Raw genomic sequence first — 60,948 nt, 5'->3', positions numbered from 1 at the left:
TGCATAGCCTTCAGCCTTGGGCTTTTTAAGCCCCACCAACTCCAATAACCAACAATCTCTTCTCAAAATAAAACAACAATTGTAACACTATAACAGTTCAATAAAAACGCAAGTATGAAATCCGATTCTTTTAATGCTAGGAGGGACCTCTGAAACTGCTTTAATTGACATCACTCCAGCTTTAAATTCATGGTGTGGACCAGCATTTTGTTGATCGGACCTGCTTCCAATATGAATAATTCTGCTGCTTCCAAGACATCATTGCAAGGAAATTATGCATCTATTCAAGGTCTGGCCTAGTGCTTCACAATGTACAGGAAAGGATGCCTTGTCGAGCATCGTCAATGAATGGTAAGCATTTGCAGAGGAAGCTCCAGCATCCACAATCGCATATGATCACAGATGGTCAATTGGGAGTTGCATGATTGTGCCATGTCGAAGGCTTGAACAAGGTCTAGCCAATGGACCAGCAAGCCAAAGCATACATGATAACAGCCGCCCGACAATCTCACAGACTAATCACAAACAGAATAACCATTCAAGCAACCATATGACTCTTGGCAATAAATGACAAACCAGAGAAGAATGATCTAAGATCCAACCAAACAAAGATCACCCTTACAATTTCAAACACAACCCGGCATTAAATTTATGCAAGCAGAGGTTGCCCATGCCGTTAACACATTTTGTGCTAACTTCAATACAAGATCTATGACTTGCTGATGAAATATTGGCAACTGTATTGCCATGGCATACTGTCCGCTAGGATGAAAGCTTGGGAGTCAAACCACCAGAAAATGCTATGAAATGAAGATTGAACAAACTTTACTAATACAGCAGTAATAGCATTAAGATTTGGGAATGGCAACAATTCAACATTACTCAACTGAAAAAAATTGTATACTTCCTTGTCAACAGAACTTCTGCAGCATAAAAGCCTTTCATAGAAAGATTGCTAAACCACGGCTTACATCCGTATCATCTAATCAAAATTGCGACTAGGCTTATCGGGGAAGCACAAAGTATTGAGATCAAAGGCCGAAGAATCCAAGCTCACTGGCTCTCTCCTTCTCAAATGTCTCGAAGTACTGATATATGATTGTCACTGCAAGCAGGATACCAGTTCCAGAACCAATGGCCCCCATAAAATCTGCTAGAACTGTTAACGCACCAATGCACATCCCACCAAAAGCTGCTGCAGTAGGGATGTACCTGTTCAATTCCTTCTGTAAATTTGACTCCCGATGACCAGGCATCACCATTTGTTGTTCCTGCAAAATGCCCAAAGTTCAAATACACCAAGAGCAATACATTTACCAGTATGTAACACATGTAACAGTATTCAGTCAGTAAAATATCAAAGCATGAAACATATATGACTTCAAGACTCAGTCCTCATCTATGCAACACCAACATGGCCATAACACAAAAAGCAACTTCCAGAAAATAACCTAGTTTGAGATTTCCATCAATGCGATGTTAGATGGCGATCTCCTAGGGTTCAGACTTAAGACAATTGCTAGGCATTATTGCTACTTAATCAGTAATTGAGTTAGCCTGCACTGAGGCAGTTTAATTGAGTCAAGACAAAAAGAACCTGCAACCTTGGAAGAGGACCTCTGCAAATTATTGTGAAAAGGTTATGGCTGCTCATCAAAAGAAACTGTGTCAACAAACTGTCCCCATGACTGAATCAAGACAATAAACTTATCAACATCACAAAGTCCAACTAATCACATGAAGAAAATGGAAGCAAGGAATCCATGTTTATCATGGTTTCCAAGCAGACAAGTCAAAGTTTGGGCTACAAAACTGCCAACATACTACCAGTCAAATGGACAGAAATGCATATTTACCCAATATTGATATGTTTTGACTAGCCAGAAAAACTTTTCCAAACAATAGCCTACGCGCTCACTTACAATGTGCAGCTTTTATTACAAATCAAAAGGAAATTTAAAATCAACTACTACAAAAATCTATCTTTTATCACCAGTCTTGTACCTCTCTTGTTCCTTGTTGCCTACATTAAAATGACCATTTTCTTTCATCTCTAACATATACATTAAACCTTCCCTCTCCAAACCCATACGTTAAAACTCATTCCTTTCAGGCATTACCTAAGTCAACTCCAAATCCCCACCTATAGCCAATCCTTATGTCTCAACATTGTCTTTTTTTTTTTTGATGATATGTCTGAAAATTGTCAAATAGCCTTTTGTTCACATATCTACACATATGACCTCCAAATCCTTACTGGCTCACCACCGAAATTTGCAGAACCTCAGTGTATTCATGGAATGCAATGTAAGAGAACCATAGCAAGAAACTGTACCTTAAGCTGCTTGGCCACATCTCTTGCTGATGATCCAGAGACTTCTATCCAAGTCTTTGAGAAAAGTGCACAAGCTGAGAGCATAAACACGATATAGAAAAGTGCATGGAATGGATTTGCAGCCAGATCTGCCAAGCTGCATAGTTGGCTCCAAAGATTAATATAGTAAGCAACAGTAAATGTATGAACACGCTCCAAAAAATTCATCAAGGCATGCATTAACACAAGAAAAAAAAACTAGCATAATGAAACAAACAGCAAGCATGCACACATCCTGGACAAACATGCATGTGTGCTTGTGCATGCTGAGAGAGAGAGAGAGAGAGAGAGAGAGGAGAGAGAGGAGAGTGAAATAAAATTTAACATTTTAATCACCTTGATGGTGCTGTGATGTAGTAAGCCAGACCACCTACAGGGACAGATTGACCAGAATACTCAGATTCTTTCCACTTACCAAGCAGATTTACAAGGAAATTGCCACTGTACCTCCTGTATAATAACTGCATTGGAAACAAAAAAATAAATATTTTTGGATTTATGTTAATATGGTCAACAGTTCCATACTTGTCTGCCTGAGTACCTGGGAGATAAAATACAGGTTAGAAACAAGTGCTGACTGTAAAATGATGGGCATATTAGATGTGTAAAACAGCTTAATTGGGTAGGATCCTTGTTGTCCACGGGCATTCTTTGACCTCACAGGCAGCACCACACGGAAGCCTTGGAAATAGATAACAATAAGGAAGACCAAAACTGTGGCAAGCAAATTGGTTACATTTGGAAGATTATGACGATAGAAAGCCTCACGAAGAGCACGGACTTTATCTGTTCGAGTAATCAGTAGGTGGAACAAAGCAATGACAGCACCTTCAAATTCAGCACCACGCCCACTGTTAATGGTCGTGGGGCTAAATGCCTTCCAGATAATATTTTCACTGCAAGATACAGTAAGAGAAATAATATTATGTCCTAGAGGAGGCAATAACGATAAAAAAAAAATCATGAACTTACCATATATTGGTGGCAATGAATAAAGAAATACCGGATCCCAAACCATATCCCTTCTGGAGAAGTTCATCTAAACAAATGACAATGATACCAGCAAAGAAAAGTTGAAGTATAATGAGAATAGCATTTCCAGTTCCTAGCTGGCTGACACTACCATACATTCCAGATAGAACATATGCAACTGCCTCCCCGATAGCGATCAAGATGCCAAGTAATTTTTGTGCACCATTTCTGAAAATTAAACATGAAAACTACTATCAGGTCAACTACCCATTTGACTTGCTCTACTGATGGATTGCATCTCATTGCCTGTAAAAAAAGGATATTTTATATACAGAGTATGCAAAAAAGACTCAACAACAACTGTCTTTAAAGGCAACATGTTTGAAAGCAACAGATGCCAAAAAGAAAAGCAATCACATGTTATTTGCTTTTCTTGTTAATGATACAAGAAGTCAATGGGCAAGTGGTCGAACAATATATAATAAAAATAAGATATATATTTTCAGGAAATGCACATACTTCATAGCAACATGAGCAGTCATATAGCCTCTTATTTCTTGCTCGTATATGGTGGTTCATGCATCCAGCTCCTTGAGTGCATTCTAAACTCAACTAATCATGATGATCTCTTTACAAGTATTATAGCATAAGCCCAATAAAATAAAAGTCTTTCTTAAAAATTCTTCTATTCTCACAATTATTGTACATCTCTTATAACATTTTTGTATACTGGCAGATTGGCAGATGCAGTGCACGTCAATTTAAAAGACATTACTTACCAAAAGATAGGAAAAAATACATATTTGTAATACAGAACATAGGAAAAAAATAAAAGAGAAAACAAAAAATTAAAGCACAAAAAGTTAAAATATAAAATTATATAGAGTAAAATATAAACATAAACAACACAAAGCAAAAAGAAGTAAACAAATTATAAAAAATAAGTTACATACAAAAGAAAACAAATTAAAAAGACTTAATCTTGACTTCCATCATCAACATCATCTTGTTCATAGTCCACTCTGTCAGACTGCAGAATTTACTAATTGGATGAAGCTTAGACACTACCCAGGTAGCACCATTGTGATACTACTACTGCATTCAAGTTGAAATGAAATGCCTTTAATAAGTCAAACGAGTCCCCTAAATGACTTTACCAATTTAATTTCCTAAATTTTAGTAGACATGCGATGTCAAAAACAACACATAGTTGGCAGTATTTGCAAGGGAGTAGAAGCATTTACTCATGCTACCCAGATTGTAATCTGTTTCTTCCAAACAAATTAGAAGATCAAATTACATCCAATATTTCCTCACTGGTTTTCTCAGTTATTGGGGATTAAAAGTAGAAGACTGGTTCATCAGGAAAGAATTCAACAAGGAGAAGAGCTGACATTTAGAGAACAATTATATAGAAAATAAAGATGGGGATTTGTTTCCAAACTAAGAATAATTTTTGGAGACTGTAAAGGATGCTAAAATTAACTGAAGGACCTTTTGGTCAGAAAAGTTGATGCAGAATCCTACAGGGAATATTCTAGCATTCAAAACTCCCTTATCATAGTATACAATACATGATTACATAGCTACACATATTTAACATGGTTGGATTCCAGTATCGCATCACTGTAGTTGCCAACAAGTTAGAAAAGGTCTATTGTATGGCGTGTTTAGATGTTCATATAAGCCAAGGGAAACTGAGTTAGGTTTTTCCTTTTCTTTCCACAAATTTCTTCCAAGACTAAGGGCAATTTTTCAGTACTTGCTTTGATTGTATGATAGCTTGTCTGAAAGGCAATAAAACCAAACAAAACCTGTACGCAAAATGGTAGTGGCATTTTATTGTTTTTTTCCTTATCATATCAATAGAATATTACTTTAAACTTTAAAACAGCCCATATAAACTTGTGCAACACTGATTTTTTTACCCGAATTTCTTTGGGCATATCTAACTACTGCAATATCATCACTCAAGATTTTAATACTGATTGTGCAAAATAAGAAAAAAATTAAAGAACAGGTGTGTTCGATTATAATGACAAACATTTTGACAGTCAACACAACACTTACAAAAGAGCACGATCCTCTCGAACACTATTGTCTACTTCAATGATCTTTGATCCAACCAAGAGTTGCATAACCAATCCAGAAGTCACAATAGGAGTGATTCCTAGCTCCATGACAGTTCCACGGTTTGATGCAAGAATAACACGCATCCAGTAAAAAGGATCTGCTCCGGTAGTTGAGTGTATGCCATATAGGGGAAGCTGACTGCAAACCAGAAAAATGAAAAGAGAGATCACGGTATAGATCACTTTCTCCCTGAATGGAATTTTTCGGTCAGCACTTTGAACTTCAGGCAAGAATGCCAAAAACGGTCGAACAAGATGAAGCACTCTGAACCCTCCAGCCATTTTCCTGCACCCAGAAAAGAGTGTCCAATAAACATACCATTAACTGATATAAAAGCCAGAAGCAGTGGTTTTGTTTTATAACTACTTCATGAAGAACAAACAATCAGGGAAAAGAAACTGCACATACCTTGTGAAAGATAGAGGATACAAAGCAAGGCTAAGAAAACTAAGAGACATAATTGGCCAACAGATAACTATGCAAGAGGATAAATGTATCACCTTTCACGAAGAACCAAAGAAAATCATGAAATAAATATCTAACCTCAAGTGTTTCTCTCAAAAAAGTCCTCAAGCGAAAAAAGGATTCCTTACTAATAAAAGCTAACTACCATATGATTTCTTTGCCAATAGGTCGGTTGTATGGTCTCCTTGATTATGCACTTAAATAGAAGGCCAAAAGACCCACCCTCTTTGACTGATATGTCTGGAAGATCTTCTTTAATGGGCACTCTATAACTATACTACATACTTAACTACTGGCTGCAGTCGAAGCATGGATTTGGATGGATTTTGTAAAGGAAAATCATGGGTTTTGTTGACAGTTGACTTTGGTTTGTCAACATGCATTTGTCGGCATAGCAGAAAAGTACAACTGACACTAATTATACACGTCCCTTATGAAAATACATAGATATCTTGGACTTTAAAAGAAAAGAAAAAAGTAAAGATGCAAAACACTATAACAACCTAGTGATTGGCCCTATTCGTAGGAATTGGATGTGGTGGAGAAGTGATTCAAGATGTTCTTGTATGCCAATCCCGTGGGTACCATCTAGATGTTTCCTATAGTTGGCAAAATGGCTTATCACTGTTTTTTTCTTGTGGTCCATCTCAAAAGGAATTTTGTTCTCTTTAACTGTTCTCTTCTTTTGTAATAGATGTAGTTGTGGTGGTTTATGATTTCCAAATATGAACTGTACTAGGTAATTGTGTTCTATATTTATATTATTAAGTGATAGGACCAAGAATAAAAAAAAATAAACAAATGACTAAAAGCTTCCAGGGATAGTACATGAAGCCATTAATAGGAATGATTACAATCAAAGGATTCACCAAAATGACCTAAAATCGACCGGATAAGCCTATATTTAGTGGCCATGTTCACATCAAGTTATTAAAGAAAATCAGCTGGAATAAGAAATTTAAAAAAATAATGGCAAATCACCAAGTTGGCAAGAGTTTCATAAAAACTAGAAGCAACAAATAACTTACATTGACCTCATTAAAATTTCATGCATGGACTTGAGCTCAGATAACAAAAGTGAAGTTAGATTAAGTAGAGATACAGTTTTAGTGGACCTTAGTGGACTATAACAAGTAAACATATAATAATATAATCAATAATAGCTTGTGACATGTATTACATCCATGTATGGCAGGAAAAAAAAGCAAAATAGTATTCATATGCTACTACATATAAGTTACTTCATATACTTATTTATGCATGTCTGCGAAACATATATATATATATATATATATATATATATATATATATATATATATATATATATATATATATATATATATATACACGTATATATATACACATACGTACATATATATATTAACATCAATATCCTGGTATGTGCATACGTGCATATGTATCTATGTCTGCACATATGCACATACATGGGATGAACTTGGCCACACTTGATTAAATTGAGGGCAAATTTAGTTGAGTCATGACCAATGGAAATTCCAAAATAAAAACCGACAAGATTGCCCATGATCTAGATTCCTATAAAGAGAAAATTTTAAGTACACGAGGTCCATTTCTTGTGGAGATTAACCAGGTTCTTACATGTTGAACTGCTCAATTCTGAGTAGTTCAGCTTGGTAGGGGCCAGGTCACACTGATTCGGTCCTCATTTCATATCGAGAGCACGAACTACCCAAGTTCGTGGTTTGTACAATACCTATTGATTCGGGTAGTTCGGTCTGGTATCATATACTATGTGAAAATAATTTTCAACATTTCTAAAAAATGTTTTTTTGGGGCATAAATTGGCTCAATCCATCCATATATAACCAAAAATTAGTAGTTTTTGCATTAAGTCATTAATAGATATAAGAATTCTGTAGCAACGCCAATTCTTTGAGACACTGGTGTCTCCCACTATATCGAAAAATGCTCTATAGATAGGCCCCATTAACCAAGCCTAGATTCATATATAAAGAGGCAGTTAAGCAATATCGGCGGAACCGGTACCGAGCACCATACCGGTTGTCCGGTGGGACGAGTCGGTACAAGCCCGACAGTAGATGAGTCTGGAGAGAGAAAAAAAAGAGAGAGAGAAAGGGGAGAGAGGGAAGGAGGCTGGCGGAGGGCCGATGGAGGGCTGTCGAAAGCTGGCAACAAGGGCAGGAGGCGGAGAAAACCTCCGCAGCCGGAAAACAGATCGTTTGCCTAATTCACTTAATTGCGAAATAAAAAAAAGAGGCCGGACCCCTGTTTCAAATGAAATAGGTCTCCGCCAGCCCTTCCTCTTTTTTCCTTCCTCTCCTTCTCTCTTCCTCCCTCGCTCGCTCTCTCTTTTTATCTCTTTCCTTCTCCTTCTCCCCCTCTAGCAACGGATTTTGTTTCCGTTGCTGGAACTGTGCCGGTTAGCCGTTGGGACGGCTCAATACGATCGGAACCGCCCGGTTCGAGATAGTTCCGTCGACATTGCGGTCAAGTGTCTTTTACATAAACAAAGGCAAGTCTATGATAACCCCAAAGAAAGGTCCAAATTCTTGCTTTCTGTTTCAATTTCAACTAGATCAACTGAGTTTTCGTACGGCGTTTCCTGTGGTTTTGCTTTTTTTTAATTTTAAAGTCAATATCCTGCCTGGGGTTATACTTCGACAACTCAAATTTTGATAACCCAGATTAAGAGAGCAACTGATAGAGAAAGCCGAGTGTATTACTCCAAGACAACAAACTGAACGAGTTCAAACATGTAAAATTACATGCATGCATACTTATATTGCACGCATGCATACTTATATTGCACGCTCACTTAAACGTGTGTCTATGTGTGTAGACACACAGGCATGCACATGTGTGTAGACACAGGTGTGCATATGTGTGCACACACAGATGTATGCATATATACATATATCAGTGGCAAAGTCTTAACATATAGGCACTTTATCACATGGTGATCAATGACCATGAATTCAATGGCTTCTTAGATAAACTTATCAAATCTTAAATCACTAAAAAGAAAATCAATTTAGCAAAATCAAATAAAATAATGTCAACTTCATATCAATAACTTTATTTCAAGAGATTCTGGAACAACATTAATATTCACCCGACTTTTTCAAATTATTGATGTTAGAATGTCCTAATATTATATTTATATCTGAAGGAATCTAGCTTAATCAACTGCAGTTAAATCAATTAAGAAACATAATAGATATCAAAATATAACCAAGAAAGATACAGCAGCAGAAGAATTAGTATATAATCTGATTGATAAAATAGCAAACAGCAGAGGCACAGAGAAAGAAGAAGAATTTGATTGCAGAAGAAAAGCGGAAAAAACAAAAAGAAGAGAACTTACCTAGGCTTTTGATCAGGTTTCTTCTTCTTTTGTTTTCCTCTCCCTTCTCACAGAAGACCTGATTAAATCCAGAGATCCGTATTTAGCCTCCCAAGTTAACAATTCCACATTTGCTCTTTACGACTCCAAATCACGAAGCTCACAAATTTATGAAGTAGATCTCAAATCACCGCCTGCGGGAGGGGTTAAAAACGAATAGTAACCAAAAATCCGAATAACTATCAGATACCCAGATTAAAAAAAATCAAATTTCTGCCATGAGCAAGCCCAAATCATAAAAAATGACCTTTTAAAACCAAAAAAAGCGATCAGAAGTCGCATTTTTCAGAAAAAAATAAACAAGAATCACAGAGATGAAATCTCAATTTTTAGGGTTTGGAATTAAAGTTGGTTCTTGATTAGAAGTTTAGAACCTTGGCCTTAGGGGCACCATTTTCCTGTGTTCAAATCGTAAATACACAAAGAAAGAACCAAGGAGAGAGCGATTGAGGGAGAGGTAACAGACCAAGGGAGCAGACTCCAACGTGGGATTTGGTCGGAGACGAGGTCGGATTTCGTCGGATCTGGTCTGAAGCCACGGTTGGCAAGAGCCGAGGCAGACGGAGAGCGAGCGCGCGAGCAGGTGGAAAAATCGGGGGGAGAAGGGTTTCGATCGAAAAAGAGAGCTAATTGTAGGGCTGGAAAATTGGTAAATGGCGACCCGTTTTGTCAAGACTCGCAAATGGACACGGTCTTCGCTCGGGTTTGGGAACGATTCAAACTTGCCGATTTGACCCGGCTAATCTGATATGATTCCTTCTATGCTCAGGCTCGTTTGGTTCGCTAAAAAAAAAAAAAATCTTCATCCAAAAAATGAATAAAACCACCAGAGATGGTAGCATAGTTGGAACGGAGCTAAGATTCTACCGAAATGGCCTAGGTTCGAAATGCATGGGCATCGATTAAATACGGAGATCGGATGCCCTCCATCTGGTTTGTCCGATGGACTCGTCATCTGGTCCGCTAAAAAAAAAAAAGCTTCATCCAAAAAACGAATAAAACCACCAGAGATGGTAGCATAGTTGGAACGGAGCTAAGATTCTACCAAAATGGCCTAGGTTCGAAATGCATGGGCATCGATTAAATACGGAGATCGGATGCCCTTCATCTGGTTTGTCCGATGGAGTCGTCATCTGGTCTGCTGGTACTTAGGTGGTGCTGGTATGACATACTCACACATGGAAGGGGCTGCCATGTTGGTGGAGCTTCTCTATGGGTAGAAAGGATATGAGTAAAACTTGTCTATCCGTATCGAACACTCTCCAGCAGGAAGGAGACCCAGTGGGGGTTGCTACACTGGTGAGGTCCTCCTCACCCCTCTCTTTTCTTTTGTTTTAGCAAAAAAAAAAAAATAAACGTCTCCTATTTAACCATCTATTTGGAAATTTCTTTGAGAAAAAATTATTTCGGGAATCTTTCTTTTTAATTATTTTAGAAAATATTTTCTTCCACCTAGAAATTTCTTACTTATTTTAGGAAATATAGAAAATCTTATTAATTATTTTATAAAATGTAGAACCACTTTTAATTTATTTTTACAGATCTCTATTGACATAAGAAAAAATTCTTAAAAAAATATATGCTAGTTGTGCAAATATTACTTCATCATTTTAGGAAACATAGAAGCTTTGTTTGATTATTTTATGGAATATATAAACTCTTCTTAATTATTTTTTGTAGATCCCTATTTAAATTTGACATGCTAAAGAATTTTTAAAAAAATGTCTTTTAGTTGGTGTCACGACGATCAAAAAGATTGAAAAGGTTAGAGTGTCATTAGGTGATCATGGAATCATCATAAATTATTAAATACATTATATGTATCATTTATTTTTCATTCTATTTTTTGAAGAATTATTTATTCTTCTATTGTATAAATTTATATTTACATTTTCAATATCTCTTCAACATTGTGTGCGGGTATCATTCTTGTTAGTTAATTAACCGGACTTAAAATTTACTTGGTAAGACTCATTTTTAACTTTTGATGGAAGGGGCAACTACGTACTTAAGCTGCTACTAGTATCTATTTGCATTCTCTCTTGAGGGGCATCTATATTGCACAATCAATGGTCATTCCTCATGTCATTAAAAAATAAAATATTTTATGTTACTTATATAACTTGATAATGCAATCTAATTTTTATAAGATGGACTGCCAATTGGACAACATCAAGATGGATGGAGAGGTTTTAGCCATGAAAATGCTAGAACTCATAACATCATCCTAAATTAACAAATCATGCAAGATTTCTATCTCTTCTCTTTCAAATAGAGCATATCTTCTTACCTGATGGGGGGCAAAATGGATCGTCCTATTTTTCGGCATAAGTTATCCAATTTTAGCCAAGCTGAGCTCAGAAGGCTGAGCCGAGCTCAGAAGGCCAACCTCAGAAGGCCGAGCCCAAAAGGCCAAGCTTAGAAGACCAATTCCAGAAGACAGAGCTCAGAAGACCAACCCCAGAAGGCCGAGCTCAGAAGGCCGACCTCAGAAGGATAAGCTCAGAAGGCTGAGCTCAGAAGGCCAACCCCATAAGGCCGACCTCAAAAGGCCAACTCCAGAAGACCAACCCCATAAGACCGACCTAAGAAGGCCGAGCCCAGAAGGCCAACTCCAGAAGGCTGACCTCAGAAGACTGACCTTGTCGTCCACATGTTGCGGCCATGCCCTGCAGTAGCCTCACCGCACCATGCTTTGCTTGCTGGCCACGCGACGATATATCAATCAGGGACCATGCCCTGCTTTTCCGGCCATACCTTGTTACGACTGTCAACGCCTTCCCACTCACAAGGACGAGCTGCACTTTGCACCACAAGCGAGCTCTGGTTGCGTGCCATCTCCACTTATGATGGGAACGGGCCATACCTCTACCATCTGGACGCCCCTACGGAGACTATAAATAGCCCCGTCAGGTAACTCCAAAAGGACTTTTTTTGGCTGGACCAAAGATACCCCACTCTAACTTAAGCGTCGGAGGGCCTTCATCGGAACCCCACCGATAAGGCTTTGTGCAGGTTCGTTGCCGCGCAGGAGGTGGCGCTCGTCCTCTTCTTTCACTCATCGGCAACTCCCTCGACTTCTCTGGCGTGGTCACCCTCGGGCCAGATTTGAACCACAACATTACCTAAAAGGGAAAAAAAAATCAGGCAGGTCTCAAAGTCTACCCTTTTATGTAGTGATATGTAAGATGTAATATTTAAAGTCGAGAACATAATATTGATTGGACTGTAGTTATGAAGGAGATTGGTGGAACATTGTTTAGCCATGACTCAGGCCAAGTGTCACGCCCCGGATCCGGATCCGTGACACGGCCGTGCTATTGCCGACTATCGCCCACAGTAGCACGTAGCCTCATACAGGGGTAACAGGTAGCCAAAAAGGATTCATCCTTATATATATATTAAAAGTTTGCAGTACAACCTTCAAGTTTGAAACCAAAAATACAGAACTTCTATGCTATTCAAATGTACAGAAGTATATAAGCTTCTCCATAAATACGAAGCTCTGTAACAAAATAAAAACATATCTGATGGCGATTACTGGTGAGGATCTGAAAGAAAACGAAACATAAACAGATGTGAGCTACACGGCTCAGTAAGTAATCCTGCATAATCCTACCGGATCAACCAGTAGACTAAACATGTAAATCAGGATTTTGAGAAGCTGACATGCATGTTTATCTAATAATCATCCTGGCATAATAAGTATGCAATTTAAACAAAGCAGTAGTGCAAATCACAAAATTTTCATATTATATGCATATGAAACCGTGCCCCCCCGGCATGCCGTGGTCCTTTTACTCTCGGATGCTACTGCGAAGTCAGACTCGGCCACTGGCGGGGCCAGCTCAGTTACTATTCAGCCACTGGCGGGGCAAGCTCAGTTACTATTTAGCCACTGGCGGGGCAGGCCCAATTCCAATTCAGCCACTGGCGGGGCAGGCTCAGTTACTATTCAGCCACTGGCGGGGCAGCTCAGTTACTATTCAGCCACTGGCGGCTCAGTCATTCTCAGTAGCATCTTTGAGCCCATTATAGTGCCTCTGGGCTAGCTAAGACTTTATAAACTTACATGCATGATTATAATATCAGTATCATCATGTTGCATACATAGCCATAGCTTCTGGGATCATTAAAGTTACTTATGCATTGTAACATATCATGTATGAAACATATATACTTAAAATAAATGCTTAGGAAACATTAATAACATAACATGATCCATAACAGGATTAGGACAGGTTACTTACAGTGATTCGTTTTCTCCCAAGTTTCTTACGTCCTGGTGACGGATCCTGAGTCACCTAAAATCACATTATAATGAGCATATTATTTTCTTTTACTTGTTTGGATTCTACCCGAAATTTAGCCCAAGTCTAATGTGTTCATATTGGAGCCTTGATTGGGTCCATATGGTTTAATTGGCCTTCTAATTGGTCATTAGGCTTAATCCCAAGTTTAATTTGGGTTTAATTTTGGTTAAATTTATAGTCTGGCTTGTCCAGACTTAGCCCAAATTTGATTGGGCTCGGGTTTAGTCAAATTTGGCTAAACCCTTTCCCCTTTTTTTTTTTCTTTTTCTTTTTCTTTTTCTTTTTCTTTTTCTTTTTCTTTGGGCTTAACGGGTTGCGGGTTCGGATTCGGATCCGACCCGCGAACCCGTTATCAGGTTTTCTTCCCCCCTTCCAGAGGCTTCCGCCTCTTCATCTCCCGCTCTCCTCTCTCTCCTCTCTTTTCTCCTTCGTCTCCACCGAAACCCACGGCTCCGGCCGGTCCTCCGGCCCCCTCCTTCTCCTCCGGCCAGATCTGTGGCCTTCTCCCTCTCGGTCACTCCCTCTCCTTCTCTCTCTCTTTCTCTTTCTTTCTTCTTTGTTTTCGCCGAGACCCTAGCCTCCGGCCGAGCCCTCGGCTTTCTTCTTCTCCTCCGGCCGGATCTACGGCCTCCTCTCTCTCTCCTTTCCTCCCTTGCTCTCTCTTTCTTCTTCTTTTTTTTTTTTCTTTATTTTCACCGAAACCCTGACTTTCGGCCCACCGAAACCCTCCTCTTCTTCCTTTTTCTTCCCTTGCAGGCGGCCGGGGAGACGAGGCTCCCCCCGATCTATCAACCGAGGTGGAGTTTCCCCCCCGGAGCGCCGGCGGAAGGGAAGGCCAGCCCTTCCTCCCTCCGAAGTAATGCCGGAGAGGGGAAGGGCTCGGAGATGGGTCGGGATCCGGCTATAAACGAGAGCCTCCACCCGCTCCGTCCACGGCAAGGCATGGCCGGAGGGGATGAAGCCTCAAGGTCCGGTGAGTTCTTTTTTTTTTTTTTTTCTTTCTTTCTTTCTTTCTTCTTTTTCTTTTCTTCGGTCCTTCCTTCCGGCACCACCACCCCTTGCCGGAGAAGAGGTGGTGGTCCGGCCGGGGCTGGCGGCCCTGTGGCCGCCTCTGTTGTCGTCCCGGCCAGATATGGCGGCCTGGGTTGCCCCCCCCCGAACCCCAAGGTACCCGCGGCCGAGGCCGCGGTGTCCGGTTCGTCAACAGGCCGAACCCGGTTGGGTTCGGTCCGGATGGTCGCGGCCTGTGAGTCCGGCCCGACCCAGGGATTGTGGGTTTTTCTCCCTCTCCTGTGCCGGCCTCCTCCCCTCTATGTCACTGTTGACACAGAGGGGAAGAGCACCCCACAGAGGGGTTTCTCCATGCTTTATAATTTTATTAACAGGGAGTCCATACCTGGTTTTAGTCGGGTGTAGTCGGGCAGTGCTTCCTCCCTGGTAGTCCCCCCTTCTTCAGAGCTTCAGGGCTCCTTGGCCTTAGGCTCCAGGGCTTCGGCTCCCTCTCTCTTTCTCTCGTTCGGTGTTTAGGGGGGTCTGTGATTTGGGGTTGCCGGCAGAGGCTTAAATATTTGTTTAGAGGATGAAACCCCCCTCTGAGAGGTCCCATCCTCTCCTTTCCTCCATACTTCGGGACTGGCCGCCGCCCCCCCTTGTCTCCGGCGCGCCGGCATCGGCTGCCAGCAGGTGGTGCGGTAACCTCTCCCTGTCGGTCTTATCCCTTCGTTTTTTTTTTTATTCCTGATAATAATTATGCTGGCTACAGTGAAATTTGGGCCCAACCCTTAACTGGGCCTATTTCTTATTGGGCCTAGTAGGTTGTGGGCCCGGACATTACATCCTTCCCCCCTTAAATAAATTTCGTCCTCGAAATTAAACATACCTCGGTTCTCGAAGAGCTGAGGGTAGCGTTGTCGCATCTCTTCCTCCAATTCCCAGGTAGCTTCCCTTTCAGTGTGGTTGGTCCACTGGACTTTAACGTAGGGAATGGTGCGCCTTCGGAGAATTTGTTCTTTTCTGTCTATGATGCGCAGGGGAGCCTCCTCATAGGTTAAATCTTTATTTAATTGCAGAGGCTCATGTGGTACCACATGGCTGGGATCCGGAACGTACCTCTGTAACAAAGAGACGTGAAAGACGTTGTGTACGCCTGATAGCTCTGAAGGTAGGGCCAATTTGTAGGCAACTTTGCCTATTCTAGCAAGAACCTCAAATGGGCCAATGTAGCGAGGACTTAATTTGCCGTGTCTTCCGAATCGGGTAATACCCTTTGATGGTGAAATTTTTAGGAAGACAAAGTTCCCCTCCAAAAATTCCAAGGCCCTTCTTCCTCTGTCAGCCCATCTTTTCTGTCTATCCTGGGCAGCCTGAAGCCTTTGCTTAATTAGTAGTACCTTGTCTCTGGTGTGCTGGGCCAGTTCGGGGCCTAGCATTTTCCGCTCCCCGACATCATCCCAGTGTAAGGGGGATCGGCATCTTCTCCCATAGAGAGCTTCGTATGGGGCCATCTGGATACTGGAATGGTAGCTATTGTTATAAGCAAATTCCACCAGTGGTATGTGACTATCCCAGTTTCCACCTAGGTCCACAGTGCAAGCCCTCAGCATGTCTTCCAGAGTTTGGATTGTCCGCTCTGACTGGCCGTCAGTCTGGGGGTGGTATGCTGTACTGAGCCTCAGTCCGGTACCCATGGCCTTCTGAAAGCTTTCCCAGAATCTGGACACGAATCGGGGGTCACGATCAGAAATGATACTCACTGGTACTCCGTGCAGGCGTACAATCTCATCGATGTATAATTGGGCCAGCTTGTCTAAAGGAGTACCAATTCTGAATGGCAGAAAATGAGCTGATTTTGTAAGGCGATCAACAATCACCCACACTGCATCATTCTTTCTCACCGTTTTGGGGAGTCCTGTAACAAAATCCATCGTGATGTGCTCCCACTTCCATTCAGGAATTTCTATTGGTTCCAGCAACCCTGCTGGCCTCTGGTGCTCTGCTTTTACTAGCTGACAGGTCAAGCATCGGGCCACAAACTCAGCTATTTCTCTCTTCATCCCCTTCCACCAGTAATGTTCCCGAAGGTCCCGGTACATTTTAGTACTGCCTGGATGAATAGAGAAACGGGATTGGTGGGCTTTTTCCATGATTTCCCTTTTTAGGTCAACATTTGCCGGTACACACAGTCGGTGGCCAAACCTTAGAGTGCCATTTGGGTGCATTTGGAGTTCGGGTCGCAACCCTTTCTCCACTTCATCCTTGAGCTGGCAAATGTGCTCATCAGACTGCTGGGCAACCTTTATTCTATCGATCAAGGTTGGTTGTATACTCAAGGCGGCCAGCAAAATTTTTGTAGTTTGGGTAACCACCTCAACCTGCATTTTATCGAGATCCTTCTGAATCTGTGGTTGAGTGGTGAGTAAAGCGGCGGAGCTTATAACTGACTTTCTGCTTAGGGCATCCGCCACCACGTTGGCCTTTCCTGGGTGGTATTTAATACTCAGGTTATAATCCTTCAAGAGTTCCAACCACCTTCTTTGCCTCATATTCAATTCCTTCTGGGTGAATATATACTTCAGGCTCTTGTGGTCGGTGTACACATCACAGTGTTCGCCATACAAATAATGTCTCCAAAGTTTCAAGGCGAACACTACTGCGGCCAACTCTAGGTCATGTGTCGGGTAGTTCTGTTCATAGGGTTTCAGCTGTCTCGAGGCATAGGCTACCACCTTGCCATCTTGCATCAGCACACAGCCTAGCCCGTTCTTGGAAGCATCACTGTAGATGGTAAATTCTCCAGTTAAGGACGGTAATGTCAAAATTGGGGCAGAAACTAACCTTTGTTTAAGCTCCTGGAAGCTCCTCTCACACTTGCCGTCCCAGATAAACTTGGCCCGTTTCTTAGTCAACTGGGTCAAGGGGGTAGCTATTTTGGAGAACCCTTCCGCAAATCGCCAGTAATACCCGGCTAATCCCAAAAAGCTTCTTATTTCCTTGGCGTTGGTGGGACGAGGCCAATCCACCACCGCTTCTATCTTCTTGGGGTCCACTGACACTCCTTCCTTGGAGATTATATGGCCGAGGAACGCCACACTGTCCAGCCAGAACTCACATTTGTTCAGCTTGGCGTACAGCCTCTTCTCTCGAAGGATTTGTAGCACCACCCTCAAATGGTCTTCATGTTCCTTCCGGCTCTTTGAGTATATCAAAATGTCATCGATAAAAACTATCACGAACTGATCCAAATATTGTTTAAAGACTCTGTTCATCAAGTCCATAAATGCAGCCGGGGCATTGGTCAGTCCAAAAGGCATAACCAGAAATTCATAATGCCCATACCTGGTTCGAAATGCAGTTTTTGGCACATCCTCAGATTTGATCTTCAGCTGATGGTAGCCTGACCTCAAATCTATCTTGGAGAAGACTTGGGCGCCTTGCAGCTGATCAAACAGGTCATCGATCCGAGGTAGGGGATATTTGTTCTTTATGGTTATCTTGTTCAATTCCCGGTAATCGATGCATAGACGCATACTCCCATCTTTCTTTTTCACAAATAGGACAGGAGCTCCCCATGGCGACGCACTGGGCTGGATGAACTTTTTATCCAGGAGTTCTTGTAGTTGTACCTTCAATTCCCTTAACTCAGCAGGGGCCATCCGGTAAGGAGCCTTGGAGACTGGCCCCTCTCCTGGTGCGAGGTCGATTGTGAATTCGATCTCTCGGTCTGGGGGTAATCCTGGTAATTCCTCCGGGAAGACATCCGGATATTCTCTGACTACTGGAATATCTTCCAGTTTGGTCTCTTTCTGGGCATCCATTACACAGGCCAGATAGGCCATACACCCTTTTCTCACAGCCTTTCCAGCTTTCAAGGCAGAAATAAAGTGTAGTATAGGAGCATCTTGAAGGGGTATATCGCCCTGAAAGAAAAATTCTTGCTCCCCAGGTATCCGAAATACCACCCTCTTGTGGTAACAATCAATGTGGGCGTGATACTGTAACATCCAGTCCATGCCCAAGATAATATCAAAGTCTTGCATGTCAAGCTGTAAAAGATTTGTCTCTAATTCTTTTTCCCCTATCTGAATTATGCAATCTTTATATTTAGTGTCAACAATTGCGGTTTTCTGAAGGGGTGTAGCAACATGCCATGGTTCCACTAATTTCTCAGATGTGCTATGTAATTGTCTGGAAAAGCTAACCGACACGAAAGAATGCGTAGAACCAGAATCAAATAGAATGAGGGTAGGAACCAAGTTGACCAGAAGTGTACCTGTCACCACTTGATCGCTAGCACTGGCATCCTGTCGAGTCAGTGCGAAAACCCGAGGTTATGATAAACTAGCATATTATAACATTTTCTATGACGGTGACATTCTTAACTACCCTTTTCCTTAGGCATTTTATGGTTATTCTATTGTTTAACCTAAGGCTTTGATACCACTAGATGTCACGCCCCGGATCCGGATCCGTGACACGGCCGTGCTATTGCCGACTATCGCCCACAGTAGCACGCAGCCTCATACAGGGGTAACAGGTAGCCAAAAAGGATTCATCCTTATATATATATTAAAAGTTTGCAGTACAACCTTCAAGTTTGAAACCAAAAATACAGAACTTCTATGCTATTCAAATGTACAGAAGTATATAAGCTTCTCCATAAATACGAAGCTCTGTAACAAAATAAAAACATATCTGATGGCGATCACTGGTGAGGATCTGAAAGAAAACGAAACATAAACAGATGTGAGCTACACGGCTCAGTAAGTAATCCTGCATAATCCTACCGGATCAACCAGTAGACTAAACATGTAAATCAGGGTTTTGAGAAGCTGACATGCATGTTTATCTAATAATCATCCTGGCATAATAAGTATGCAATTTAAACAAAGCAGTAGTGCAAATCACAAAATTTTCATATTATATGCATATGAAACCGTGCCCCCCGGCATGCCGTGGTCCTTTTACTCTCGGATGCTACTGCGAAGTCAGACTCGGCCACTGGCAGGGCCAGCTCAGTTACTATTCAGCCACTGGCGGGGCAAGCTCAGTTACTATTCAGCCACTGGCGGGGCAGGCCCAATTCCAATTCAGCCACTGGCGGGGCAGGCTCAGTTACTATTCAGCCACTGGCGGGGCAGCTCAGTTACTATTCAGCCACTGGCGGGGCAGCTCAGTTACTATTCAGCCACTGGCGGCTCAGTCATTCTCAGTAGCATCTTTGAGCCCATTATAATGCCTCTGGGCTAGCTAAGACTTTATAAACTTACATGCATGATTATAATATCAGTATCATCATGTTGCATACATAGCCATAGCTTCTGGGATCATTAAAGTTACTTATGCATTGTAACATATCATGTATGAAACATATATACTTAAAATAAATGCTTAGGAAACATTAATAACATAACATGATCCATAACAGGATTAGGACAGGTTACTTACAGTGATTCATTTTCTCCCAAGTTTCTTACGTCCTGGTGACGGATCCTGAGTCACCTAAAATCACATTATAATGAGCATATTATTTCCTTTTACTTGTTTGGATTCTATCCGAAATTTAGCCCAAGTCTAATGTGTTCATATTGGAGCCTTGATTGGGTCCATATGGTTTAATTGGCCTTCTAATTGGTCATTAGGCTTAATCCCAAGTTTAATTTGGGTTTAATTTTGGTTAAATTTATAGTCTGGCTTGTCCAGACTTAGCCCAAATTTGATTGGGCTCGGGTTTAGTCAAATTTGGCTAAACCCTTTCCCCTTTTTTTTTTCTTTTTCTTTTTCTTTTTCTTTTTCTTTTTCTTTTTCTTTGGGCTTAACGGGTTGCGGGTTCGGATTCGGATCCGACCCGCGAACCCGTTATCAGGTTTTCTTCCCCCCTTCCAGAGGCTTCCGCCTCTTCATCTCCCGCTCTCCTCTCTCTCCTCTCTTTTCTCCTTCGTCTCCACCGAAACCCACGCCTCCGGCCGGTCCTCCGGCCCCCTCCTTCTCCTCCGACCAGATCTGTGGCCTTCTCCCTCTCGGTCACTCCCTCTCCTTCTCTCTCTCTTTCTCTTTCTTTCTTCTTTGTTTTCGCCGAGACCCTAGCCTCCGGCCGAGCCCTCGGCTTTCTTCTTCTCCTCCGGCCGGATCTACGGCCTCCTCTCTCTCTCCTTTCCTCCCTTGCTCTCTCTTTCTTCTTCTTTTTTTTTTTTTCTTTATTTTCACCGAAATCCTGACTTCTGGCCCACCGAAACCCTCCTCTTCTTCCTTTTTCTTCCCTTGCAGGCGGCCGGGGAGACGAGGCTCCCCCCGATCTACCAACCGAGGTGGAGTTTCCCCCCCGGAGCGCCGGCGGAAGGGAAGGCCAGCCCTTCCTCCCTCCGAAGTAATGCCGGAGAGGGGAAGGGCTCGGAGATGGGTCGGGATCCGGCTATAAACGAGAGCCTCCACCCGCTCCGTCCACGGCAAAGCATGGCCGGAGGGGATGAAGCCTCAAGGTCCGGTGAGTTCTTTTTTTTTTTTTTTCTTTCTTTCTTTCTTTCTTTCTTTCTTTCTTCTTTTTCTTTTCTTCGGTCCTTCCTTCCGGCACCACCACCCCTTGCCGGAGAAGAGGTGGTGGTCCGGCCGGGGCTGGCGGCCCTGTGGCCGCCTCTGTTGTCGCCCCGGCCAGATATGGCGGCCTGGGTTGCCCCCCCCGAACCCCAAGGTACCCGCGGCCGAGGCCGCGGTGTCCGGTTCGTCAACAGGCCGAACCCGGTTGGGTTCGGTCCGGATGGTCGCGGCCTGTGAGTCCGGCCCGACCCAGGGATTGTGGGTTTTTCTCCCTCTCCTGTGCCGGCCTCCTCCCCTCTATGTCACTATTGACACAGAGGGGAAGAGCACCCCACAGAGGGGTTTCTCCATGCTTTATAATTTTATTAACAGGGAGTCCATACCTGGTTTTAGTCGGGTGTAGTCGGGCAGTGCTTCCTCCCTGGTAGTCCCCCCTTCTTCAGAGCTTCAGGGCTCCTTGGCCTTAGGCTCCAGGGCTTCGGCTCCCTCTCTCTTTCTCTCGTTCGGTGTTTAGGGGGGTCTGTGATTTGGGGTTGCCGGCAGAGACTTAAATATTTGTTTAGAGGATGAAACCCCCCTCTGAGAGGTCCCATCCTCTCCTTTCCTCCATACTTCGGGACTGGCCGCCGCCCCCCCTTGTCTCCGGCGCGCCGGCATCGGCTGCCAGCAGGGGGTGCGGTAACCTCTCCCTGTCGGTCTTATCCCTTCGTTTTTTTTTTTTTATTCCTGATAATAATTATGCTGGCTACAGTGAAATTTGGGCCCAACCCTTAACTGGGCCTATTTCTTATTGGGCCTAGTAGGTTGTGGGCCCGGACATTACACCAAGACACCAACCTTTGTAAGTTTAGCTAAATATGTGTTATTTTGGGAAAATATACAAAAGTTAAGAATATATATATATATATATATATATATATATATATATATAGATATAGTTGTCAAGATATTATAGGTTAATTGAAATATCATGAAAAAATTTTCACATCTAGTTAGAAGTTGTTGTAGATGCCATAAGATTTTGTTAAAGGTAACCAATTTGTTACCAAGAGCGTTATATAGTTGGTATCACGCCCCAAATCCATCACTTGGGTCGATTATATGACACGGCTGCATGAGCCCTAAAGCAGTGTCCTAAAACATCATACAAGGCTTAAGATGAAAGGCTTAAAATGAATAAAAATCTGATAACTCTACAATTAATTAATTAATCTAAATAAATAAATTCATCATATCTAAATAATAATAATATAAGTTTGAAAATAGCCAGATAGCGTTACACACATTATAAAATCACAAACTAACTATCAATAATATTCGAACAAACAGTATACGTACATACATCAAATATTAATAAGAATCCAGATACTCAAGAGTGATATATCATGTGATATCTCATAATTATTCAATAGTATTTTCAATACTTTTTATTCCATTTCTTTTTAACTTGATCCGGATCAATTATCTTTTTGACTTTGGGCCAAATTTTGGTCACATTTTTAGCCCATGATGGGGCAACTAATAGTATCACATTTCTAGTCTATGACAAGGCCTGCCAAGGTATTACATTTCTAACTTGTAACAGGGCATGCCATAGTATCACATTTCTAACCTGTAATGGGGCAACCGATGATAACGAGATAAGCCCAAAGTCTTTGTTCATTCAATCAAGTTGACATCCACACTTCAATTCTTTTTATTTCCAGATTTAGACTAACCACGGTCATATTTTTCGTCTATGATAGGGAAATAAATATAATATGGTTAGTCCAGAGCACTATATTCGTTAATCTGATTATGCAAGTGTAAGTTATACTCACATATGCATCCATCATACTATCAGTCACAAGCATATATAATCAAAATATGATTTAATACAGCAATCGTCATAAAACTATTTCTGCTTCTTACTTATTTTGATCATTAATATATCATGCATATATGTACAAAATATCTATATCATGCAGGTCGTGTACAAGGATTCTTACTTTTTTGCTGACAACTCAGACAGACTAATCATCTATCCATCCCACGATCTATGAGCTGGGGTGCGCAGAACTCTGTTCAACATTCTCTTGTCCAAAAGATTTTTCTCCTACATAACCAAATCAATATCAAAAATTATCTAAGGTATTCGACAACTCAGAATCCTCTACTGATCCTCTAAAGGTTCACCATCACATAGCAACCCAACAATATCCAACAACCCTCTCAACTAATGATTTTCCTGAATCAAGCTGGAGATGCCAACATGAAGAGAAACTAAAGCGAGGAGAGAGAACAAAAGGAAAGAGGACGGGTGGCTCTCTCTCTCGGGTGTTCGACAGCAGGCAGTCGCCCATGGTCGGCAACGCCCCATGGTTGATAGCTGATGGAAGTGCCGGCAACGCGCCACGCCCGACGACGGCCAATGGCGGTGCTGGCGGCATGCCACGCTTGGTGACGGTCCACTGAACGGGAAAAAAACCAACAAAATATGGGAGTCCTGTTTAACATCAATACAACAGCTTGCCGGCCGGAGTCAAGGGGAACAGTGGCCCAAAGACCGGAAAAAGAAGGAGAGATAGATCACCTTGTCTCCGGCGAGCTCCTCCGGCCAGATTGACGGCGAAAACTCCGAGTTCCTCCCACAGAACACCTAGCGATTTATGCCTCTAATGGAAGAGCTCCCAAGGTTGGTGCTAAAGAAGAGGGCAAGAGAGTCTTTAATAGATGAGTATCGACTCAAACAAGGTAAGCTTGCGATCACCCTAGTCCCCTCTTCCGGTGGAATTGGAGGGAATTGGAACAGGGGAAGAGGAAGACTCCGATCGGGAGTCTCCCTCCCCCTGTCACACGTGCCACGCATGTGTTGCGGCCCATAGACCGGCTTAGACCCAGTAATAAGAATATAAGATGGACCCTTATGGTTGGTACCTTTTTATCTTGTTTTTGTCTTGTCGGTTAGGTTAGATACAAATAAATCTTGATAAAACAACTCATAAAGTTTAAAGTCTAATGGGGTGGTCTTAATATATATAAGTCTGAGTGTAGTGTAGCAATGAGTTAAAAATATTTTAATAATCTTTTAAGTTCTCTCAATTATATATATTCTTCCTCTCATCCTTGCTCTTCTTTTAGATTTTACCGATTAAGAAAGTAAATTGTAAACTATAGAACCTTGTGATTTTGTATTTTGCAAAAAAATCACAAGGATAAATGATTATACCATGACCATTTAAAATCAGGTTAAAGTTACTAGTAAAGTGAGCATTTGTTAAAGAGGTCAAAACCATGAAATATCTTAAGTTTGGCAAAAACCAATCTACGAGCAACACAAATCTAATATTAACAATTGATCTTGGCTATAAATGACATGTTACAACAATAACTCGGAAGGTTCATATGAAATATCTCCAACTATTGGGCTACCCAAATTCAATGGTTATTTGGATTTCAAAAGTTTGCGACTTACTCAAAAACATCTATCCAATAATAGCTGATCAGAGGGAATATGCACAAGTATAGAATGATGGATTTAGAGAATTAAAAGGGCAAATGATCAAGTAATGGATGAGATCATCATCAAGTAAATCTTGAGGAGGACAACAACAAAAAGAAGCCTACAGAGCCAGAAGTGTATAGATGAAGCCTAAAAAATGCATCTTTAATATGAATGAGGGGTAGAATATTGCTGGTTTATTTTGATTACAAGTTTTTTTTGTATTAAATTAAATTAGAGGTGGCAATCTACATTGGATCGGTTTTGGGTCACGTTGAGGTCATATATCAAAGCCCATAGAGCTTGAATCAAATCCGACCCAACCTGCTAATAGGTCAAGAATGCTTGACTCAGACCTGACTCGCAGCCAACTTGATGTTTTGTTTTACTTGCCCAAGCCCATCTTATTTTAGGATGTATTGTAGAGGTAGGCTATTTTTTCATAGTTTTGTAGAGGTGGATGCGGTCCAGAACGGGTCACATTGGATAAATGGGTTGGGTCACAAATAGACGCCCTTAAATGAAATCTATTTAAAGCAAAGAAGAGATCAAAGATCGAACATTATTTTCAAAAAACTAAAAAGAACAATAACTAGTAGAATTGATTATATTATCTAAGAAATTAAGGACCAAAGATAATGATGATTAGATCATGAAAACCTAAATGAATTGCTACAATCATACAAATTTTTGGTTCAGTAATGAAATCCAAAGGGGATAGAGAGGTGGTGGATTAGGCCATGATTGTAAGCAAAGCCAAAGTCCTCATAAAGCACCATTAGTGATAAATATGAGAAATTTAAGAATATAAATCTATTTTAAACAGAAATGGGAAAGGAATAGTATAGATATAGCAAATCATGGATCCACTATCATTATAATAATATTGAAGTAATGGGTTTTTTGTTATAACATTTTTAAATGTAAGCTAGTATATCTAGTTTCACAAGAGCTCCTTGTCCTCATATTGCATTAATTTTGCATGGCCTCACTGTTGACACCTCCAATAACTCATTCATGGGAAGAGGGAGCACGAGCTTCATTTAGTTCGCCTGTCTTATGGAGGTGAATGAGAAGCCTCTCCTCGACCTCCTCCATCCCTGCATCTCCATGGTTGAAGCTTGAATCCATGGCTGCTGCCATTTTTTGGTCAGGCATCGACAAATGGAGAAGATCGGGAGAGAAAGATGAAAGGTTGGCTGACATTGTGGGAGACCGACAACACTATTTTGGTCAACCATCGATATCTAGAGAAGATTGAGTGGGGAAGATAAAAAGTCAGCCAATATCGTGGAAGTGAGGAGGCCTTTTTTCGGTGAACCATCAACAGGTGGAGTAGATTGATGAGAAAGATGAAGGGCCGGATGAGCAATCAATCAAGATGGAATAGATCATCTAATGGATCAATTGTGACCCTTGAATGTTGCCAAAATTATAGTACTTACCACATACAAGGTATTAATTATGGCCCTTGCATTTTGCCCAAATTAAGGTACTTGCCACTCGTACTTGGATTTTTCCCCAACTATTCCTTGTTACCCTGACAGTAATCAAGATTATTCATTCTATAATGAATAGTAAGCCAAATTTTGAAGGATTACCTTGCCAAGATTTTTGGAAGCAAACATAAAGAGAAATTAGCCAATGATAGAATATTATCAAATTTATTTGAGAAGAGATTACCCTACTGCACTGATGTAATTAGTTTAGAATCAAAACTAGCACATGTTACTTAGATTTAAGTTATAGCAACTAGGGGAGAGGATAGGGATGTGCTTATGGAATTGATTGAAAAGCTAATATCATGATTATGCTAGAAGACAATAGATCAAAAAAGTTAGAGATAAAATTATGACTTAAGCCCATAATGATGATTTTTTTTTTTTTGTATTTCTTGATCTAGGAGGACCCAAACTTGATGTAGACTACTTTGACTACTACGAGTAGGGCTGGATAAGGTCTAGAAGCAAGATCCGTCATATCGAAAAATTGAATTGAATGCCAAACTTCAGGAGACCATAACTCGGTCATGCGATGCCCGATTGAGATGGTCTTTTTTTTTGAAATATGATAGCTTTTCGAGATCTACAACTTTGGGCCTCTTAGGAGTTGAATTGGGCTGAAATTTTATTTTTTGGGCTCCAAAGTAGACTGGTCAAACCGAAACTTTTCTTTTTATAAAAAATTTTGACCGGACGTTATCTTCCAATTTGTGAAGAATTAGGTAGAGTGCCCGAAGGCAAAGTTGATATAGAAGTTGAGATCTATTTCTATTAGTCATATTTATGTTTGGAGATCTAGTTCTATCCAAATGAGGAGAGAAATTCAATCCGAATTGTGATGCTAGTATTATAAATAGGGGCTATATACCTCAATTTATGAAGTGTGGAGTATTCATGAAAGAAAAGAGGACTTAAGCCCTATTTTAACAATTCTTCTATCTTCTTCTAATTTTTTTTAAAGAGATTTCAGTTGAGCGGATTGAGGAAATTCGTCCTTCTCTAATACATAGTATGTGTGTGTATTGTTTAAATTTGCTTTGTTGCTAAAGTAACTGCGGCAAAAAGGTTGTGTGTTTCCTCTAAAATTTGTACCTTTGCATGTTCCAAAATAGGAGGATTCCAACTAGCTAACAAGTATCCACTTGGTAGCAGCCAAATAGATTCAAAGAAGGTGCTTGCTACATTTCTTTATTGCCTAATCTAAAGAAGATGGAATAGAAAGAAAATACTATGTTATAGGAACTTAAATTGATCTAAGAGGACCTCCTCGATTCTTCATGCTTTTTACAATATTGGATATTTTGATAAGAAGTAAATGTCAGCCACCTAGCATTTAGTTTCCATAACATCCTTTCCTTTTCACCCATGAAAATGACATGCACTTTGCCAATAAGTAGAATTATCTCAGAAAGTAAGGAGGAAAAGAATTTAGATGCTTGCTAGTTGGAAATTCAATTTGTCCATTTGGGCCTACTTTTCCTGATCACTATACCCAATTAAAATTGTAAGTCAGTTATAGCTTCGATAATGAAAGATGTGTACTTCGATAATGACGTAAAACTAGATTTTTTTTTCAAAATATAAAAATTGTAGCTAGCCAGCAAGTGTCCAGTAGGTAGCAGCCAAATAGAGTCCGTAGGCCATATGCTTATCTCTTGTTAAGGATGGAGCTTCAAAAAAAAAAAAAAAAATTTTCTTCTATCATCATCATCATCGCCGTCGTCATATATATATATATATATATATATATATATATATATATATATATATATATATATATATATATATATATAAAGATTCTTCACTAGCGTCTACTTCATCAAGGGTGAGTTAATATATATATATATATATATATATATATATATATATATATATATATATATATATATTTATATACCAAGGAGAGAGAGAGTATTAATTGGGGATTGAGAGGGTGAGTTAATGTGGAATTGTAAAAAGACATAAATACCCTTAAAATGTAAGGATGTTTTTTGTACAATGAAAAATAGGTAGATTGATAACCTACTATAACTCTTAAGGATATTTTATGTCTTTTTACAATCCCACATTAACTCACCCTCTCAATCCCTCAATTATATATATGCATACATATATACCAGAGAGAGAGAGAGAGAGAGAGGGGGATAGAGCATTAATTGGAGGTTGAGAGGGTGAGTTAATGTGAAATTGTAAAAAGACATAAAATATTCTTAAAAGTTATAAAAAGTAAGGGTATTTTTTATCCAATGAAAAATTGGTAAATTGATAACCTATTATAACAGAGAGTAGATTATCAATCTCCGATATATATATATAAAATAGAGAGTAGATTATCAATCTCCGATATATATATATATATATATATATATATATATATATATATATATATATATATATATATATATATATATATATATATATATATATATATATATATATATATATATATATATATATATATATATATATATATATATATATATATATATATATATATATATATATATATATATAAAAGATTGTCCTCTAGCGTCCACTTCAACGAGTCTTAATCGGATATCGCATCTTCTTCTCCAAGACTTCATCGAGTCTCGTGTTTGTCCTTTGTTTTACTATACTATTATGCGTGGTTATCCAACACCTGCTTGTCTCAGTAAACATATACTTCCCTTCTGCCGGCTTCAGCGAATCTTTACAATTTGGGGTATACTGCGCACAGAAAACGATACAATGAATCGGTTGGTTGTTCAGCTCGGGCATCTTATTAGTTAGTCTGGTTCTGGATTTTTAAAATGACTTGTAAATAATCTATAAGCTAATGTAAAGAAGATACTATGTTATAGGAATTTAAGTTAATTCAAAAGAACCTCATCAATTCTTCATATAAGAAGTCAATGTTCCCCACCTAAGCTAATGCGTTTTACAATATTAGATACTTTGATAAGAAGTCAATGTTCCCCAATCCCCACCTAAGCTAATGCGTTTTACAATATTAGATACTCTGATAAGAAGTCAATGTTCCCCACCTAAGCTAATGCGTTTTACTCAACACCCATGAGCACGACAATGAGCATGACATGCACTCTGCCAGTAAGTAGAATTATCTCAGAAAGTGAGGAGAAAGTTTTCCAATAGATGAGGATTCCAGCTGGCCGGCAAGCGTCCGCTACGTAGCAGCCACTAGCTTGGAATTTTCATCCACTTAATAATTTCTGAAACAGTAAGAAACCATAATGGAGCATCGTCTCTAGTACCAGGGCTGCTACAAATAAGATTGCCTTGCTCTGCCTCCTAGTAGTAATGGCTATCTGCATCATACTCGCATGGCTTCTTTTTGTCACACTTGCCTCCCTTCTTCTTTCTTTCAGATACAAAAGAATGGAGCAGGGAAAGGCAGATTACAGGCTCCCTCCTGGCCCAAAGAAGCTTCCCTTAATCGGGAACTTGCATCAACTTGGTAGGCAGCCTCATCACTCCTTATGGCAGCTCTCTCAAAAATATGGCCCTCTCATGTACTTAAAACTAGGTAGCGCCCCAGCAGTAGTAGTCTCATCTGCGGAGATGGCCAGGGAAGTACTGAAAACTCATGATCTCGACCTGTGCTCGAGGCCTCGCCTTGTTGCTGCTGGCAAGTTGTCTTACAACTGTTTGGATATCAGCTTCTCGCCCTATGGTGAATACTGGAGAGAGATGAGAAAGTTATGCATCCTCGAACTTTTCAGTGCCAAGAGGGTGCAATCATTTCAGTTTATAAGGGAAGAAGAGATCTCACTAATGATCGATCGTATCTCCCGTTCTTCTCCAACTCCTATAAATCTTAGCAAGCTGATGATGATGCTGGCCAATAATATGATCTGCAGAACTGCGATGGGTAGGAAGTACCAAGAAAGTGATTATGAGAAGGGTATATTTCACAGGATTCTTACCGAAGCGCAGGCGTTGCTAGGCAGTTCTTTCATTGCGGACTTCTTCCCATCAATAGGCTGGATGGACAAGATAAGTGGAGTTGCAGGTAGGCTTGAGAAGAACTTTAGTATGCTTGATGCTTTCTATGAGCAGGTCATCAGGGAGCACCTTGACCCCGAGAGAACGAGACCCCAGCATGAAGACATAGTCGATGTATTGCTTCGGCTGCACAAGGATGGAAATCTAACAAAAGATAACATCAAAGCAGTGCTAACGGTATCCGTTTCTTGCACCTTCATATATTTCATCAAACTTTGCATACTTGGATTTGCTTTCGCTTCTTTGTTGCGAAAAAAACTGTGCTCTATACAAGGCTTTGCTACTCATGTCCTTTCACTAAGATTCTTGTGGAGTTTCACTGAACTGGATTTTAAAGCGAATTTTGTTCTCTTCTTTTGCTTAGGATATCTTCATTGCTGGAACGGATGCAGCTTCTGCGACCTTAGAATGGGCCATGGCAGAGCTTGTAAGGCACCCGAGAGTGATGAAGAAAGCACAAGAAGAAATAAGAGCTTCTTTAGGAACTAGAGGAGAGGTGGAAGAAGGAGATCTTCAGCAGCTGCAGTACCTCAAGTTGGTGGTGAAAGAAACACTGAGGCTGCACACTCCTGCCCCATTGCTGCTTCCTCGAGAGTCCATGAGACACTCTCGGATTCATGGATATGATATCCCGCTGAACACAAGAGTGTATGTCAATGCTTGGGGGATAGCAAAAGATCCTAGATCATGGGATGACCCTGAAGAGTTCATTCCTGAGAGATTCATGGATAGTTCTGTCGACTACCAAGGCCATAATTTCGAGTTCATACCATTTGGTTCTGGTCGAAGAATCTGCCCTGCACTGAATCTGGGGGCTTTGACAGTGGAGCTAGCACTTGCGAGCTTGTTATACCATTTCGACTGGGAACTGCCTGTTGGGACGAGCAGAGAAGACATCGACATGAATGAAGCGCCAGGAATTACGGTGCACATGAGTTCTGCTCTTCACCTCGTAGCCATAAACCACATCATGAAAGAGCCATAAATCATTTAAGTTATATTGCTTAGTCATCTACTCATGTAAGATTAGGCGCAAGAAGAGATTGCAGAACCAAGGGAAAAATTATGTGCATGATGTTTTATGATCTGTGAATATCATGGCTAGAGTTATAATGCTCTAACTGCAAAGAGAAAAGTCTTTGCTTGGAATTTGCATGTGCTGAACTTTCATCTATGGAATTTGAGAGGACTGATGTTGTCTGAAGTGATAAATATTACTCCAGATTGATTTGCTGATAGACATTAGCATGCTTATGTGGGGAAAGATCGATCATTGTTAAATGCCTTCTTTATAATATTGATTAGATAGCTTTTTTTCCTTTTGACGACATTAGCATGCTTATGAGGGGAAAGATCAATCATTGATTCATTGTTAATGCCTTCTTTATAATATTGATTAGATAGCTTTTTTTTTTGATGATAATATTGATTAGATAGCTACAAACATGATTTCTAGTTTTATATATTGCAAATGATGCCCACAATGCTCTCAAACATCTTGAGCTCATAGTTTTCTTAAAAGGACACTTTGACATTAATACTTAAAAAATCTTTCTGCCATACATCATGCTCATCCTCTCAAACATCATCCATTGTAAGTTAGCTGGTTTCATTTGATAATTCATCCACTGCTTGTTTTCCAGATAGGACCAACCTCTTCTTCCTCATGGTCGATGCTATTCTTGTGTTATGCACTGACTACTAGATATACAAAAGTAAAGCTTTAGATAGTGTCTAAAACTTATTCAAATATGTCCAGTGCGCAGTGATATGCTTGGATAATATGCCCTCCCCGAGGTTTATCATATCACCCTCTTGTCAATTTTCTATTGCATATGTTTCAGGTTTTTGTATGATAATGTTGTTGATTCTTCATTGACACCTAAGTCTTAAGGGCCCCCTATGGATTATTTGGGCAAAAGATTAAGATTAATGAAAAATCTTTCCTTTGGAATCTCAAAGTAAATGTTGCCGTGTCTCATTAGTATTAGTAACATATCCGAGCTGAAACTGTTGACATCCACCAATGCATTTGTCATGAAAGTCAACATCATCCTGTCTTCTTATACATAATCTAAGAATTTGGATCTTCCTGGCTAAAGATTCAATGGAAGTTACAAGCAACTAAAAGTTAGAGTAATATGTCTTAAGGGTACAATATTCTAGAAAGGTTTTCAATTCATTGTTCACCAACTACAGAAAGGAAAACAAGTGATGTGAACCATCTACATGCACCACAAAAGAAAAAAAAACATTTAGAAAATAAATACATGGATTTTGTTATGCTAATGAACCCCAAAGTGATTGCCATAAGTGATAATTAAAATAAACATACAGGAGGCCATTCCAAATTTAAAGAGATCGACGTAGCAGACCTACCAAAACTTTTAGTGAAATTGGCTGCTGACTGATCCCTTTGCAATTATGAAGAACATGACCCTTTCTAAAATGGACCTGTTCAGTCAAAAAAAAGATTAAAATGAACCTGACGTCGCAATTTGTCTTGTTTAATTCAAAATCTAGGGATAAAACGACTTTATCTTTCTTAAGTGGAACATGGGGAATGCTTCAACTAATTTCGTTTTAATTGTGCAAGATAATAAAATCTTTTGGACCAAATGATGCTCAAATTCCTTTATAGGCTGCCATAAAATGTAAACTCAACAGAGTAGCACATACATGAATATAAATAGATCTGATAAAGAAAAATAACCCAAATTTGTACAAAGTAATAGAGTGGCAAAGCAAAGCAAACAAATAACAAGAGACCCCCTTGAGGACTCAAGTTGTAAACAACATTATCCATATTAGTTAAGGTTGTTCTTTTATAGGACAATTTAAAGCAATATGGAAGAGACCCTCTCTTTTCCTGTTCATGCCATATCTCATCCTTCAATATGGCAGAATATTCTCCTATGATACTCTTTTTCCCCTGAACCTCCAAAAATATAGCCATATTAATGACTGAAATGGCACCTTTATTGGCCTTTAGATGATCAAAGTAGATTTTCATCACTTTGGCCTGCCTTTCGGAGTTAAAATGCCCCTAAATGGTTTAGAAGATGGTGTTAAATGTTCCATAGAAAACCAAAATGACACCTTATGAAATTCTGTGCTCCATATGAGAATCATATAATTAAGATGCCCTGCAGGGCATCAGTTTTAGAATTCAACTTAATGGCTCTAATGTTTATTTATTAATGAACTTTGTTCTTAGATATTGATATTGCTATCGAATAAACAAATTAGCATAATACATAGTAACTAAATTACCGATAGTTATTTTTACATATTTACATTTCGCGCTAAAAAGTGACTAGTGAGCTAGCATGGCATTTCTCAAACTTCGCTGGAAACGATTTTAAATTCGATTCTGATGCAGAACTCTAAACTGTCACGGGAGAAGTGGCTGCAACGGTGATGAGTCGACCCGAAATGGTTGTGGCTGCTGTAAAATAGAGCGACTGAGGAAGAGGAAGAAAGAAGAGGAGGAGAATGAGAGAGGAAAATAGGTAGAGAGGAAGAGAGAAGAGGGAGAAGAGGAGAGGAGGAAGAGAGCAGGGGAAACGTGGGGGGGGGGGGGGGAATTGTTAAACCTTCATTTACCCTAATCAACATAAAAATTTCCTATAAATAGGGCCTAATAAGAACAATTAAAATAAACCCCCCTTACACAAAATAATTCCCAATAAGCCCAAACTACACAAATAAAGTTCAACAATAATAAAGTTGCAAGCAAACCCAGAAATAAAAGAAAATAAATGCAAATAAAATTGGGGACTAAACGGCAAGGTAGTCAGCTCTGATATCCCCATCAACTGCCATAAGTTGATGCAGAACTGTCACGGGAGAAGTGGCTGCAACGGTGATGAGTCGACCCGGAATGGTTGTGGCTGCTGTAAAATTGAGCGACTGAGGAAGAGGAAGAAAGAAGAGGAGGAGAATGAGAGAGGAAAATAGGTAGAGAGGAAGAGAGAAGAGGGAGAAGAGGAGAGGAGGAAGAGAGCAGGGGAAACGTGCGGGGGGGGAGGGGGGAATTGTTAAACCTTCATTAACCCTAATCAACATAAAATTTCCTATAAATAGGGCCCAATAAGACCAATTAAAATAAACCCCCCTTAAACAAAATAATTCCCAATAAGCCCAAACTACACAAATAAAGTCCAACAATAATAAAATTGCAAGCAAACCCAGAAATAAAAGAAAATAAGATGCAAATAAAATTGGGGACTAAACGTCAGGGTGGTCAGCTCTGATGTCCCCATCAACTCCTCCTGGGTGGGAGAAGCTCGACTCCGTCGAGTGCAGGTCTGGCCGGCTGTCGTACTGCTCCGGAAGGTCAGAATCAAGGCGCTGCAACTCGGCTCGCGAAATTCACGTCACATCCGATTCGAGTCGACCTTTCCACCGAACAAGGTAACGTTGGTAGCTTCCTCTCCTGGTAGATATAACCTGCTCATCTAATATATGTTCTATGTGTTCTCTGCGTGCATGAAACTTTGAAGGTGGAGGCTCAATAGCAGGTGTTGGGTCAAGGTGATCAACAGAGGCGGGTGTATCAACAAAAGGGTTAGAAGAAATGAATATGGACCTTTTGTATGAGACTAAATCTTCAATATTAAATGTCGCACTAATCCTATAGGCTTCAGGAAGATCTACAACATAAGCATTCAAACTGATTTTCTTTAAGACTTTGAACAGTCTCGCACTACGAGATTGTAACTTTTTGAACGTTTCCGAAGAAAGTCGTTCTGGACTAATTCTCACCATGACAGAATCTCCTATATTCAACTCTTTATAACGTCTGTACAAATCAGCAAGGGATTTATATTTTAAGTTATTAGAGTGAATACGTTTGCTGATTTCCTGATGCAATGAATGCAAGTGTGATGCAAATGATTGTGCAAACTCAGAGACTCTATGTTGATGAGACATGAAAATCAAGTCTATGGGCTGCCTAGGTTTATATCCATTCACGACTTCGAAGGGACTCATGCGTAAGGACCTATTGACCGAACTATTATATGCAAACTCGGTGGTTGGTAATACTAAATCCCAAGTCCTAGCATAGGCCGACGAAAATTTTAATTTAGTGCCAATCATGTGCCCAAGAATTTTCCTAAAGGAGCTCACGAATCTAACATCTCTATCAGATATAATAGATTTTGGAAGGTCAGGAGGTCTAATGACTTCATTGAAATAAAGTTTGGCAACTCTAGTCATATTGACATCTTACCATGGGATCGTGTCACTAGACATAAAATCTAAGAGGTCGTTCAGCCTAGGAATGGAAAAACGATACTTAACCGTAATTTTATTGGGGGTGAGGAATGTGGGTATAGCACAGGAGCTCAGACTCTCACGAACATATCCTTGGGTGAAAAGTTCGTCAACTTGACGTTTCAGTTCAGTGTGCTCGTTTGGGTTGAGCCTATGATGAGAAAGATTGGGTAAGGATGCTCCGGAAACGAGATCAATTGCGTGCTGGATATCACGTGTTGCCCAGATAGACAACCCAAGAGGGGGGGGGGGGTGAATTGGGTTTTAAATTAATTTAGATATTTAAAACTTTAAGGATGATTAATTAAAAACTCTTGCAAGTTATTTAATTAATGCTAAGTGCTGTGAGTGATGTGAGAGGAAGAAGAGAAGAGACAATCCAATGCAAACACAGAGTTTTATAGTGGTTCGGAGCTACCCCTTGCTCCTACGTCCACTCCCCAAGTCTCTCTTGGGAATTCACTATAACCCCCTTGGATTACAGCTGGTTGTTTTGCAAGCTCACAACCAAACTTGTTGTTTTACGAGCTCACAACGAACTCGGTCGGTTTTCCCAGGCTCACCGACTAGAACCAACCCCGATTATTTTCCTGGGCTCACAATCAAACCCTTACACACGTTGGTTTTAACTTGGCTCACCAACCAACCTTAATCCCCTTGATTCAATCCCCCGATTGAACTAAGTAAATACAAGTTATAGACAGAAAGGAAAATAAGCTTCTCAAAAGCAGATATAAAACAATATAATCAAAGAGGAGTTTAGAAGCCCTCAAACGCTTTTAAGCTGAAGAAGAGGTAAGGCTTCTTGAACTCCGGTCTCCTCTTGAATGTGTAGTCGACTTGAATGCTGGAGGAGAAGGCTTTAATTGCTGGGAAGATGTAGGTGGAGCTGTAAATGTAGATCTTCCCTTTTTCGTTGAAGAGCACGTTGCAGAGCTTGAATCCTTGATTAGTTGGAGTGGAATGACTGTTCTCTGCCTTGCTACAGTCTTCTGTGGCTATTTAAGCCAACCCCCACGGAAACTAGCCGTTACACTGCTTTTTCTGCCCGTTCTGCACACTCTGCGCAGCCTGATAATATGACCGTTGGTGGGTTGGAGTCGACTCGCGCGATCAGGAGTCGACTCGGCTGTAGCGGGAGTCGACTCAAGCTTTTCCGGAGTCGACTCGGCAACTGTTCCAAATTTGAATTAAAGTTGCCGTCACGACTGGGAGTCGACTCGTCTTGACCCGGAGTCGACTCGCCAACTTCTGGAGCTGACCTGGCAATTTTGGAGTCGCCTCATCCACAGAAGTCCGTGGATCCAATTTTGAATTTTGTCCACTCGAGTCGACTCGACTGTCCTTGGAGTCGACTCGAATCTCAGAGCCCGAACTCCCGATTCTCTGTCTTTTGGCTCATCCAGTCTTGGAGTCGACTCGAACTTCCTTGGAGTCGACTCGGCTCTCAGTTTCCGAAAGTTGGTCTTCTGCCTTTTGACGTGAAGCTTGTCTTGGAGTCGACTCGAGCTGTCTGGGAGTCGACTCGAATCTCAGAGGCAGTAACATGGTTTTCTGTCTGTCATTGGTCGCACAGTCTCGGAGTCGACTCGCGTATTGCGGGAGTCGACTCGAATCTCAGAGTCCATAAGATGCTCTCTGACCTTTTCTTTGTGTACCGCTGAGAGTCGACTCTTGCTTTCTCTGGAGTCGACTTGCCAACCATCGGAGTCGACTCGCGTTCCACTGGAGTCGACTCGAATCTCAGACTCGAAAACTGCTCTCTGACTTTTCTTTGTGTACCTCTTGGAGTCGACTCTTACTACCCTGGAGTCGACTCGTTGACCATTGGAGTCGACTCGCGCACTTCAGGAGTCGACTCGTTGAAGGTTCTGAGATGAGGCTTTCTGTTCTTCTTTCTGTTCTCAGTCGGAGTCGACTCGTACTAGTCTGGAGTCGACTCGAGCTCGTGCCAGTGAACTTGATACGCTTGGAGTCGACTCGTGATACTCGGGAGTCGACTCGAGTCTCAGACTTTGGTTCAGCAGACTTCTTAACTTATCCAAAATACTATGAACCAAATCTAGAGACACTTGGACAGGATTTTCACTGAAACACTCAATTGAATTCATTAGTAATCACAAGATATACTCAAATGCTTTGAGCTCATCAAAATCAAATGGGGTTTTAATCAATCACTCCACAATCTCCCCCTTTTTGATGATGACAAAACTTTGAGTATATGTAAAATGACTTGCTCAATAAATAATGAAATAAAATCCATAAATGAATTCAAATGTCTGATAATTTAATTTATCCAAGTTTGAAAGGAGTGAAACAACAAATTTCGGAGTTAAAGCTCCCCCTTTCATTTGGAATTATATAAGCCTTCATATTATGCAATCAATTGTTTGGCTTATATGTCATTAATGATTTAGCTTGATTAAGATTCAGATTCTCCCCCTCAACATATGCATTCAACTATGTTTTGATTCTCTGAATTTCCTTTTAATGCTTTGAAGTTTTTGAACTGAATTTTTTGTTTTTAGAGGGAAAATCTGTCAATTTGTTCTTGAGTAGGATTCAGCTAATCTCCGAATATCCCTTGAATAGATTCTGGAGATTACTCCATTAGGAGCCCCAAAAGAGAGATAATGAGCCTCGAGGTACCGAATCCACTTAGAACAAATTTGTGTGTATTTTTAAGAGTTTATCTTTTTATTTATTTCCATTGATTTCTTTTACATATATTTTTTTATTTTTCTCCCCTTTTACACATTTTATACATATTTCTCCCCCTTTTTGTCATCATACCAAAAAGGAGGTAATCAACCACAATCAATGGTACAAACAATCATCAAATGGCACATAATTGAAGATAAGATGTCTACTCATTGTATTGATATGAATTGAAGTAGATTTGAGCATACAATAAGTAAAGTAAAACAATACAAAACAGAACTCAAACACATCTATGTCTTCCTCGAGGATGAAGCTCCCCCTCTCGAGGATGCATCTCCTCCTCTGGAGGATGTGGCTCCTCCTCTCGAGGATGGTGCTCCTCCTCTCAATCGGCTCTGCTCCATGAGGAGGGTGACTGCATCTGTGACATGGCCAAGCTGTGTGATGATAGACGTGGTGGCTCTGCTATGTGTAGTGGAGAGCTCTGTCACCGACGCCTGAAGCCCAGTCACCGATGTCTGAAGTGCGTCCAGCTTGTCGATGAGTACATTCGCCAAGCGCTCGGCCCCCTCGGTGGTGGTGTGCATGTCACGACCTATCTCCTCTCGCATCTGTCGAGTGGAGCTCGTGACCTCACTCATGCTGTGGAACTGGGCCTGGACCAAACTCCGGACATTGTAGATCTCTTCCCGTACATGAGCCGTCATGTCAGTCACGGCTGTCAAGGAAGGGACCAACTGAGAAGATACGGGTGCAGGAGTGGGAGCAGGCACCGCACCTCGGAGCTCCCGAAGCAGCTCATCCCTCACCTCTCTGACTATCTCCTGTCGCAGCTCCCGGAGCTGCTCAGGATCAATCCGGACCGCCATAGAGGGTGGTGCCGAGGAGGAAGGTCCGGCGGAGGTGGTAGGAGCAGGAGGAGTGGATGGAAGTTCTGGATGGTCTGGAAGGTCTGGGTAGTCTGAATCGGGCTCAGGACTGGGTGAAGGTCTGGTGGTCTGAGCGGTGAGGGTAGACTTCCTAACCCATATCCCCTCTCTCTTCCGAAACCCCATCCTGTGCATGGTCCCCGTACACAAGCGATCTGTCCATCGTAATGCACGAGAGGGTTCCCTCTCAGGAATGAGAATCTCGTACTCCCTAAAGAGAAGAGTAAAAATCATGCCGTATGGGAGGGTGAGCCTAGGTCTATCTAGGGGCTCACACATATACCTATATATGAGTTTGGGGAAGTTGACCGGGGTGTCCTGAAGAATGTAAGACATAATAGCTAGGTCCCTCTCATTTACAAAATCAAATCTTCCTGTCTTAGGGAAGATGGACCTGGACAGAATACTCAAAAGGATTCTCACTTCAATAGGAAGTGAGCTAGCAGATACCTCGTCTAGGGGGGACTGAGGTGGATGCCCTAAGACGACCGTAAGGGCCTCAACTCTATCCTCAGGGTGTGCGGGAGCCACCCCTACTAATGGAAGGTGGAGGATGTGGGCAATGAGATCCTCCGTGACACGCACAGGGACACCTACTACTGTGCCCTCGATACCTCCATCTCCCCGATGGACGGTACTATAAAACTCTTGAACAAGGCCAGGGTAAGTGGGGAGATCCAAAGTGAGGAAGTACTCTAGGCCCTGGGCTCTAAGCCTATCACCTATGGTGAACCCTTCCCGGGAGAGATAGTCAAAGTCGACATACCTCCCGGTGGTGACGGCCTTTCCGGCCAACGGCCTTGCGGGAACCGCCCTAGGCGGGGAACGAGCCGGAGGTGGTTGCCTCGCGGGATCGTGCCGCGCCTTGGAGCGCCGCTCGGGACCGGCCTCGGGACGGGACCTCTTCCTAACCACGGTCTTACGAGGCATCTTGACCTAAACGGGAAGAAACACCTAAAGGACGGAGAAAGGTCGACGGAGGAGACTCGGAACGGACCGGAGACGACCTAGGAACGGACGAAAACCCTAAGAACCGGTGAAAAATCGACCGAACAAAGGTTGGAGACGATCGGGGACGACCTAGGAGTCGGCTCTAGGGCTTTTTGAACAGTGGCGGCTTGAAAGAAAAGTGTTTGCGAAACGACAAACCTAGGGTTAAAAAGTCGGATCCCGACTGCGAGTCGACTCCCCTGAGTCGCGAGTCGACTCGACCTCGAGTCGACTCCAGAATATGCGCGAGTCGACTCTCCTTATGCGCCTGTAGACTTCGAGTCGACTTCCGACAATGTGCGAGTCAACTCCCCCTCAGCTGCCATCTTTGCGAGTCGACTCCCGCAAATGCGCGAGTCGACTCCCCCTTAGGAGCCGGCTCTGAAACTTACTCGAGTCGTCTCTAACCTTGGCACGCACCTAAAAGTCATGCTATAACCGTGCCAAATGAGGGAAAATCACCTAATTGGGATCTGATTTGATGATCATTGAATAGAAACTCTATTTTAACCGCATTCTAATCATCAAAATCAATTAATCTAGTGGAAACTCCCACTAGGATGGATCAATCACTCCTAATCCCCTCCTAAGCACGCTAAACCTCTCTTCACTTAGGGGTTTTGTAAAAATATCTGCTAATTGATTATCAGTACAAACAAATTGGAGTGTCACATCACCATTCAATACATGATCTCTTATGAAGTGATGTCTTATCTCAATGTGTTTAGTTCTTGAATGTTGAATTGGATTTTTAGTTAGATTTATGGCACTTGTATTATCACAATTAATGGGAATTTTATCTTGTTTAATGCCATAATCTTCTAATTGTTGTTTAATCCACAAGATTTGAGCACAACAACTCCCGGCTGCCACATATTCAGCTTCTACAGTGGATAATGCAACCGAGTTTTGTTTCTTGCTAAACCATGAGATTAGGTTTTCTCCTAGAAACTGACACGACCCGCTGGTACTTTTTCTATCAAGCTTACATCCAGCGAAGTCTGAATCTGTGTACCCTATTAAGTTTAGGCTAGATTCTTTAGAGTACCATAGCCCTATGTTCTTAGTTCCTATTAAGTATTTAAAAATTCTCTTAACTGCAGCTAGGTGTGATTCTTTAGGATTAGCCTGATATCTAGCACACATGCAAACACTAAACATAATATCAGGTCTACTTGCAGTAAGATATAGTAAAGATCCTATCATACCTCTATAAAGTTTTTGATCTACAGATTTACCTGATTCATCTTGATCTAATTTGCATGATGAGCTCATGGGGGTGCTGATTGATTTGTTTCCTTCCATATCAAACTTCTTGAGCATCTCCTTGACATATTTTGCTTGATTGATGAAGATGCCTCCTTCAGATTGTTTGATTTGAAGCCCGAGGAAGTAGTTCAGCTCTCCCATCATGCTCATCTCAAACTCACTCTGCATCAAATCAGCAAACTCTTCGCAGAGGCGATTGTTAGTAGCACCGAAAATGATATCATCAACATAAATCTGTACTAATAGCATCTCCTTATTTTGCTTTTTCAGGAATAATGTTGTGTCTACATTTCCCCTAGAGAATTCATGTTCTAATAGGAATTTACTAAGTCTCTCATACCATGCTCTAGGTGCTTGTTTTAATCCATAAAGTGCTTTGTTCAGTTTATACACATGATTAGGGTATTGATGATTTTCAAAACCAGGAGGTTGTTCTACATACACTTCCTCATTAATATACCCATTTAAAAATGCACTTTTTACATCCATTTGAAATAGTTTGAAATCCTTAGAGCATGCATATGCTAATAATAGTCTAATAGCCTCAAGTCTAGCTACGGGAGCAAAGGTTTCATCAAAATCTATGCCTTCTTCTTGATTATAACCCTTTGCCACTAGTCTAGCCTTATTCCTTATAACAATTCCATTTTCATCTAGCTTATTTTTATATATCCATTTTGTACCTATAATATTTAGAAGGTCTCTCTACTAGATCCCACATTTTGTTTCTAGTAAATTGGTTTAGTTCTTCTTGCATTGCATTTATCCAATTTACATCATTTTCGGCTTCTTCTATATGTTTGGGCTCAAAGTGTGAAACAAAAGCTAGATGGTTATTTAGATTTCTAAGTGAAGCTCTAGTCCTAACCGGTTGAGATGGATCATCTAGAATGAGTTCCTTAGGATGCCCGTGAGCATACCTCCAAGCTTTTGTTAGCCCATGATCCACAATAGCCTCTTGGCTTGATGATTCTCCTTCAATCAACTTTTGATTATCATCTTGTAATCCCATCTCATCTATCTTTTCCTCAAGTATTTCAACATCATCATCAAAATTAACTTTCTTACTAGAGGAGATGTCACTAGAGTCATCAAATACTACATGTATAGATTCTTCTATGACTAAGGTTCTTTTATTAAATACTCTATAGGCTTTACTAGTTGTAGAATAACCTAAGAATATTCCTTCATCAGATTTAGGGTCAAATTTTCCTAGATTATCTTTCCCATTATTATACACAAAACACCTACATCCAAAAACATGAAAATAATTAACCTTTGGTTTTCTGTTTTTCCACAGTTCATAAGGTGTTTTCTTTATAATGGGTCTCAATAGAACTCTATTTAATATGTGACAAGAGGTATTAATGGCTTCTCCCCAAAAGTACTTAGGGAGGTTACTTTCACATAACATAGTTCTAGCCATTTTCTCTAGTGTTCTATTCTTCCTTTCCACAACTCCATTTTGTTGTGGTGTCCTAGGTGCTGAGAAATTATGGGTTATCCCCTTTTTACTACAAAATTCATCAAATGATTGATTTTCGAATTCGGTACCATGGTCACTTCTAATGGCTATGACTGAAGACTCTCTAGCATTTGTTACTTCCTTATGGAACTTCTTAAACACAGAAAATGCTTGATCCTTATGTGCTAGGAACATGACCCATGTGTACCTAGAGTAATCATCTACTATAACTAGACCATATTTATTTCCACCTAGGCTTGTTGTTCTAGTTGGACCAAATAGGTCCATGTGTAATAATTCTAGAGGCCTAGAGGTAGAGACACATTTTATGGATTTAAAAGAGTTCCTAGATTGTTTGCCAAATTGACATGCTTCACATATTTTGTTCTTTTCAAATTTTAATTTTGGCAAACCTATCACGGAGTCTCTTTTAACTAGTTTAGTTATTGTGTCCATGCTTGCATGACCTAACTTACGGTGCCATAACCAACTAGCATCATTATCTTTAGTTTCATTTACAACTAGACATTGGTTATGTTTTGCAAGATCTTCTAGGTCTACAACATATACATTTCCACGTCTAATTCCTTTAAAAACTAAACTATTATCATTAGGATTTGTTATAATGCATAGTGATGGTTTAAACATAACATCATATCCTATATCACATAATTGACTAATGTTTAACAAGTTATGCTTAAGACCATCAACATATCTAACATTATCTATAAAAGTAGAAGGGGTGATTTGAACTTTACCAATACCAATGATATGACCTTGGTTGTTGTCTCCAAAAGTCACAGCACCTCCCTTCTTAGCTTCAAGGGTGAAAAATTGATCTTTATCACCCGTCATGTGCCTTGAGCAGCCACTATCCAAATACCAGCGGTTTTTGTTGACCTTGGCTGCAAGACACTCCTACACAAGCAAATCATGTCATCTTAGGTACCCAAGTTTTCTTGGGTCCTTCATGGTTAGTCAAGTTGGTTCCTTTTGGAACCCATACCCTTTTAATTTTCCTTTTTGTTTTACTTTTCCTATAGTCACATGCATTTGCCTTATGTCCTATAGTTCCACAACAAAAGCAGGTTATTTTCTTAGTTTTAGTTTCTCCAGCTTTAACAAAGAAGTTACTAAGAAGTTTTTGTTTATTTCTTGGTTTATACCCTAAACCCGCTTTATTAAATACTGCTCGTTGACTATTTAGTATCATGTTTAATTTTTCAGAACTATATGTAAATTTTTCAACTAAGGGTTTGTATTTGTTAAGTTCTTTAGTTAGTGTTTGATTTTCTGCTTTTAGATCATTAAGTTCTTTTGTAAGATCCTTATCTAAGGTTTGTTTATATTTTTTAAGTTCTGAAAATTCCTTAGTTAGTTTTTCATTATCTTTAGTTAAGGTGTTAGTCTTTTGAGTTAAAAGTTGGTTGCTTGTTTTAAGTTCAATATTTTCTTTGGTGATTAAGTCCTTATCCTTAACTAATTTATCGTATTTATGTAGGTATGATTGATTAGCTATTTTCAGTTCTTTATTCTTAAGATTTATAGCCTTATATTCTACCATTAACTCATTAAATGCATCATAAAGTTCATCAAAAGAAAAATCAAGATGCGTATCGGAAGTTACCTCGTTTTCGTTGGCCATGAAGCAGAAATTGGTCTTCTCTTCTTGTTCATCATCTGATGAGGAGGATGATGAGTCGGAGTCGGATAGTGTAGTGACAAGAGCCTTCTTCTTTTTGTACTTACTCCCCTTCTTCAGTAAGGGGCACTCTGCTCTTATGTGACCCGGCTTCTTGCACTCGTAACACCCAATCCCCTCGTTTTTCCTTTTCTTACCTTTGTCCTTGCGGTAGAAATTTGAGGGGCCTCTCCTTTGATGATAGGACTTCTTGTGGTTGATGAATCTCTTGAACTTGCGCACAAAAAGAGCCTCACCATCATCTTCCTCATGTTCTTCTTCTTCACTGCTGCTACTGCAGGACAAGTCCTTGTTAGATGAAGTAGATTTAAGTGCTATTACCTTTTTCTTATGGGAGGACTCTTCTTCGCTGTGTTGCTTCATGGTTAGCTCGTGAGTCATTAGGGATCCAAGGAGCTCTTCGAGTGGAAGCTTGTTCAAGTCTTTAGCTTCTTGGATTGCCGTCACCTTGGCTTCCCATGACCTTGGTAGACAGCGAAGTATTTTCCTGACAAGATCACTGTTAGTATAGCTCTTGCCAAGGCTTTTTAGGCCATTGACAATGTCAGTAAACCTAGTGAACATGCTAGTGATTGTCTCATTAGAATCCATTTTAAATAGTTCATACTTATGAACCAATATATTAATTTTGGATTCTTTAACTTGATTCGTGCCCTCATGGGTCACTTCAAGTCTATCCCAAATTTCTTTTGCAGAGTTGCAAGTAGAGACCCTATTGAATTCATTTCTATCTAAGGCACAATAAAACACATTCATAGCTTTAGAGTTTAATTGTGCCTTCCTCATGTCATGTTCATCCCAATCCTTTTCTAATTTGGGTACCTTAACACCCTCTACATATGTGGATGGGATGTATGGGCCATTCACTACAATGGTCCACATCTCATAGTCTTGGGCTTGGACGAATATTCTCATCCTAGCCTTCCAGTATGAGTAGTCGGATCCATTGAAGAAAGGGGGTCTTTGGGTGGACTGACCCTCAATGTGAGAAGATCCAAATGGGGTTGTCATTTTGATCTTTTAACTCTTGAGTGGAAGAGTTTTTGGCTCTGATACCACTTGTTGCCCAGATAGACAACCCAAGAGGGGGGGGTGAATTGGGTTTTAAATTAATTTAGATATTTAAAACTTTAAGGATGATTAATTAAAAACTCTTGCAAGTTATTTAATTAATGCTAAGTGCTGTGAGTGATGTGAGAGGAAGAAGAGAAGAGACAATCCAATGCAAACACAGAGTTTTATAGTGGTTCGGAGCTACCCCTTGCTCCTACGTCCACTCCCCAAGTCTCTCTTGGGAATTCACTATAACCCCCTTGGATTACAGCTGGTTGTTTTGCAAGCTCACAACCAAACTTGTTGTTTTACGAGCTCACAACGAACTCGGTCGGTTTTCCCAGGCTCACCGACTAGAACCAACCCCGATTGTTTTTCCGGGCTCACAATCAAACCCTTACACACGTTGGTTTTAACTTGGCTCACCAACCAACCTTAATCTCCTTGATTCAATCCCCCGATTGAACCAAGTAAATACAAGTTATAGACAGAAAGGAAAATAAGCTTCTCAAAAGCAGATATAAAACAATATAATCAAAGAGGAGTTTAGAAGCCCTCAAACGCTTTTAAGCTGAAGAAGAGGTAAGGCTTCTTGAACTCCGGTCTCCTCTTGAATGTGTAGTCGACTTGAATGCTGGAGGAGAAGGCTTTAATTGCTGGAAAGATGTAGGTGGAGCTGTAAATGCAGATCTTCCCTTTTTCGTTGAAGAGCACGTTGCAGAGCTTGAATCCTTGATTAGTTGGAGTGGAATGACTGTTCTCTGCCTTGCTACAGTCTTCTGTGGCTATTTAAGCCAACCCCCACGGAAACTAGCCGTTACACTGCTTTTTCTGCCCGTTCTGCACACTCTGCGCAGCCTGACAATATGACCGTTGGTGGGTTGGAGTCGACTCGCGCGATCAGGAGTCGACTCGGCTGTAGCGGGAGTCGACTCAAGCTTTTCCGGAGTCGACTCGGCAACTGTTCCAAATTTGAATTAAAGTTGCCGTCACGACTGGGAGTCGACTCGTCTTGACCCGGAGTCGACTCGCTAACTTCTGGAGCTGACCTGGCAATTTTGGAGTCGCCTCATCCACAGAAGTCCGTGGATCCAATTTTGAATTTTGTCCACTCGAGTCGACTCGACTGTCCTTGGAGTCGACTCGAATCTCAGAGCCCGAACTCTCGATTCTCTGTCTTTTGGCTCATCCAGTCTTGGAGTCGACTCGAACTTCCTTGGAGTCGACTCGGCTCTCAGTTTCCGAAAGTTGGTCTTCTGCCTTTTGACGTGAAGCTTGTCTTGGAGTCGACTCGAGCTGTCTGGGAGTCGACTCGAATCTCAGAGGCAGTAACATGGTTTTCTGTCTGTCATTGGTCGCACAGTCTCGGAGTCGACTCGCGTATTGCGGGAGTCGACTCGAATCTCAGAGTCCATAAGATGCTCTCTGACCTTTTCTTTGTGTACCGCTGAGAGTCGACTCTTGCTTTCTCTGGAGTCGACTTGCCAACCATCGGAGTCGACTCGCGTTCCACTGGAGTCGACTCGAATCTCAGACTCGAAAACTGCTCTCTGACTTTTCTTTGTGTACCTCTTGGAGTCGACTCTTACTACCCTGGAGTCGACTCGTTGACCATTGGAGTCGACTCGCGCACTTCAGGAGTCGACTCGTTGAAGGTTCTGAGATGAGGCTTTCTGTTCTTCTTTCTGTTCTCAGTCGGAGTCGACTCGTACTAGTCTGGAGTCGACTCGAGCTCGTGCCAGTGAACTTGATACGCTTGGAGTCGACTCGTGATACTCGGGAGTCGACTCGAGTCTCAGACTTTGGTTCAGCAGACTTCTTAACTTATCCAAAATACTATGAACCAAATCTAGAGACACTTGGACAGGATTTTCACTGAAACACTCAATTGAATTCATTAGTAATCACAAGATATACTCAAATGCTTTGAGCTCATCAAAATCAAATGGGGTTTTAATCAATCACTCCACATCACGCATCGGAGGAAGTGTATCTGGAAGATCCTTAGGGAAAACAGAGTGAAACTCCTCCAGCAGGAGAACTACTGCCGGTGGTTGCTTAGGGCTCGACTCCACATTGATAACCCTAGCCAGGAGGGCAAACACAGATGAATGGCTTTCGATATCTTTCATTACCTCTTTCGAAATAATGATGTAAAGTGATTCATCTTTTCGTAGAGTGTCACTCTTCTTTTCAGGGGCGGACTCTCTAGGAGGCAATTAGTTCAGTATAATTTTCCGACCCTGGAACATAAAGCTACACGAATTCGAACGCCCATGAAGTGTGACGTCCATATCGTATAGCCAAGGCCTCCCTAGGATGACTTGACCTACGTCCATCGGAATGCAGTCGCACCAGATTTCATCTTTATAGGATAGGAATTGAATCTGGACGAGGCATCTTTCTGACACCGAAAGAGGTCTTATCCACCCAAGCTACTTTATATGGGTTGGGATGAGGGGTAGATTTCAGGCCGAGGCGGGAGACAACTCCGAAAGCAATGGCATTAATACAACTTCCGCTATCAAATAGAATTTTGCATGTTTTACCATTGATCTTAATGAGCGTGTAAAATAGGAAGATCCTACGCCAATCTTGTTCGGTCTTAGTCTGATTTAGAGTGCACCTAACCACATGAAACCTAGGATTTTGGTTATTTGGATTAGTGGGCTCCTTTTGGGATTCAGCCTGGAAAAACTCTAATCCGGTCTTGTCGTCTCTAAAGTCTTCTACAAAATCCTCAATGTTTGGCTCATAGACTTCTTCGACACATTCATTCGTTGGAGTCCCAACTTCTAGTTCAGTCATGAGGTAGGTTTTGGTATTACATTGGGATGCTATATGGCCAAATTTTTGGCACCTGAAACATTGGGTTTGGCTTCTAGAACGATGATTGGAACCTAGTTTGCCCTTTTCTTTATCATTTGAAGGGTTCTGGACAGGTATCGGGGATGTCTGAATTGGTGCTTGGCTAGGGCCGGGCTGGTTAGAAGGATTGGGAAGTTGCCTGGGTTGTGGGAGGTAGTTTTGATTAGGTCGGGCTCTTGGGGCTATAGGTCGAGGGTCGGTACGTCTTACTACAGGGGCTTGTAAGAAACTATCTACATCTTGAGCCAACTGGTATGCTTAGCCAAGAGTAATAATCTCTCGAAGGATTAGTTCTTTTTGGATCTCCTCGCGGAGTCTTGCTCGAAACCTAGAGAGAGTAACAGTCTCCTCTCCGATTACACCGCACCTCATGTGAAACTCCTCAAATCGTACAATGTAATCGGCAACGGTTGAAGTTCTTTGAGTTAGTTTCTGCCACCTATCCATAAGGCGTTGTCGGTAAGAGAATGACAGATACTTCTCATTCAGTTTTTCTTTCATATCCTCCCAGGTGGTGATACGAGGAAGCCTTTGGGTCTCGCGCATATGTTCAATGTTATGCCAGTACCAGTGAGCTTGCCCAATAAGCTTCATTTTAGCGAACCGTAATTTTCTATCATCAGTCATGTCGTACTACTCAAAATAATTATCCAAAGCTGCTCTCCAATAAGGTACACACTCAGCTCTAATTGACCAGCGAATGTAAGGGCATCTACTCTTACGGTACGAAGTAGTCGCTCGTCAAGATCGCGCTGGTGATCAGGAGGATGTTGGTTCCTAAGGGGATGGGAAAGACCTACAGGTGGTGAAACCAAACTAAGCTCGGGATAAGCTGTGACTGGGGTTGACGGTTCAGGAGTCCTAGGATGTTGCACGAGAGCACGGATCTCTCGCTTGAATTCATCATGATCAGCTCGTAAGGCAGCGATTTGTTCCACAAGATCTTGCAAAACTCTGGAAGCCATTGTGGCTAAAGGGGTCTTAGAGTGAGTGAGGAGGTACTCCCTACCACTACGGGTTGGCATGCAAGGACTACCTAGTTGATAATGTGACATGCAATGCTACTAATGAACCCTAACTGACCAAAAGTGATGCAGGACGACCTACTAATGCAACCTACTATGAATTCAAAAATCAGCAAATTTTCATAAAAGTAATTTAAAATTAAATGTTACTAATTTGTACTTTGGTTATTTCAGAATTAAAGTAGAAAATTAGTGACTATAAGAGGTTAGGATGCAAACACGTATTACAGTCGTTTTAATCCTAAAGTTATCTGATCGACGGATGTTGAGAATTATCCTGTCGCTAAGGTGTACTAATTTAATATATAGATTTAAATGGTGAGTAGGATGGGTGTGGTAGTAGATGTTCTAGATTTTGCAGTTTGACAAGAAAATAAGTTTCAAAATAGGACTGTCATGCAAGAGAACTAGAACATAATTAGATAACAAGCCCAAAAGAAAGAAGAACCTGTTACCTGTGGCGGATGCAGTCAACCGAAAGCGTCCGTTGTAGAGTCTCGAACATGAAATTGGCGCCGGGTGGAGCTAGTTGGAGCGACGGGCTTGGATCTACAGCACAAGGGCTCCTGGACTTCTGAAATGGGCTGAAAAAAGGTGTTGGATTGGGCCTGAAACAGGGTCTGCAGCCGATTGGGCTTGGACCGCGCTACAGTACGGCGCACGGGCTGGGCTGGCGGCCTGCTGAGGAGAGCTGGGCCAGGCCGGTCAGGCTCGGATGTGGCCTGATGCCACCTCTCGGCTGGCAGCCTGGCACACAGGGGTGTCCCTGATCGCGGATGAGAGCTGGATGGGAGCGGCTCGGATGAAGTCTCGGCGACGGGCGCTGCAGGCGGTCCGTCCGGAGTAGGCAGCGGCCGACGACGCACGGCGGCAGTGGTGGAGCACGTGGGTGCGGGGAAGGAGGCAACGGTGGTGGCAATCGGGCGGTCACGGGAGCGGCGGGGATGGGGACGGCGACGGCGAGGCGGCACGGCTCGGTGGGGAGGGAGAAGATGGGGCTCGGGCGATGGCGGATCTCGGCGGCGGCAGGAGGCGGCACGGCTCGGTGGGGAGGGAGAAGATGGGGCTCGGGCGATGGCGGATCTCGGCGGCGGCAGGAGGCGGCACGGTTGGAGGCGGCGAAGGCGGAGCGGCACGGGCGGAGGAGCTCGAGTGGGATGCTCGGTGGCGGTGTTCGTCGGCGGGGAGGCGCAGGCGGTGGGGAAACACCGTGGATGAACGGCAGCTCGGCGTAGACGGCGTCGGTGGCGACAACGGCGGAAACCCCTAGGGTTTCTCCTTCATCGGGAACAGAGGTAAGTTTTTTTTTTTGGGACATGTGCAGGTCATGTGATCCTAGGGATTTTTTTTTCCGCGTGCAAGGCACATGCTATTTTTTTCTTTTTTTTTCTTTTTTTTTGAATCCGGGCTATCGAATTCGGGTTAACGAGTTTAGGCCTTACCTGTTAATCCTTTCTTCAACCTCCCAATGGGTTTGGGAGGATACACCGATCCCTGCGGTGGCGGTCGCGGGATGGGGCGGCAATCACGGGCGGCGGCCGATCACGAGCTCCGGCTGGTGGCGGCTGCGGACTTTTGGCGACAGACGGCGGCCGGCGACGGGTTGTTTCCACGACGATAGTCTTCTTTGCGAACCTGGTGCAGGCGGCCGGTGGCAGATGCGGGCGGCTCGGGTGGGGTGCTCGTCGGCAGAGTTCGACAGCGGGGAGGTGGTGCGATGCGGGGTGGTGGTGACCTCGGGCGCGGTGACGGGTGGAAGGGGAGGAGCAGCCGCAGGGGTTTTCCCTTTTTTTTTTTGCTTTTCTGGTGAGCACCGGGAGAGAGAAGCACGCGAGTCCGAACGCTTCAGGAGGAGCAGAGGGGAAGGCCGCGACGCTTAGGAGGACAAAATGGCTAGAGGAAAGACATGAGAGAGGGAAAAGAAAAGAGCTGGATCGTGGCTTTGGCAACAGAGGCAAAACCGAGGCTCTGATAGGAAGTTGATGAAGAACTGTCACGGGAGAAGTGGCTGCAACGGTGATGAGTCGACCCGGAATGGTTGTGGCTGTTGTAAAATAGAGCGACTGAGGAAGAGGAAGAAAGAAGAGGAGAATGATAGAGGAAAATAGGTAGAGAGGAAGAGAGAAGAGGGAGAAGAGGAGAGGAGGAAGAGAGCAGGGGAAACGGGGGGGGGGGGATTATGAAACCTTCATTAACCTTAATCAACATAAAAGTTTTCTATAAATAGGGCCCAATAAGAACAATTAAAATAACCCCCCTTACACAAAATAATTTCCAATAAGCCCAAACTACATAAATAAAGTCCAACAGTAATAAAATTGCAAGCAAACCCAGAAATAAAAGAAAATAAAATGCAAATAAAATTGGGGACTAAACGGCAGGGTGGTCAGCTCTGATGTCCCCATTAGATTCTTTTTTCTATCTTTTTCCTTTTTGAGCCAGAAAGTTAATTCTAATGCTTCATGGGTTTATGCTCTTGTTTAGTTTGTTAGCCATGTGAGCCTTCGTCGAGCCACTAATCATGCTAAGTTTGAGCTGTTCAAGAAAGACTTAGTCAATTCTTTAGCCTCTTGCTTACAACATGAAGCTATAAATTTTCAATGAGCAGAGAATTTGAGCTAATATTCTTTTCCTTTTCTGAGTGAAGCTTGCATAAGCTCCAATTTGTTGCTTCACTTATGATAATTTATCCCGTCGAAAACGTGGAATAGTTTAAACCTCTATTTCTTCATCCAATTTACTCTATCTGATGCAGCTAACAAGGTATATTTGTTCTCCAACCACATACAACCTTCATAATATGAAAGACTTCTATGTCTATATCTCTATGTATCAAACCCATCAATCCGAAAGGAAATGGACCTCCCCAAAATTTTTAGGAGTTACAGAGCTAGAATGCAAGGATGGATAGTAGTTAGACATACATGAAGGGGATTAAGGAATGGCCAAGCTCAAGCTGCTGCAAAAGGGTTGCTACTCAATGTCATCATGAAACAAAGTGTCATATGATTGCACCAGCCAACCAGAAGTGTACATATACTTGAATAACATAAATTTGTGTATGTCGATCCATACTGCAATGTTAGTTTATTATGAAAATGATTAATCTGACCCTATTCAAGCAAACGCCCTCTCACTCAAAAATCAAAAAAAAGAAAACAAACACTTCTGGCTCAAGAACCAGCCAACCTAATTCCAATTGGCTCACTCTTCAATCAAATGTTAGGTTCTTTCCACTTCCATTCCATCAGACATGACCACGATAGCAAGATATGATTGGAATCTTAAAATGGGTAGCAATATCTAAAGAACAGCATCCTAAATGATGCCCTTTTAGGAAACAACCCTCCGTAATCCCTCTTCCCTTCCATCCCACTTGTGACACGAATGGGAGGCCGCTCCTTCAAAGTTTTTGTAAAGAAAAGGCATGGGACTAAATGGACCTGGCTGCATGCATGTGTGCTTGTCGACCACCTCTCCTTTTTCATGCCCATCCAAAGGATCTTTCAGCGAGACTTTCGAAGGTGATTTTCCCCGAGCCATTTTTGGCTTGGGCAGTCCTCTATTCTATAACACCTTCTAAAGGATGCTTCTCATGCACTAGCTCTCCACCCAAAGCTTGTGTGCTTGTTCTATTTGGTCCTCTCTCTCTCTTTGTGTGTGTGTGTGTGTAGACATGGGGAGACAGCCATGCTGCGATAAGATTGGATTGAAGAGAGGTCCATGGACAATGGAGGAAGATCAGAAGCTCGTCAACTTCATCATGAATGAGGAGATACATTGTTGGCGACTCGTTCCAAAGCTTGCTGGTATCTCTCTTTCTTTGGTTAGAAATAAGTTTTATGGAAACCAGTCTATACAAGGCTTAAATGAGGGAGATTTATGAAAATACTACTTGGTTGGTTGCTTGTTGTAAATTCTATATGGAAGTTGATAGATTGTTGACGTCTTGTTCAAAAAATTAGAACTCTTTTTTGGAAAGATCTTTTTGGCATGAATGAGAATTTAGACTCACTAGTTTCCATAAAATTACAAACTCAGAAAAAACAACCATGATGCATGCCTGCATTTATGTGTGCACCTCTGGTTGCTTGCACATAATTTTGAGTTGGAATTAGTTTAGAGTAATTATCTAATAAGATGATGTGGTGTTGCCGCCTTTTCACAGAGGTTTGATCCGATGTGAGAAGAGCTGCAAGCTAAGATGGACTAATTACCTTCGATCTGATCTTAAGAGAGGAGCATTCTCTGAGGATGAAGAGAATGAAATTGTCCAACTCCAATCCTGCCATGGTAACAGGTCTCCTCCTTTGAAATTCTTCTCTTAGTCTTTATCTCAATTACCATATTATCTTCTTGAGGCACTAATCATTTATGTAAACACACCGGTAAGGAATGAAGCATATCGGTCGCCGATCTTCTTCGCATGACTAAAGGATCTTCTATGCATTGTAGGTGGTCCAAGATAGCTTCATACTTCCTAAGCCGTACCGATGATGAATTCAAGAACCATTGGAATACTCAAATCAAGAAGAGGTTGAAGCTCCTTGTTCTAGACCGTGTGACCCACAATCCCATAGAACATCTTGCAAAATATGACAGCTCAAGGAGTGACAGTGTTGCAGAATCTAATCCCTCAGAAGTCCAAGAAAAGAGCCAAGAACATTTGATGAATGATGAGAAAGTCCTATTTGGCAAAAATAACACGATCGTTTTGCATGATGGGATGTCATGGGAAAGTTTGGATGTTGAAGAGATGAAACCTCAGGCCAACCCTTCAAGCAGCTCCAGCACTTCATTCTCCATCGATGACACTAGTCCTTGTAAGAACAGGCCCCCAAAAAGGGCTGAAGCTGGCAGGCCCAGCCGACTCCAGCGTGCGTGATGAGGGCGGAGACGTCGCAGCAACTCCGCGGCCTCTTGAGTGGCCACGGATTCCGCTCAACCGCCGCGAGCATCGCCGTCGTGAGCGGGCCATGACCGTGGTGCATCGCCTTATAAAACAACAGAGAGAAGAAAAGGGGACTCCAAATCTCATCACCTCCCTCACAGAGCCTCTTTCTTCTTGTTTCTCCCAGGAATAGGCTTTTCCGAACCCCCAACCGGTGCCGTCGGAGAAAGTAGCTGCAGCTTCTCTCCAGAGCGAGATAACTCTAACCCTTGTTTTATTTTTACCCGATGTTAACAAGACTAAAGAAAGAAGAATCAGAGATAGAGAGGGGAGAGACGTACCTGGAGTCGTCGGCGTCCAACCCTCAGCCACAGGCACCTCCCGGCTCGGCCGCGGGCCGTGGGATGCGGGATGCCGACGCGGCCACGGGCCGCCGAAGCGGCCCCGGGCACGGCCACGGGCACGACTGCAAGCACGGCCACGGGCGTGACCGTGGGTGCCGCAGGCCGGCCGCCCAACGCCATCGGCCGTTGCCAGTCCCTCCCGAGCCTCCTTGCCTCATGGGAGGAGAGGAGAAGAAGAGGGGGAGGAGATCGCGGTGGAAATGGAAGAAGAAATGGAGAAGCTTCGGGAAGGAAGAAGAAAGGAGGAGAGAGGAAAAGAAAAAGAAAAGAAAAGAAAAAAAAATGGTGGGCCATAGTTGAACTTAAATGTGAAATTGGGTTATTGGATTCAAAGCCCAATATTCCAATTTCAAACTAGAAAATCCGAGGAAGAAAGGACTTCAATAGCCATGGGCCGAATTATCGATGTAGGCTCGTAATCAGACTGGGCTCAGTCCGAGCCTAGTAGTTGTGAACTCAAAACTACTTGGGCCTAAAGTACACAAACCTTAATAGAAGGCTATTGGGTCCAAACCAGAAGATAAAATTGGCTCAGACTTGTGCCACAAACTGAATCAGACATGAATCAAATATTGAATCAGGTCTGAACCAGAAGCTGACCTAGACCTGAACTAGGTTAGGGACCTAAGAATGAAATTGAGTTCTATAGTTGGGTTGTAGACGGATTAATTAAGAAAGAATGTAAATAAATGAAATTGAACATGCAATTAACAGGTAATTGAAGAATTGGTACCTAAACTTAGGAATTGGAAAGCAAATTGCTGTAAGTAACCTTGGCACTGATCTTAAAGTTTTAAATTACTGTTTATTTACAATTATGAAAATATATTGGTTATGATATATTTTTTCTCAAAATTAGGATCAAGTATATGATTGCATATGATTTATGAATTTGATTAAAGAGCATCCTTCATGAATATTTAATGGTGTATGAGTAATGAAATTATGACTGCATGAAAAATGATATTTTTGAGGCATGTTTATGCATTTTAAATTATATGATGCCATTTATTATTTTCCAACATATTTATGATAATTATGATTTATGAAGGAAAAAGAATAATGATTTATGAACTCTAAGATTGCTATGTACGACCCTCGCCAGCGTGTTATAATAGCTCGGCAGACGGCCCTCGCTAGCGGGTTATAATAGCTCGGCAGACGGCCCTCACCAGCGGGTTATAATAGCTTGGTGTAGACTCTGCCAATGAAAAATAATAGTTGGCAAAGATTATGGCCCTTGCCGGCAGATTATAATAGCTCGGCATACGGTCCTCACCAGCGGGTTATAATAGCTTGGTGTAGACCCTGCCAATGGAAAATAATAGTTGGCAAAGATTATGGCCCGCACCAGCGGGTTATAATAGCTCGGCATATGGCCCCGCCAACGGGTAATAGTAGTTGATAAATATTACGGCCCTGTCACGGGTAATAATAGTGACCATAGCTGCACTACCATCTAAGAGCACGGTTTTCGAAGCATGAATAATGACAAGTACGGATTTCAAATCATGAATAATGGCGATTATGGATTTTAAAGCATGAATAATGGCAAGAATTTTATATGATGCATATTCATTTTTATGAACTTTCATTGATGGAACATGCATTACTTTATAACCTGATTTGTGTATATCATCTATAAAATGCTTTATTTTGCCATAACTCTTAGCTTCTTAAACACTGCATTGGCATAATTGTGCTTGATCCAATAAGATAGTACTTGGTTACTAACTGAGTTGTGTAGCTCATATCTTTTCATCTATTTTTTTTTCTACAGATAAATAACACTACTAGAAGCAGGGAGCTTGGTGTTATTTAGGGTTGGGGTAACTGAAAATATTATGTAATAATCAAATTTTAGAAGTTCTGTACTGTTCCAATTTCATGAATAATGTTATGACATAGTACATGAAACTATTTATTTTTATTATGAAATTTTAAGTGGCTTCGTGTTATTGTGTGCATAAGATTGCAATAACACGGCCGTGTCATGATCCGGATTTGGGGCATAACATTCTTGAGGGTTCCAAGCTATGCTGGTTTGATAGTATCGATTCTTTTCCTTCATGGAAAGCATTGTATCCACTTGAAGATGTCTTCCCTTATGTGAATTTCCCTCAACTCCCATCCTTCTTTTAATGCAAGAGTCCATGTCAGGCTTGTAATTAGTCAATAAAAGCAAAGGGAGGAAGAGGAAAAGGAAAAGCAATTATAAAAGAGAAACATATCTCAATGGAAATTCTGCCATGTTATGTAAGATGAAGAGTTTTAAACGTGAAGTATTTTAGTAAAATCCGACCCCACGATACGACTATAATTTATTTCCAATAACCTTCTCTCTTACTCTCAGCATTCTTGCAAAATAAATTTCCAGTATCCATTTGATTGGGATTTTAAAAAAAAGAAGAGATGAATCAAATATCTACTTAATAGTTTTAAAGTATTTATGCAATTACCAGGCTTTTATTGTTAAATATTATCAATTTCTGGTAACTCCATAATCCCTCCATTAGGGAATGCAAGATTAATCCAGGAGAATCACCAGGCTCGATGTGGACCACTTTGACTACTATGAATATTTAGGAGAATCATTAAATACGATATGAATCACTTTGGCCACTATAAGTATCATACATAATCACCTTGAATTAAAGAAAAGACACTAAAATGAATCCTCTATTTTTATGAAGAATCAAGAAAATCTAAATGCACCCCTGCCACAAATTCTATCATACTTAATACCAAAATGTCAAATTTGGTTGTTCTCTAAATATGATTGATTACATTCACAATCTTGACAGATATGTTGAATTCATTGCTAGACCTACCAATTTGATGAACAAAACCAATAAGAATATGTTGGTTAAGATTGCTAATTAATATGGAAATACCTTACACCCTTAATGGCTGATTGGGTGAATTATATTTAAGTGCTTTGATTATACTACACCATCACAAAATTTTGAGATCTTGCATATTATTTATATAAATATTGATTGCATGAAAAAGGTGTTTGTTTGGGTTTGTTTCAACAATCCATAACATATATAAATTAATGGATATCTGGAAATTTATACTTCGGGTAGAATTTTTTAAGCTTACAAGATTTCTCTTTCTTTCATTTACATTATGTTTCCAGATTTTGCTTTTCTGCAGAATTTCAGTTCTAAAATTTCATACATTAGATAAGATAAAGAAGGAAAGCTACACTTTTGAAGTTAAATTATCCTTAAACCTCTGGTTCATGAGTTAATTTTTGGCTAGAGAACAGTTTAAAGTTTTGAAAAACTTGGAGAGAAAAGGCAGAATGAATGTGTGGCAGAATGAATGCTTCCATTTAAACAGAACGGTAAGGCAAAGTGTCAGATGTCAGCTAATAATTTATACTTCAAGAGATACAGCTAAACATGTCTTTATTTCAAGGGTGTTGAGGTGTTTCTCTTCAAGTAGGTGGGTTGCTTCTGATATTACGTAAGTCCTATGTTGTTATCATAGTTGTTGAAGTGTTCTTTATTACTTTAAGAAAGTCATATGGATTGTTATGCATGATTGACTACCTCTAAATGAAGGATAATATTAATCTAGAGGGGATTAAAGCTTGTCCAAATTTAAAGAAGTCTATATGACTTTTGTCACGCCCCCGCCTGCGCGGGGCACGTGAGGCATCTAGTGCCTACGTGGGGGCCATATGAGGGGAGGGGAACACGGGGCTCCCCTACCAGATATTGTCCGGTTTCGGAGCCCGCACGTACGCGCGCGCCACTTAGACCCCTCCCTGGTTTGGTTTTCCACCCAAAATGTGTTTGCAGGATTTGAAGACACCCGCCTCATATGCCCAGGCTCTGAAATGAGTCTAGCCGATATGAGATCTTTCATTCACCCATCCTCGAACTAGAACCATCCTCGGCTCTGATACCAAATGTCATGCCCCCACTAGCGCGGGGCACGTGAGGCACCCAGTGCCCATGTGGGGGCTACATGAGGAGGGAAACACGGAGCTTCCTTGCCAGATATTGTCCGATTCCGGGATCTGCATGTGCGCACACGCGCCGCTCAGACCCCTCTCCGATTTTGTTTTCCATCCAAAATGTGTATGCAGGATTTGGAGACACCTGCCTCATAAGCTCAAGCTCTGAAACGAGTCTAGCCGATGTGGGATCTTTCAACTTTAATGTCAGTCTCATGATGTAACTTGAAAAAGCTAGCAATAGCTTCTTTTATTGTAATAAGAAAAATATTCTTCTTCTCCAAGCACAAGGAAAAGAAAGAGGAGTGCATCATCTAGCTGGTGCAATTACTAAGCCATGGGTACTTTGTTGGTGCTTATACCTAACTCATTGAAACATTTATAATAATATGTTCACTACTTTATTTTGTTTTTAAAATAAATTAAAGTAAGAGCAATGTTGTGATGAAACATTTCAGTGGCTGGTAGACTCATTACATTTTTTCCCCAAATGCAGAATTTGGTATGTTATTGGTCAAAACAATAATTATTATATCATCTTTATTAAGGAATGCAGAGGAAACTCTATGAGCATATTAATAATGATCCTATGTAATGCCACCTCTTTGTGCCTCATTTCACCATCCAATTCCTCGGCAAAATTCAGTTTAAAATGTACCTCAAATTTGAAAGCTCTTCCTTGTGCATCGCTCACTTCACTGTGACTACAAGAAAATTGCGCCGCATGCATACTTTTGCTCGTGTGATCAAAAGTTTGTAACAAGATTGATAATATTTAGTAGAATTATATGCATACAGATCCATGCAGGTTAAAACCTAAGCCTTAGAGCAATAGTTACAAGATTGAGACAAAAGAGAAAACTGAAGGCAAGGTTTATGTCGTGTGAATACAATGGAATCAGCCTGAAAATTTTGAATGAAGTTAAGAAGGCTGGGAATGTGATTCAAAGGAAAGGAAGATAATGGACACAGAAGCTAATAATTGACTGTAATAGATAGCTGTACATTTTCGCCGTAAAATGTCATTGATAAAGATCTGTTATGTTGCCTATCGAGAGCTAACCCATCTGGATAGCGGTTTGTTCAAATTTTAATTTCTTTCTTAATTACTTCTATTAGTCATATTTATGTTTGGAGATCTAGTTCTATCCAAACGAGGTGAGAAATTCAATCCAAATTTTAATGCTAGTATTATAAATAGGGGCTATATACCTCAATTTATGAGGTGTGGGATATCTATGAAAGAAAAGAGGATTTAAGCTCTATTTTAACAATTTTTTTATCTTCTTCTAAATTTTTTTTAAGAGATTCGAGTTAAGCAGATTGAGGAAATTCTTTCTTCTCTAATATATGTTATGTGTATGTGTATTGTTTGAATTTGCTTTGTTACTAAAGTAACCATGGCCAAAAGGTTGTGTTTTCTCTCTAAAATCTGTACCTTTGCCTATTCCAAAATTGGAGGATTCCGGTTAGCTAACAAGTGCTCACTAGGTAGCAGCCAAATAGATTCAAAGAAGGTGCTTGCTACATTTCTTTATTGGCTAATCTAAAGAAGATGGAATAGAAAGAAAATACTATGTTATAGGAACTTAAATTAATCCAAGAGAACCTCATCAATTCGTCATGCGTTTTACAATATTAGATACTTTGATAAGAAGTCAATGTTCCCCACCTAAGCATTTAGTTTACTCAACACCCATGAGAATGACAATGAGCATGACATGCACTCTGCCGGCAAATTGAATTATCTCAGAAAGTGAGAAGAAAGTTTTTCAACAGATAAGGATTCCAGCTAGCCGGCAAGTGTCCGCTACGTAGCAGCCAAGCAGGGTCCATGGATTATTTTCTAAGGAGAAAGTTTCGAAAAAAGATGCTTGCCGCTTTCATTTATTGCCTACGTATCTTCTTCCTAAGCCGTGCACAACTATTGCTATAATTAAAAAACTCTTCTCCAAAGGAAAAGTTTAATAGTAGCCTTCCACCACCCTTATCAGCTGGTCCAGCCATAGTGTGAAAATTCTGCTATCTGAATCCAGTTATGTCCAAATTCATGTGCCGATGTTTTGAAAACTAGCTTGGAATTTTCTGATCACCATCAGATAAGAAGTCATGGGCATCAATATTCATCCATTTAATAATTCCTGAAACAGTAAGAGCCCATAATGGAGTATCCTCTCCAGTACCAGGGCTGCTACAAATGAGATGGACCTCCAGCTCACTGCCTTGCTCTGCCTCCTAGTGATAATGGCTATCTGCATCATAC

At 41.2% G+C, this 60,948-nt stretch overlaps 3 protein-coding genes and 1 long non-coding RNA gene across 9 annotated transcripts in view; 2 read left to right on the top strand and 2 right to left on the bottom strand.

Annotated features, from left to right (window-relative positions):
- Window positions 1-803: 803 nt before the first annotated feature.
- Window positions 804-24,062, bottom strand: LOC103721261 (uncharacterized). Of its 4 annotated transcripts, none has more exons than XM_088709655.1 (9): window positions 23,763-24,062; window positions 23,179-23,640; window positions 9,309-9,481; window positions 5,417-5,764; window positions 3,347-3,574; window positions 2,916-3,270; window positions 2,711-2,835; window positions 2,336-2,471; window positions 804-1,271 (listed from the first exon to the last, which is right to left on the bottom strand). In XM_088709655.1, exons 4-9 carry the CDS (start codon window positions 5,758-5,760, stop codon window positions 1,032-1,034), a joined length of 1,428 nt encoding a protein of 475 aa, XP_088565781.1. In that variant the 5' UTR covers window positions 5,761-5,764; window positions 9,309-9,481; window positions 23,179-23,640; window positions 23,763-24,062; the 3' UTR covers window positions 804-1,031. The 4 variants fall into 4 exon arrangements, with proteins under 4 accessions (XP_088565781.1, XP_088565780.1, XP_008809619.1 ...); XM_088709654.1 differs by having other exon boundaries at window positions 23,179-23,285; window positions 23,763-24,052; XM_008811397.5 differs by lacking the exons at window positions 23,179-23,640; window positions 23,763-24,062 and adding an exon at window positions 9,814-10,048.
- Window positions 24,063-29,240: 5,178 nt separating this feature from the next.
- LOC120112176 (uncharacterized) lies at window positions 29,241-54,952 on the bottom strand. 3 transcript variants are annotated; one of them, XR_015972593.1, is made up of 4 exons: window positions 54,653-54,952; window positions 49,876-54,579; window positions 29,946-32,632; window positions 29,241-29,853 (listed from the first exon to the last, which is right to left on the bottom strand). It is a non-coding gene; the product is annotated as an uncharacterized LOC120112176 (long non-coding RNA). The 3 variants fall into 3 exon arrangements; XR_015972592.2 differs by having other exon boundaries at window positions 53,638-54,579; window positions 54,653-54,947; XR_005513681.3 differs by lacking the exon at window positions 49,876-54,579 and having other exon boundaries at window positions 54,653-54,945.
- On the top strand, window positions 29,474-31,382 carry LOC103705192 (cytochrome P450 71AP13-like). The gene is made up of 2 exons (XM_008788827.5): window positions 29,474-30,355; window positions 30,543-31,382. The coding sequence occupies exons 1-2, from the start codon at window positions 29,474-29,476 to the stop codon at window positions 31,161-31,163; spliced, it is 1,503 nt and encodes a 500-aa protein (XP_008787049.1). The 3' UTR covers window positions 31,164-31,382.
- Window positions 54,953-60,784: 5,832 nt separating the features above from the next.
- LOC103697394 (cytochrome P450 71AP13-like) overlaps window positions 60,785-60,948 on the top strand; it is a 2,053-nt gene continuing 1,889 nt past the window's right edge. The window contains exon 1 of the mRNA XM_088709878.2: window positions 60,785-60,948. This exon is cut by the window's right edge and continues 863 nt beyond it. Within this exon, the coding sequence (XP_088566004.1) occupies window positions 60,888-60,948 (61 nt within the window). The 5' untranslated portion in view covers window positions 60,785-60,887.

Source organism: Phoenix dactylifera, chromosome 13, assembly GCF_051530095.1.
Source record: "Phoenix dactylifera cultivar Ajwa chromosome 13, Ajwa_hap1_PhDact_Kaust_v1.1, whole genome shotgun sequence".
NCBI lineage: Eukaryota > Viridiplantae > Streptophyta > Magnoliopsida > Arecales > Arecaceae > Phoenix > Phoenix dactylifera.
This window is presented reverse-complemented; position numbering and strand designations above follow the sequence as displayed.

Bases quoted from the DNA above. Each gene is read 5' to 3' on its own strand.
- LOC103721261 (XM_088709655.1), bottom strand. From the start codon at position 5,760: ATGGCTGGAGGGTTCAGAGTGCTTCATCTTGTTCGACCGTTTTTGGCA. The intron at 3,271-3,346 runs GTAAGTTCATGA...TGTATCTTGCAG, and splicing joins TTCATTGCCACCAATATATG to TGAAAATATTATCTGGAAGG. The intron at 1,272-2,335 runs GTACAGTTTCTT...GGCATTTTGCAG, and splicing joins ATGTGGCCAAGCAGCTTAAG to GAACAACAAATGGTGATGCC.
- LOC103705192 (XM_008788827.5), top strand. From the start codon at position 29,474: ATGGCTATCTGCATCATACTCGCATGGCTTCTTTTTGTCACACTTGCC. The intron at 30,356-30,542 runs GTATCCGTTTCT...TCTTTTGCTTAG, and splicing joins ACATCAAAGCAGTGCTAACG to GATATCTTCATTGCTGGAAC.